The sequence below is a fragment of the Ascaphus truei genome, chromosome 4 (genome assembly GCF_040206685.1).
Source record: "Ascaphus truei isolate aAscTru1 chromosome 4, aAscTru1.hap1, whole genome shotgun sequence".
NCBI classification, from domain to species: Eukaryota; Metazoa; Chordata; class Amphibia; order Anura; family Ascaphidae; genus Ascaphus; species Ascaphus truei.
In genome coordinates this window covers 358,081,427-358,153,515 of record NC_134486.1, presented here as the reverse complement: position 1 = coordinate 358,153,515, position 72,089 = coordinate 358,081,427, and positions in this window count along the sequence as shown.

Here is a 72,089-nt window from a genome sequence, read left to right as displayed (position 1 = left end):
AGGAGATGCCAACAAATCAAATGTATGTATGCTAAGTACGGCCATTTTAAAAATGTACCAAAAATACAGAAACAAGTTTGATTCCTGGTCAAGTGTGCATTATAAATATGTAAAAACATTTACAAATATAAATGTATTTTATTTGTCGGGATCCATGAACCATATAATTTACAATTACCACTGGATGTAACAGGAGAGGAACAAGACTAAGTTGCTGAAGGGATTTTTGCATACTTGTATACTCTACTAAAAGATACAGTATACAAAGTGTAAGAGCTACAGGTAACAGTCTTCAGTATGTGGGAGAACTGACAGATTGTCCCTCTATTTTTTTGTTTAATCTGCAGTATGAGATAGACATCTGAGGATATAATTTGAGTGGATTATTGAGTATTTCCGAACACAAAAGAAGCAACTGGACATTAAGACCAAGGATAACATCATTAAATCTTTACTACAAAAATGTACGCGGAGGAGAGTTACGTTTCCGCTAAGTATATTTCTGATTAGGTTTTTAAGAAGAACCTTTAAGCTTTCCAGGCTGTCATCCCATTATAAGAGATACTTAACATTAAACTCTATCCTAGAGGAGTTTACTGAAAATGATGGTCAGGAGATTTTGGCAATCAATCTTGTCATTCATTTTATGTAGGTGTAGTGCTTAGTGTACGTTGTGTCTTATTTTCTTTGTTTTTCAACTTCATCAGTGGTTTTGTCATCAGCAGTGTGTGAACTCCATCAGCTTTTCTGTAACTATTAATAGCCATCATTTTCTAATTGAATCAATTACACCCTAGTTTCTGATGCTGCTTGCAACAGAAGTATTACATTCACAGAGGAGGAACTGGAGATGTTGATCAATGGAGTGGTGCACAACCACTCCAAATAATTAGGGGCTTTGTGCTCACGCACCAGCTCTGCCTAGAAGCAGAGGATTTTGTCAGGATCCTTACCCGCATAAATGGCCTGGAGAACACTGTACACAGCATGGCTATGCTGAAGAAGTGCTGGACAGATAGTAAGCTCTTGCTTAAATGCAAGCTGTCTGACCATGTGGCCCACGCAAAGAAGACATGATGGGGATCAGCTGCTCCCTGCTTGTGGACACTGATGATCTGGAGAGACCTGGTTAGTGAAAGTACAGTGCATATATTAATCTTATGTACACATGTCACTTTATATACAACCTTGAAGATCAGAACAAAGATTGGTCTCTTATTTGTAGTGCAGTCACACATATAGATGTTAAGTAGTTCGCTAAATAACATATGTAACATCAAAAAAAGAGAATTAAATCTCCATATGGGTGCTTCTAAAGCCCAAAACGATGGCAGCAATATAGCTGATAATCAGGATATATAAATGACCAAAACCCCCAAATATTGTGTGTATGAGGAAAATATTGCTCTCGAATAAGCCTAATAAAATAGACCTAATATTATAAATGGGGAACTGCTTGAACCCAGGAATACGGAAATGAGCCCACATATAAGTAAACCAACCCCATAAACCAGGTCAGAAGCCCCTAGGTCTATAGGCTGGGGCACTACAAAATCATCACAAACACAATAAAAAGAATAAAGGGGCAAGGAAAATGAGTAAACTCACATATAAACTCCTTGAGGATCTCCAACAATCCCAAAGATGGCGTGCGTCGATCCAAATAGTAACAACAGGAAAAAAAAGAAAAAATGATAGCGCACTGCAAAATGAAGGGCTAGAGGCCAAAAGTTGAAAAAGTAAAAATGCTTTAATTAAGATGCATAATAGCCTAAGCTAAAGGGGAACAAAAAAAAAAAAGGATACGCGTGAAACGCGTTAGGGATATCCTTTTTCTTTTTTGTTGTCCTTTAGCTTAGGCTATTATGCATCTTAATTAAAGCATTTTTACTTTTTCAACTTTTGGCCTCCAGCTCTTCATTTTGCAGTGCGCTATCATTTTTTCTTTTGTTTTCCTGTTGTAACGTATGTAACATGATAAGGTGTCTCGCCACAAAAGATTAGAAAACACTATAGGCCATTTCTTGCACATTGTAGTAAGGTACCAATCAGTAAAAAAATAGCTTTAGACTATGTGAGGACCATATACAGTAACTGATCACTAATCACAATAACACAAGTTCTAAAGAGTCTCAGTATCACAAAGAGTTAATGTAAAACCTGATTAACAATCTTATTGAAGGTATTTAAATACCCAATGTACCCAGCACATCTCCTAAGATTTACCATCAGCAACCTGCTTATAGTCTTATGGTTCACTGATGAATCTTGTTTCTCTTCCTTCTGCTAATAATCACCCTACTGCTTTAGCTATTTACCAGTGTCCTTCACATCATATTCCTGTCAAAATGCATTCCAGACTTCTGATGTTTGTCATTGCAAACATGTTAGAAAAAGGTAATTTTTAAAGTACTTAACATACTTCAAAATGAGAGGTAACTAAATGTAAAAGGGGGACATGCCTCAGCTCTCATTCATGCTCTTGGGATAAAGGGCCTTTTAAAGTTAAGCAACAGTTTGAGGATCAAGGCCTCTGTTTTTTATCCTGCTAAAATGTTCTCTAAATAAAGAAGCATGTTAAAAAATGGCTGCTTATGCAAACCAAATCTAGCCAAATGTGATTATATGTGCCCGGATTCTTCTTGACTCTACTTGATTATAATATGGCATTTTTTTTGAACCATCCAGCAGACGGCCCTTGCCCGAGGCTGCTGTGCCACAAGAGGAAGATGAGGATGAGAAAATTATGCTAATCCTTACAGAGGCTCCTTAAGCCGAATGTGCGGTTGCTCCTCCAGCTGCCCCATCTCCAGCTCCTGTTGCCGGTGCTGCACAGCCTGCTGCCTGTGCTTCTCCTGCTGCTGCTGCTGTGGTTGCTGCTCCAGCTACTGTGTTTTCTGCTCCTGCTGCTTTGGCTGCTGCTGCACCCAAGCGGCCTACTGCCGCTCACACACTGATTCCCCTGGCTGAAGGCGCTAACTAGTCACATCAGCAGGATCTACTGGGAAGACTTCAGCAGCATCACAACCCAGCTAATACGGATAGAGTACACAGCACAGTAACAACAACACATCAGCAACAACTGCAGAACAGCAGTACAGGCATACCCCGGTTTAAGGACACTCACTTTAAGTACACTCACGAGTAAGTACATATCGCCCAATAGGCAAACGCCAGCTCACCCATGCGCCAGTCAGCACGTCCTGAACAGCAATACCAGCTCCCTACCTGTACCGAAGTATTGTGCAAGCGGGGAGACTATAGAGCCTGTTACAAATGCGTTATTTACATCAGTTATGCACGTATATGACGATTGCAGTACAGTACATGCATCGATAAGTGGGAAAAAGGTAGTGCTTCACTTTAAGTACATTTTTGCTTTACATACATGCTCCTATCCCATTGCGTACGTTAATGCGGGGTATGCCTGTATGAAGTTCAACATCATGGCGCATATACACTCATCCATGAATAGCCTGACATGGCTATCCAGCAGGACCTGGAAAGCCTGCAAGCACCCTCAATGCTCACAATACCTGCTGCATCCAGTGAGTCCCTGCCCACATCAGAGGTCTCAATTGTGCTGGCACACTGGATTAACTGTTTGTGAATAAAAGTGTTGTTCCCAAATGGTCTCTATAATCCTTGCTATAATATGTAGACCTATTATTGTCCACCCATACGTAATGCACTCAGTATTCTATACCAGTGGTTCCCAACTCCAGTCCTCAAGGACAACTAACAGTGCAGGTTTTAAGGATACCCATGATTGAGCACAGATGGTTCAGTCAAAATGATTGGGTCACCTGTGCTCAAGCAGGGGTATCCTTTAAACCTGTACTGTTAGTGGTCCTTGAGGACTGGAGTTGGGAACCACTGTTCAATAACATAATAGGCCAGACAAACATATTGTACATTCCCTTTAATCAGTAAAAAAAACATATTATGGTTATTTACATTAACCATTGATGTAGCTATTGATTGTATTGATTGGATTAGCTGGCTACTGTTTGTATTTAGTGACGTGTGATTTTTTTGGAGTTTAGTTACATTTTATTATTGTGTGTCTTGTGTATTAATTTATTGTCATTAGGGTGCCCATTGAGTGCTATAGAGGCTTATCATGCCCATATTATTATTATATGGGTATGATGTACCACTTTTCTACTCAATGGGTATAGGGTGGGTATAGTCAGTCAGGGTGGGTGCTTAGGCCTCTCGGGTTGGTATCGGGTCAGGGTGGGTTAACCCCTTAATGACTATAGCGGTTAGTAACTGCTAAGGTGATTAAGGGGTTAGGGGCCATTAGAATGTATTTATTTTGTATATATGCTTTCTGGCAACGGAGGACAGAGGGACCTGCTGTTGTGGTAAGTATAACTTTATTTATTTACTTTATTTATGTATGCTAATGCAGTGTCTAATAATGGGCAAATAATCTATTATCCATATCTGGATAATAGTTATTTTGCCCATTACTGTACTGTATGGGTTTGGGCGGAGGGGGGGCGTGTATTGATGTTTTTTTAAATATTTATTAATATACATTTCTTTAATAGTGTAGATGTTCAGGGGGTCTCCGGAACTGAACCACGATGGTTTTATGTCCGGGGACCCCCTGCTTCCCGAGATACAGGCCCCTTTACGGTCACATGACCGGGACATTTCCTTGCATTGGAGATACCGGCACCCCATAAAGGTGCCTGTATCTTGGGAAGCAGGGGGTCCCCGGACATAAAACCAACGTGGTTCAGCTCCGGAGACCCCCTGCACCTCTACACTATTAAATAAATGTATATTTAAATAAATAATTTTCGGGCGACATTTCAGCTGGGAGAGGCGGCTCTCTCAGAGCAGCTCTCTCTGCAGCAGAAATGAATCGCTGGTTTAGGCCTTTCAGAGGCTCGATGCTCTCGCTGGCATCAACTCGCCCATTTTGGGCATTTTGCTATCACTGGTAATCGAGCCTTTCTGAATACCGTGATAGCAAAGCCCAAAAAACAGTCATTTTAAATTCCCTGGCGATTTTTTTTATCAACCCTCTCTGAATAAGGCCCATAGTGATGCCGGAAGGTCATTTACTGCTGCGACACACTTTATTCGAGCAAATACCCAGTATGTACCTGGCAGATACCTGGAATGCGCCGCTCCTCACCTCTGACAAGCCCCGTTGCATTTGCTTTCCCAGCCTGGGTTCATGCCTGGCTGACGGGCGGCTGATCTGTTAAATGATAATGATTAGGATTTAATAGGCTGCAATGCTTCGCGTGTCTACCAGATGGCATAAATTCATGAATTGTAATGCAGTATATATATATATACTGTGCAGTATTGCAGCCAGCGGGAATAAAATGCTTCAAGTATTGGAAAATAACTCAATGCACTTGGGCAGAAAACAGTCACAAACCTCAATACACCCGGGTATACCCGAATTCGTGGGACTAGCCGAGCTCGAATAAAGTGTGTCGCCAGTGTATTTAAATATATTCATAAAGAGAACTATACAAAAGGATAGATATACAGTATACAATGGAGTGCAGTAGAGATTTAGTTGACATTTGACAGAAAAAAATAGCATACAGCAGCTCCTGTCAAAGCTTCAAAAAGGACATTTGCAAGAGTTAGTGATTATATAAATGTGAGAAGAGAAGGTGAGAAGTGGAAAATCTTAGGCAATCTTGTTCAACCTTAGGCAATGTGTTTGAACATGGCTGAATACCATGAAACTGAAGAATGTGAAAGAGAAGAGGCTGGTCAAAGGGCATTAAGTGATTGAGAAGGAGGAGGAAGAGTATAGTATTGGGGTCATTAGCAATTTTACAGTACAGTAGTATTTGTGCCATTAGCAATTTTTGGTAAAAGCTGTTTAAATACAGACAGTCCTCGATTATCCACCAGAATCCGTCCCGCAAACCGCCATCGGATTGTGGATCGTCAGATTGCCGATCCAATGTTAATCCGCAGCAGTGAGTGTCTGATATTCCGTTCCGATGTTGGATAATACGTTCAGGGGAATGCATTATCTGGCATCGGATAATCGATTTGACGGATAACGGACCAATGGATAGCGAGGAACACCTGTACTGTAGAATGCGAAGTCTGGATGCAATTTTTGGCTTAAGCATTCCCGCCAGACGTAAGGTGACACAGCATTGCTTTAAAATGTTAGCTCTCATTGGCCAATTCAATAAGCTATGAAGCAGCATACCAGTTCAGCTCCATTCAAATGCATGGGACTAACATTCTGCAGCGCTAGGAAGTGGCTTAAAAAAATCACAGCATATTAAATAAGGTCTCCAGTCTCTGGTCCAACCTTCACTTTGCCAAAATGTTGAAAGTAATTCAATGTTATTCTTAATGGGTAAGCAATGGAGGCTTCCATTCACAAATAAGTTTTTTTTTAAATTACAAAACTAAATCTAGCCTCAGAACTTGCAAGAATTTGGTTATTTTTATTTTTTATTAAAACTTTATTTTTAATTCATCTACAGTAATTGGCATCTCAACACAATTTTTTTCTTCTACTTGTAACCTGCTACTTTTAAATATTGAACATTTTGGCAGAGGATTCTGCGACCCTGCTGGTATAAATCTGCTGCATCAACATCAGAAATATATCTCCGAGCTTCATAAAACATGTTTGAGGTAAAGGGGATGTGCATCTTGCTGTCATCTTTTTAACCTCCTGTACTAAGGCAGATGCTTTTTTTTTTTATAATGAAATTTTAAAGGTGTACATATACACTTGGGTGCACATGTTCTCTATATTTATGATGCTCGGCAAAACACAGACATAGTAAACATGCCATGACTTAGTAGTGTATATACCATACTGCATCCATAATGTTGTGTGCAGAGTAAGTGCTGTATGCAGCTGCAAGTAGAATAATGTGTGACAGTTTTTTTCTAAGATAACCTTATTATTATTTTTTTTCATCTCGTACATAGGAGTCTGAAATACGTTTACAGTCAACAGCAGCTCTGAATGGGTTATTTAAAATTAAGTTAAAGCTTTTTTTCTTAAAAAAAAATGTTTACGTTACTCTCAGTTAATGACACAGTGGGTTAGTGATACCTCAGATATTAAGGAATGTATGTTCCAGGTGTAGCCCTTTTTCTGAACCCCTGAACAAGGGAACTACTAATGCTGTGTTTTACCTGTGGCTCCAGGAGCTCTAAGCCTCTGCGGTTGGGGAGCCTGGGGTCTTACCCACTCTTAACATGGTGCAGCGCCTCCACTTACCCAGGATCCCCATTTTAGAAGATCTACCCTGAGTAAGAAAACATAACAAACTGCATTTGTGCAACAAGCAACCTTTTACTATTTTCCTAACTAATAAGATAACGCAGAATACACATCACATGCATAAAACTCTTACACTCTATAATCATAACATAACACACTGTGGCTCGGCCACACCTTAAAAGGGCTAATGTCCTGTACACAGGTGGCTCTGCCACTCTCCAAAGGAGTATGTCCTGGCAACTAGTATTTATATTGAATAGTCTTCTAGCACACTAGTGCCCCCAATTAGTTAGTGGGAGGCGGGATCAGCGCCTGGTGACCGGTGTAGGTGCACTTGATGATTAACAATACCTCCCGGTCACTGCAGTGACCACACCTCTTCAAAAAGGGTCCGTCGTGTCGTTCCAGACCTTTCGCTGACACTCTGCTCTGCTTTGCGGTCTGTCTCCAGACCAAGATGGCGTCCGCAACTCCTGCAGCTGAACCAGCACTAACGGGATGCTTCCCTAAGTGCTACGGCCGTCCCTACAAAAGCAGCACCCTACGATGACAGGGGTATTACTCCTTGGGGGCTGGGGGAATGTATCTGTCCAAAGCGGAAGGGTCACTGACCCTCAGCTCGCACACACGAGGTTCCGCCACCTTCCTCCTTCCTCTCTCTCCCTCGTGTGTCCTCCCACACGCTTCCTGTCTCTCTCCTCTCCAAAATCCGATCACCCTATTGGTCCCCAGCCTCAGCTGACCTCACCACAGTTCACAGTTCAAAGTTCAACCCCAAGGTCCCGCCGGATTGGTTGCCGTTCGCGCGCTTTCCTCGCGCATGTGCACCCTTGCTATTCACACAGTAATCTTACTTGCCAAAGAACAGTATGGCGCTTCCTGCATTAGTAACAGCGCGGAACCCACATATATATGTACACATTCCTAACACATCCTTACATTCTCCCCTCTCCAGAATCCAACGTCCCCGCTGGACTACCTACAGAACATATATATGAACTTATTTACACAGCCCTTCTCTCCTAAATTAGGTTACACATTTCATTGAACAGTACCACCATAGATTGCATTCTATGCCGAGCCCACTGCTGAGCCTCATAATGGGGTGCCCCAAATTGATCGTACGCCATTCTCATGGGAGGCTGACTGGTTCTTTGACTTCGCCGAGGCTGGTCCTCCTCGGCTTCCTCCGCAGAGTATCCAGTCTCAACTGGTGTTTCCATCTCTACCCTTGAGGGGTTTCCAGCATTTGCAAAGTCTCTCTGGGGTGTGAAACATGGGCTTTGTGGATCTAATGACCGACTCGTTGGAGTCAGATTGTCAGTTTTCGGGACAAGGGGCTCTTTACCCGTAGCTCCTTCGGGAGATGCCCCCGCGGCCGGAAGGCCCCTTTGAGAGGTTCCTTCCATCAGATCCTCAGAGGTGGCAAGTGTTACAGTCTCTAGGCCAGCCTCTGGGTTCTCAACTTCTCCATCTAGTGAGGTAGAGGGTGCTTCCAACTCGTCGTTCCCTACTTGAGGTATGGGAAGCAGGTGATTCCTATGCCACACTTTTACGCGGCCGTCGGAGTCCTTGATCCGATACACTGGAAGGCCAGGCATCTGTGACTCCACCTCGTACACACCTTCTCGCCAACGGTCAGCCAATTTATGTTTCCCGGGGACACCTAAGTTGCGTAGGAGAACCGCATCCCCGGGGTGAATTTCCTTGTGACGCACTTTGTGATCGTAGCGTCTTTTGTTTCCCGCATTCAATTGCGCTGTCGTTCTTTCAGCCAATTTATAGGCCTGCTGCAGACTATCCCGTAGCCGCTGTACGTACCGGAAGTGCGTTCTGTTGGATACCCCATCGGTAGATATCCGCAGCCGCACATCCACCGGTAATCGGGCTTCTCTTCCGAACATCAGAAAGTACGGTGTGTACCCTGTGGACTCATGCCGTGTACAATTATAAGCATGTACCAATGTCTCCACATGCTTACTCCATTCTGTTTTCTGTGAGCCTGTCAGGGTCCCTAACATATCCAGCAAAGTGCGGTTGAACCGTTCGGGCAGAGCATCCCCTTCGGGGTGGTACGGGGTGGTACGTGACTTAGCAATGTTCAGTAGTGTTAGCAATTCCTTTATTAGCGTACTCTCAAAGTCCCTGCCCTGATCAGAGTGGAGGCGATTTGGTAATCCATAATGAATGAAATACTTTTCCCACAGGACTCGGGCCACCGTTATGGCCTTCTGATCTTTCGTAGGGAACGCTTGGGCGTACCTGGTGTAATGGTCAGTAATCACTAGTACATTGCTAATGCCCCGACTGTCGGGCTCAATACAGAGAAAATCCATACACACCAGATCCATGGGGCCCGAACTTTTCAAGTGCGCCATGGGAGCCGCCCTGGTGGGCAGTGTTTTCCTTTGTAAGCAGCGGTTACACCTTCGACAATGCTGTTCCATGGACTCTCTCATCCTAGGCCAGTAGAACCTATCCTGTAGTAGCCCAAATGTCTTATCAATGCCCAGATGGCCATGGTCATCGTGAAGGGCCCGAAGGACCATATTCCTCAAGCGCTCCGGCAGGAATAGCTGACGCCGATCGGGATGGTTGTGATATGGGATCACCCGATATAATAAACAATTGTCCATTTCGACCTTTCCAAACTCATTCAACAGGAGTTTCACCAAGTTTTTGGGGGCTTGCTTCAGTATAGAGGAATTTTCTTGTTGTACCGCTTGACGGGCCAGCTCCACTACGGGGTCTTGAGTTTGGTAATGCACTAAATCCCTCCACGAGATGATGTTATCTTCCGTAATATTCATCCCTTCTCGACCCTGATAAGCCCGGGGAATGGCTCGCGAGTGGCATCCCAGAGAATCAGCAACCCGTAGTTCCGAGAATGCCACCTGATTATTGACTACTGCAGCTACAGAATAGAGGGCACGGATTCCTGGACCCGGGATTTCTTCCCATACTTCTTCATCAGGGGTGGATTGAAGGCCCGGTCGACGAGACAGGGCGTCGGCCCCTATGTTTGTGGGTCCTGGTTTGTACTTAAGATTGAAACTGTAGTTGGCCAGGGCAGCTAACCAATGGTGTCCCGTGGCGTCCAATTTGTCGGACGTATTTATATAGGTCATGGGGTTATTGTCCGTGCGTACTTCGAACTGTACCCCATACAGGTAGTCGTGCAGCTTGTCCACCACTGCCCATTTTAGGGCCAAGAATTCCAGTTTATGGACCGGATAGTTCTGCTCACTAGGTGTCAAGCTTCGGCTCGCGTACGCCACTGGGCGGAGCCCCGTCTCATACTTCTGATGCAGGACAGCTCCCAGCCCACTAAGGCTGGCGTCTACATGTAGGACGTATTCACGTTCCGGATCTGCATAGGCCAAGACCGGGGCTTGGGTGAGGCTGGTCTTTAAGTTCAGGAATGCCTGTTCACATTCCGGGGTCCATTTTTCCCCAAAGGGTGTTTGCGCCGTGACCCCTTTTTGTTCTGTCTCTCCCGGATAGACTTTTAGAAGATTGTTCAACAGCTTGGCTTTGCTGGAATAGCCCTCCACGAACCGCCGGTAATAGCCACAAAATCCCAAGAATGACCGCAACTCTTGGACATTATGGGGCCTAGGCCAATTCACCACAGCCTCTATCTTCCCTGGATCGGTGGACACCCCTTCAGCCGACACGATGTGGCCCACATACATCACGGAAGACCGACAGAACTTGCATTTGTCCAGAGACAGTGTTAGGCCCTCCTCCTGAAGTCTATCCAGCACCTTCATCAGCCTCTCGGAGTGTTCCTCTAGAGTTCGCCCGAACACTATAATGTCATCCAGGTACACTAAGCATTCTTGCGGGTTCAGGTCTCCGAGAGTCTTTTCCATCAATCTCTGGAATGTGGCCGGGGCCCCGCAGATCCCTTGCGGCATGCGGGTAAATTGATAAAATTCTAATGGGCAGATGAAGGCCGTCTTTCTTGGTCTTCCTGGCCCATGGGTACTTGGTTGTACCCTGACCTGAGATCGAGCACACTGAACCATTTACTTCCCGTCAGAGCGTTCAAGAGATCCTCGATTCGGGGCAGCGTGTACTGATCGGGGATGGTGCGGGTATTCAGGGTTCTGTAGTCCACACAGAGACGGACCGTCCCGTTCTTTTTGCGGACTACCACGATGGGTGATGCGTAAGGGCTTCGGGATCCCTGCACGATCCCAGCCTTCTCCATTTCAGCGAGTAATCTCCTCACCTCGTCTACGTCCCGCGGGGCGAGCCGCCGGGAACGTTCCCGGAAGGGGGTAGCGTCGTTCATTCGGATGGTGTGACGGGCACTGCGGCTGCACCCCACATCCATATCACTGGTGGAGAATACACATCGTCGTTTCTGTAGCTCGACCCGCAGTCTCTCCCTCCATTCTTCCGGGAGTGGAGAATCTCCAAAGTCGAATTCTAGCAGGGGTTCGAGGGTAGGACCATGGTTACTGGGACGCCCCGTCAAGCCCTTTTCTTCGGGGGTCACGGGGTATATCCTGCCCAGCAGCTGGCGCCGATCAATACTCATGGGATATGGAGAGATATTCCGCACGTATACCCAGGTGCGATCCGGAATCTTCCCGGGCCATTTTTTGACGGAGGCCAACACCTCGTAGCCCAGCCGTTGTTCGTCTTGGGCCACACTCTCTAAGGAAAAGAGCTGATCCTCCGGGCGTCGGTCCGGGTAGTGACAGGCGGCGACCATCATTCTTCCTTCCCCCGGGGGAATTTGAGTCAGCCCCCACTCTTGACTATAGAGCACCCCATGCTCTTCTTCAGTTGCGATTTTACAACAGAGCTCTTGGAGGACGGGGCAGGCCGCCAGGGCTAGCAGCGGAGCCTCGCCCGCTTCTTGCAAATACATGCGGAACACCGCGCGCACAATGTCAGTGTTAGTCCCTAAAGAGGATTGGGGCGCTGGGGTGATCCTGAGGTTCGGGGCACACTAAGGCCTCCACTTCCATGGGGTGATGTTTACCAGTGTTCAGTTGGGGAATATCTAACTGCACCTTTACTATTCCCTCGATGGGGTAATCCTCATGACTCAATCCCCTGAGTCGCAAGGTATCCGCAGGGAGCAACGGTAGTCGATGTAGGTGTTGGTCGTAGAAGTGCCTATACACGATGGTCACCTGGGACCCCGTGTTCAACAAGGCGGCGGCGTAGATGCCCTCAATAACTACCCGAATAATGGCGGCGGGGCCGATTCGGTTGCTTGGGGGGGGCGGCGACGCCTCTCCATCTTCCAGGGTCTTGCACGACATCGACTGCGCCGGCCGGGACGCCGTTTTCCGCAGGGTGGGGCAACGGGCACGCAGATGTCCCATCTTTCCACACGCGTAGCACTGAGTTTGGCTGAGGTAATTCTCGCTTCTCCCGGTTGGGGAACTTCGCCCGGTCGGGGGACGAGATCTGGGCGTCACTGGTGCACCGGCGTCCTCGGGATCGGGGTCCCCAGGTTCGGGCACGTCGGTCTTTGGTTCCCCCTTCTTGACCTCCTTACTCCCGGGCTGGGGCTTTTTCCCAAGGGCTAGGTCACGTCCTAGCAACACCGTCTCGTGCGCTTGGACCCGGTCCATTAGGTCGTGAAATGATAAGGCTTGCCCGGGCGTTAGGCAGCTACTGACCCGCACCGACATGGGGTGCAGGGGTAGGAGCCCCCTCAACAGCTGAGTGGTGCGCAGTCCATTGGCTTCCATCCTTGGCAACACGCCCTTCCTCACCAGGTTCCATAAGTCCAGGTGCAGTCGCCTGAGAAAGTCGGATACCATCTCCCCTTCCTTCTGGGCTAACGCATGGAATTTGGCCATCAACGCATTAGTATCCACAGGAGCCCCATAAGCCTTCGTCAGGCAGTAGATGAGATCCGCTGCATCAGCCTCCGGGTTGTCATCCCGGTAGTAGTGCACCATGTGGGACGCAGGGGGTCGTAAGCACTCAACGATGCGCTGTCTCCGGACCGCGTCCGTGCAGGTCCATTCAGGTAGCACCTGTTCTGTATGGTCTAACCAGTCCTCTATCCCTACTTCCCCTTGGGGCGTGGGTTTCTCACCGGAGAAGGCCTTTAACTTCCTATATTGAAGCGACTGTGTGGTGTGGTGGAGAGCGGCTGCTATCGTGGGAATAGAGGTATCTCCAGGTAAGCTATCCCCAACTGAGGGGTAGGTGTCCAGTCTTGATAGGCTAAGTCGGTTGAGGCCAGACCGCAGGCCGGACGGGGTGGACGAGGAGCCTAGGCTCAGGGCTGCCGGCCAGCGAAGTTGCAGGCCACGGTCAGGGGATTGGTCTGGGCCCCCAGCCGCGGCACCTGCTGTTGGTGTATACTCTCTCTGTGGGGTGGAAGTGGCTAACGGTGCTGTGGTGTCCACTTGGACTATGGGGCAGCGTACCCCCGGGGCCTCTGGTAGCAGTAGTATACGGGGCAAGGCCTCGGGGCATATTTCTTGTTCAGTGGCATACAAGACGCGGAGCCAGGCCTGGTCGCGGTCGTAGAAATGGTCTTGCACCTGGGCATTGTCCAGGAGGGGAAGCTTCCGGACCTGTTCGGTCACAGTACCTAACGAGATCGTGGCGGGAATATGGCCCAGCGTGAAAACATGATTTAGGGGAATCCCGCGCCGCTGGGCCCACTTGCGCACCTCGAGCGCCGAGGGCACCGACATGATGTGGGTTGGTTGCACAAATGGAGAAAAAAATGTGGGGGCACCCCAGGTCTAAGCTCTCAGCAGCGCCTCCAAATGTAGCCCTTTTTCTGAACCCCTGAACAAAGGAACTACTAATGCTGTGTTTTACCTGTGGCTCCAGGAGCTCTAAGCCTCCGCGGTTGGGGAGCCTGGGGTCTTACCCACTCTTAACATGGTTCAGCGCCTCCACTTACCCAGGATCCCCATTTTAGAAGATCTACCCTGAGTAAGAAAACATAACAAACTGCATTTGTGCAACAAGCAACCTTTTACTATTTTCCTAACTAATAAGATAACGCAGAATACACATCACATGCATAAAACTCTTACACTCTATAATCATAACATAACACACTGTGGCTCGGCCACACCTTAAAAGGGCTAATGTCCTGTACACAGGTGGCTCTGCCACTCTCCAAAGGAGTATGTCCTGGCAACTAGTATTTATATTGAATAGTCTGCTAGCACACTAGTGCCCCCAATTAGTTAGTGGGAGGCGGGATCAGCGCCTGGTGACCGGTGTAGGTGCACTTCATGATTAACAATACCTCCCGGTCACTGCGGTGACCACACCTCTTCAAAAAGGGTCCGTCGTGTCGTTCCAGACCTTTCGGTGACACTCTGCTCTGCTTTGCGGTCTGTCTCCAGACCAAGATGGCGTCCGCAACTCCTGCAGCTGAACCAGCACTAACGGGATGCTTCCCTAAGTGCTACGGCCGTCCCTACAAAAGCAGCACCCTACGATGACAGGGGTATTACTCCTGGGGGCTGGGGGAATGTATCTGTCCTAAGCGGAAGGGTCACTGACCCTCCGCTCGCACACACGAGGTTCCGCCACCTTCATCCTTCCACTCTCTCCCTCGTGTGTCCTCCCACACGCTTTCTGTCTCTCTCCTCTCCAAAATCCGATCACCCTATTGGTCCCCAGCCTCAGCTGACCTCACCACAGTTCACAGTTCAAAGTTCAACCCCAAGGTCCCGCCGGATTGGTTGCCGTTCGCGCGCTTTCCTCGCGCATGCGCAACCTTGCTATTCACACAGTAATCTTACTTGCCAAAGAACAGTATGGCGCTTCCTGCATTAGTAACAGCGCGGAACCCACATATACATGTACACATTCCTAACACATCCTTACACAGGCTACAAAGCTTTTGCTATAAAAGTGATAGTAAGAAAGGCATTTTGAGCATTACTTAGTCATGTGTGTCATCTTGCTATTTGGGGAGCATGAATAGGAGATGTATTTGGATGTGTTACTTTACATTCTGCATCCATGTCCACTGTTTGTTTTTTGCATACTGTATATGATAACTAAACTCTCATAAACGTATTTACAGTAGCTAATTATCTGGGACCCACGTAAGAAATTAATTTTAACAATATTTAATGCAGCCACAAACATTAAAAATGATGTGTCAACCCTTTCCCATGTCATATAGACCGGAAAGTGGTATCCCTTGTATATGACTGTATCAAAGTCTCCCAGATGCATAAGTGTAAAAAAATGGTGAAAAAACATTATCAGTTTTATTACAGAAATAATGCCAATTTTTCAAATTAAACTTTTATTTGTTAAATCAGGTGATGTGTTTTGCAATAATCTATGGCCCAGATACATAGACCTCTGTTAAATCAGGCTAAATACGCTATGTTACTTAAATAGGTAACAGACCTTATTTTCCCCGAATTTAACAGGTATCCATAAAGCTAACGATTTGCAAAAAAATAGCGTCCATCAATAAAAGCAGTACCGTAGCGATAACTGCAGTTGAGGTATGTTAATAGCAGAGAAACAAGAGAACCATGTCAGGATGTGCTCACCACAAACGAGACGGGACCGCGGTGCTGAGGTGGGAAAGGTAATTACGCCACCCACAGCCACGAGGGCACGTCTTGATTGAAGAATGTTCTGGAATTCCGGGATCGGGGTAGGAGAGGTACGGATGGTAGAGGGTGCGGTAGCCAAGTCCAGGGTTAGAGAGAGAGACGTTGTCGTTTACCGTAAGCCAGAATCCGAATGCCAGAGATGAGGAGAGTCGTGATGCCGTATGCCGAGTTCGGGATGCCAGAGGTGCAGGAAGACGTAGCAGAAGCCGGTCCGGTACACGAGGAAATCTGTGGAACAGAACTAGGGAGGCAGAGAGTGATGAGAACAACTGGTTCTATGCTCAGCCGACGAGTTAATGAATCTGGAGGGTATATGTAGGTATGAGGAACCAATAGCCGAGTAGCAAGGTGGGGGTGTGTGAATGGGCCAGGCTGAGACAGGGATAGGTCTAGATGAGTTCCTGGAGGAGGAGCTATAAATCCTAGAAGTATTGGTGAATTGTATTGTGGCATTGCAAAAGGGTAATGTCTCTTTAAAGGGTTGGTGCGCCCCTGTGTGGCCGCGCCTCCCTGTGGCAGCGTCTGTAGCTGCGTGCACGGACCCACGCCCTGAACCGAGGGCAGAAGAAGAGACTGGACGTGCGCGCGCGCATAGGAGGACCGGAGCTCGGCGCCATGGGGAAGGAGTCCCTGCGAGCCGCGGGAGACCCAGACAGAGCCGCGGGTGAGTAAGGAGCACGTCGTGCACGGCGTGACTCCTGCTTCCTTACAAACCAATACAATGCACATGCGCATTGGGAAAAATCTTACATATGCTCCAATTAATGCACATGCATTCCAAACTGGTAACTACTTACTGTACTTAAACGCTCACGTTCAAATTTAAATAAACACACAATACATAAGGAACGTATTCAGTCATATTCGCCAAAGCCTGTTGCTGCTGATTTTGCTGCTAGAAGAATCAGAAGCATTAAATTTACAGAGGAGGAATTGTAGATCCTTATTAAAGCTGCAGTTCAGTCAATATCCTGCATGTGTGTTTTTTTTTAATAAATCAGTTCTGTAGTAAGAAAAAATACTTTTAGCATTTTCTGTTTTAAAAAAAACAACTTTGAAAGACCAATTTTCTTGTATTCTATTTTAACAGCCATTTGCTAAGGCACTGCCCCTTCATGTCCTGTCACAAGCTCTGGCACACCCCTTTGTCAGCACTGCCCTCCCTCTAGCACTTGTCAGTGCAGGAATGCTCATGAATATTCATGAGCTTCCACTGCCAGTCAAGCAGATTATAAACAAATCTCAGCTTTTAATATGTCACCAAATTTCGACCTATCAATACATGGAAAACGAATTGAGCTACAGCTATACAGTTCTTTAGCTAATTAGAGATTGCACACATAAAACTATTGAAGTAAAAAAAAAAAAAAAAAAAAAGACTGAACTGCAGCTTTAATGGGATGGTGGATCACAACATCAAATTATATGGGGCACTGTATTTTCCGGTTTTCATTTCCATGTCGCGGCCACATAACCGCGGCCTACCCACAGCTGCCAAATTTGGGTTTTCAGCTGCCATACACTGGCGACACAGTTTATTGCACTGCGGCCAGATCCGCAAGCCGGGAGATTTCCCGGCTTGCTAGTGGCCGCCCCTCGGCGTGCCGCACGTCACAGACGCGCGGTCACGCGTCATCGGGAGCGTGCGCCCCCTGCACGCGCGTCCAGGGCTCCCCGAGGGAGCCCTGGTGTCCCGCGATGTGGGGGACGGCGGCAGGGGGTTCCGGGGGACCCGGCGGACCCGGCAGCGGGAGGGAGAGCGCCCCGATCGGAGGGCGCTCTTCCGCTGCTTCGGCGCGCGCCCGTCACCCTCCGGCGCGCGCCAGGCTACTGCTGCGGCCGAGAACGGGCAAATGCTCGAATAAACTCGGCCGCAGCAGTAGGTTTTGCAGTAATGGTAGGCAGTGCTACAGTAGTGTGTCTTTAACCTTAACTTAATGCACAGTATTCCAAGGCTATTGCTACATTAATCAATGATTTGTTCTGTTCTGTGCAATGTAACCCACCCTTTATTCCCATACACACTTTTAATGCTAGGAATCTTCAGATAACGGATAAATTCAGTCTTTATAAATGATGTAATATTTATTAAAGTAACGTAGAGAAATATCATATCATTTTCTTGGGAAAATAATAACATTTTCTTCCACCAACATCTTTACCTGTTTCTTATACAGTTTAATCTGTAAGGTATTCGAGAAGAAATAAATGCATTAATTAAACTGTGCTGCTGTTTCAGTACATTACAGCACATGCACGCTCCATGTAAACTATATGAAACACATATGCATTCCATTGTATTTGTGCGCATGTGCAGTACAGGTATATGTCAATAGAATGGAATGCATACATTACCTTAATTATCCAATAGTGATATTCTTTCCCACTGGATGTGGTTTCTACCACAACAAGGTGCTGATGTTGATCAACCTTCAGAATCTGCAAAACAAGGATATAAAGAAGGTTTAAAACAATGACAAAACAATTACACAGCACAGACTAAATTAAACTGTTCATGTTTTCATCAGCAAGTTTCAGGCACATATTACTGCAGCCCACAGACATCAGATGCTGTAAAAGTCAATAAATTATGTGACGATCTTGACTTCTGCTGTAGTGTATTTATACTGCTTCCAAGTTTATGTTTGTAACAGGAAAATACCTAAATAACTGCACGTGAGCCAAAAAGGATCAATCAGTTCCCTGATGAAGCTCCTGTTGACTTGTTTTGGACCCGTTCCAGCTATCATAGCATCAGAGTGATTCCCTTTGTGAATTTTCCTTACATACGGTGGTGGTAGTATGTCCGAGAGATTCTGCGTCAGGGATCCAATCCCTGAAATTATGGGCGTCCCTGGTTGATGATACAAGTCTTTTTGGATTTTGGGGAGGCAATAAAATACCAGGATGACTGTGTGGCTATTCTTGATGTACTCATATTCTTTCTTATTCAATATATTCTTAGCCAAACGATCATCCAGTAATCTTACCATCTCCTTTAAAAAGTCCATTATGGGGTTCAGTTTGAGTTGTTTGTATGTCATGTTGTCACTTAACAATCTTAGTAACTCCAGGACATAACCTATTTTGTCCAGGACCACGACACCTCCCCATTTGTCAGCGAGTTTGATTACAATTTTAGAATTGCTTTTAAGTTCTTTAAGGGCCTCAACTTCTGATTTTGTGATATTAACTCTTAGAATCCTGGTCTTTAAATCTAATCTCTCTATATCATCTTCCACCAACCTCGGAAATGTTGGCAAATATGGACCTGAAGCAGGGATATCCTGACCTGTTGATGGCTCTTAAGGACTGCATTGGCCACCCCTGTAATAGTCTATTTGGGTGTGTTCCACATTACCAAGGCAGCATTATTCAGTGAAAGCGGTCGCAGTCGCAATCGCAGTTAAGCAGAGGTTACCATCTTCCTGCACTTCCTGCACTCCGGACACGGAGACAAGGCTACCTGCGACGAGACGCACCACTTTACTAAGGTTAAATATACCTGAAGGTTGTTGTATCATTTGGTCATCCTTTTTTACTTCTCTGATGTCCTCCTCTGCATCCTCTCTGCTTTGTTTCTTTTCTCTTTTTTGTTTGTGTTGGTGTTGTTGTTATGTTTTCACCTTTTGGAATGGGATTCTGTGTTTTTCCTTTTTTCCAGAACGTACCCCTTCCTTAAAAAGGGGATTCTTTTTTACTTTCAGTACATTTGGTTCTGTAGCTTGTTCTTGTTTAGTACTCTCTATTATCGGTCTTCCTCGGATAATGGGATCAATTCTCTGGTCTTTTATGGTCTCCAAATGTTCTACCATCATCCTATATGGGTTTATAGTGGTGTCCTCTCCCTTGGTCATCATCATTCCTTTCTCTAGACATATAATGATAATCCCTTCTATAATGGTCATATCTGTCTATAGAAGGGATTATCGTTATATGTCTAGAAACAGATATGATGACTACAAAGGGAGAGGACACCACTTGTGTATTTCTTGTATTATTGTGTATTTTTGGCCTTAATGATTTATATTAGGTTGACCATTGACAGCTATAGTGGCTTATCATGCCCATATTATATGGTATGATATACCACTGTGCCAATCAATGGGTAGAGGGTGGCTATAGTGGCCCTTGGGTGGGTGGTTAGGCCTCTCGGGTGGGTAACAGCAGAAGGTGGGTTAACCCCATAATTAATATAGTGTTATTAATCGCTAAGTTGATTAAGGAGTTAGGGGCTATTAGATTGTAGTTGTTCATGTACTCTTGCTGCCCTCGGAGGACATGGACTTGCAGTATGCTGATGAGGCTGCCCTTCATGATGGCAGGGGTAAGTAGAAAGTTTTATTTACTTAATTTTTGCTGGCTGGCTATTTTGAATGGGCAAATTAGCTATTATCCATATCTGGATAATAGTTATTTTGCCCATTACTGTACTGTATGTGTTGGGGGTGGGGGTTGTTGGGGGTAGAGGAGGTGATGTTTAGGCCTACCGGGTGGTAGCGGGAAGGGTTAATCCCTTCATTAACTTAGTGGTTAATTTACTGTATGCATAGAACAGTCATAAACAATAACCCAACAACAGCAACTCTAGACCTCACAGGGCCGAAATCCCTCACCGTGCCTTCCCAACACGTGTCCACACCCCTGTGGGGTTTACCCCAATGTACTGAGGTGCTCCGGGCACCGTACCATCCCAATGTCTACAGAACCAACCACCCACCCAAGTGTGTGAGACAACGCTGCACCACTAGCCCGGGTATAGTTGGGGCACTTGGTGACACACCCGGGCGCACAGATGATGCAGATGGATTTACGGATTCGATTATGAACCGTGACGCCTCCGCCTCTGTGGAGGAAAGGTCCCTCATGGATGGTACCACCTTGATAGTCTCTGGTCCCAGATCACCCTGACTCAGGATGCCACCGCGTCCTGGCTTTATCCCTATGCTTTGGTTCTAGAGGGGCAGTGTCCCTCTCTATGGTCCTGTCCCTGTGGCAACCATTCGGGGCCTAGCTGGGGCCTAGGGGGGTCTCTAGCCTAGTGCAGGTGCCACAGACACCTGCACATACACAACCTACCCTATCTGCATCCCAGCTCCGACTGACGTGGCTACAGCGTGCGAAATGTATCTATAGTCCCCTTGCCGGGGAAGCTGCAGCCCTATTGGCTGTTCTGGTGCACCTGACTACCTGCCCATATGCATGTGGGGGCTGCAGTCCCCGCAGAACCTTCTCTATCTAATGGCCTCCCTGCAGCTCCTTCTGCGCATGTGTGACTGTGTGCAAGATGGCGACACCCTGCTACGGGAGACGCCGGTGACTAGGTCACCCTGCCTAAACCCCCGACAGCCTACCTCAGCTCCTGCATGCACTGGATGCACCCGCACACCTCCAGCAACACTCCTGGCACCTGCCAGACACTTCAGGGTACCTCCGCTGCACACCGGGAGGTAACGGGACCCAGGGGAGGGGGGGGGGACGGACCATGCTATAAAAGTTTTAAAGCTTGGGAAAAGAAAAGGGTTTTTCTTCTGAATTTAAAAAAAAATCTGAAAAATTCCCAATACCTTTCCATAATACCTACAAGAATGCAATCTTCACTGTTGCATTGGTATGATTAAAAAACCTGTCTGTAATACACTTTTACCAAAATAACTTCTACTTTGGTATGAGAAAACATATCCAAGGTCTTGTGTGATATAATTCCACAAACTTCACTTAGTACATAAATAATGTATATTCTGTACCCATGTGAACAATATCAGATTCTAAAAATGTTCTATTTTGTAAACTTGTAAGGAAATTGCCAAATAAACGTGCTGCCACTTTATGTTGATGTTATGCTATAATCATCCCATAATTCTAAAGCAGGTCACCCTTAGATAACCCCACTGTAAAACAAACACAGAAAACCAGGCCGAAGTCCCAACCCCGATATAAAAAATAAATGTATTTTTAAACGATAACTTTTAACGCAAGTTAACGTTGATTTACAGATGATTAAAAGTCTGAATATTTTGATAGCCTTACATGACTTCAGATGGGCGAACCAGCCCAAATCTGTTCCATGGAAAGTCCCGGACATTACCTTCAAAATAAATTCCATGTTGGTAAGATTCAGGCGGATTTTGTCAACTTTAATTCAGGCGGATTAGTTAAAATACACTGATGTGGCTCAGTTATGCGGCTGTAAAATAACTCCCTGGCTGTTTTAACTTAAATCCATTTAGCCAAATTTGTTTATTTCTTATCCGTCGTTGTATTGTAACAAACAATTACGACGGATGAATCAAGAGTAAGACATTTTCAAAACCCGTATGCTGATTAATCTGTTGTTAAAAAGCATAAATAGAGCAAGAGGAAAAGGTAAGACAGGCGTCTTTCCTGGAGGCCCTTTCTGCCACCTGTGCATTACTGAGAGATGTTACAGTAATTGTGGTGTAAATTAGGACTTACAAAAACAACACAACAAGCCAAGTTGTGCCATTGCAAATCTAGATGCTCAGGCAACTCAGCCAGTCTACTGTCACCTTTGCAAGAGCAGTCCATGTTTTTTATTTTAGAAGTCCTGTATTCAAGAGGATCAGATTCAGGAGGCATGAATGAACTATCACCTATATACGCCTCCACCATGTCCATAGAACTAGCACTATTAGAGATGTCTGCTGCTTCTGTTAGTGAGAACCATGCCATAGTGAGCTTTTGCCATAGGGACGGGATATGACTTTGGCTGCTGTTTTTACTGCCACCACCACTCCTACCACTCCAACCCCTACCAAAGCCACTTGACTTGAAGCCTGAGAGGAAGAAAGCAGTGATAATGACCTCCATGTTGTTGTTGGTTTCAGTGCAAAATGTTTGCCCACTGAGGCTGCCCTTTGAGAACCTCATCTGTCTTCTCTCTCTGTCTTTCCTCCTTTTCTAACGGTGCCTGGACACAATCAATTCGATTTCCTTGCAATCAGCCAAAGTAACTTCCCCATGGGGTAAACAGTATTTCATGCTGTCTTTGAATCTAGGGGTTACAAGTGAAGACTGAAGGTATTCCTCTCCCCAATTCAAACTGACAACATGGGGTAATTCACCAGACATTCAAGTAATTTGTCAATCATTGCCAACATATCATTATTACCATCATTTTCGTCATCATTGTCACCATTATTATGCTTCATATTGATTAAGTTTTTTTCAAGGAGGAATATTAGAGGGATGGTCTGACCTATGCCAGATTCATCACTGCTCAGCAAAATGGTAGTTTACTCAAAGGGCCTCAGCAGCCTGCAAAGCTCCCATCATATACCACTGTCTAGGCTGCTGAAAAAGCCCATCCAGCTGCCGGCTGGCATTCACCATAACAAAATCATTGACCACCTTCTGCTGCTCATGTAGGCGCTAAAGCATATAGAAGGTGGAATGCCAGCTTGTAGGCACCTCTATTTTTAGCTTGTGATGAGGCAGATTGTTTTGCTCCTGCTGCTTAGACAGGACATAGCAGGCTGTGTGTGATCAGCTAAAGTTATCACATATTTTTTATAGCTACAACAAAAATGCTCCACATATTCTGACACTGAGCTAGGAAATGAGTGACTATTAAATTGAGTATGTGGGCAAAACAAGAAATGTGTGTCATGTTGCCTTGTTTCAGTGCTGCAACAAAGTTGAAACAGTTATCCCCACCACAAACCCAACCTCAAGTTCCCTGGCAGTTAGCCACCACTTTATGACATTCTGTATTTTTGCTAACATCGGAAGCTGTCTGTGCCTTTACTTCAAATCTCTGCATACATAAAGGAGCATTTCTACGGCATGTTTTAATGCTGCTGCAGACATTGACTGTTTTTTATTTTCAACACCTTCTGTGGTATGACAATCATAAAACACACCCAATGGGCAGTAACACTTAGGTCGTCACCACCTCCATGACTAGTACTCCACATGTCAGTAGTGAGGTGTACCTTACTTCCCTCCAACTGTGGTAGGGCATCAACCACTGATGTACAGTTTGGTAAGCTCCTTGTTAAAGAAATAGGATCTGATTGGGATGGTCAAATGTGGCTCGCAACTTTCAATAAGGTCACTGAAGTCCTCAGATTCAACAAATTTGAATAGCAACAAGTCTATAGTAAGCATTTAGCTAAATTACCATTCAGCACCAGACCTCTTTCATGGATGCAATGGAATTTTTTCCATTATCAAATGCTTCCCGAATGGTGGTCTGCTGCTGTAGCATATCAGGCTGCTTCTACGAGTTCTATGGGCATTAGAGCTCACATAAACATGTCTGCTTTGAAAACTGATGCAGTGCATGATAGTACATCTAGCACCCATGCACCGCCATCATTATCATCGTCATCATCACTGCTATTGATTATCATCCTGTTACGCCGAAATTCTCAAAATGTACATGATCAAATGCATTGCCACCATGAGACAATCTTGATTGTGTTGGTGTGAAGGGTCAGTCCTGGAGTTTGGAATATGCACTTCATAATAGCTGGGATAGATCTTAGCAGCCTCTTGGTACATTTATTATAGGAAGGACAAAAACAAAAAAAAATTAAATAAACTAAAATAAATAAAAAATTCTGATGAAGTAAAGGCATTACACAGGAGCTATGCTACACAGAGAACATTACCACAACACAAATCAATGTCCAGAGTGTTTTCTGCAGCTCCCACCTCAGTCTGACTGCTCATCCCTTTTCCCAGCTCCACACTGATATTTTAGACCCGCAAGCTCTACCCACAAGGTACTTGGATTCATCCAAGTATCCAAATTTCCAAGAGAAAGTCTAACTTTCCAGATTCATGATCAATAACTCCCCAAAACATTACCATGTACAAAACACATCCATACAGTACATACATAAACATTAATAGGTAGAAACAAATAAATCATAAAACATTCGGGAATATATGTTATATTTCAATAATCCCTTTCTAACAACCACCAGTATCAATTACTGCGGATTCCAAGGAATAGACTATTCCAGGACCAAAATTATATGATAAGAACAGCTGCAGTTCCTTAATGATAATTACTGCCCAAATCCTCACAAAATCCTGCAAGAATTAAACTAAAAACTTCCTTCAGGTAAGTCATTCCTTAACAGGATTCTATGGTTCATTTGAATTTAAATGTATTTTTTAATAGTTTTGGATCACAGGATTGAAGAAATAATCAAATCATAAATGACAGGTTGCTAGCTTCCCAGATGTTGCACAACTTGCTTTAACCATACACTTGCCCTTTAGGAAACTCCCTCAGATTTTAACACATGCATGATTGGTAGCCAGCCTATAATGTGTAACACAACTAAACCTTTTGAGAATCCACCTCCTTACCTACCATACCTCAACACCTCCAAATAATTGGCACACTTGGGCCAGTCACAAATCCTTCTCCTTAAAAGAAAAACTTCCAGCTTTTCATATAACTATATCCTTACAGCAACAGCCACTAAAACCTAGTGAAATGAGAGACTGTGAACCACTGCACACCCACTCTAGAGGTTCCCTGTCCAGGCCCTATACATAAATAATAAATGCTGACCGACTTCAGCCCAAGCAAAAATTACATAACATATCATATATTATAACTATCTCTCTCTCATTCCTTATTCTCAATTCCTACTTCATATCTAGATAAGTGATCAGCATTTTGCTGCAGCTTTTCAGGTCGGTAGGTCGGTAGGCCACTGTAAATTTAAATGGATGTAGTGTCAGATATCACCTCGTTTCCCAGATATTATTGAATTGCATATTATTAAGCCACGTAAGTGCCTGGCGATCTGTACCTAGAGTAAATTGTTGCCCTAGCAAATAACATCTGAGCACTTCTAAGGCCCATTTAATAGCCAGACACTCCTTTTCCAAAGTCGCATATCTGGTTTCATGGGGATACAACTTACGACATATACAATATGGGGTACTCCACCCCCTCTAATTCCTGACTTAGGATAGCCCCCTACATTGGATCCCTACACAAGATATTCTTTAACTCAGTAAAGGTAACGTCACATTCCGAGACAGGTTACCTAATTTTTCTCCTTATTGTTAATTTAGTCAGTGGTACTGCAATGGAGGAAACGTTTGGGTTAAACTTACGGTAATACCCCACCAGCCCGAACAAACATCAAACATCCTTTTTAGTCTTGCATATGGCCATCCCCTGTAAGTGTAACATTGCTGTCTTCTGGTCTCACTTTCCAATTTCCTAATACTGTACATATTCCAAAAATGTAGGGCACATTTTTGTTTGTCTATTGTTGAGCCTGCTTTGATGATTAAATCAATAACCTCCCCTAGATGTTATATGGTCTAGGACATTTGGCCATGGCCATTTTGCCATGAATAAATGACTGCCGGTGCTTGGCAGCAACTCACCTAACCTCTGTCAGAAAGCCACTTCACCGCTAAAGTCAGTCCCTAACCTTAACTTTTACCTTAAAAAAACCACTGTTAACACCTAATACTAACGCTACCCCTAAAAACCTTAACCCCTTACCTTAAAACCCCTAAAGTTAACCCCTACCCACTAAAACCCCAAAAGTTACCATAACCACTAATGTCCTAAAGTTAACCCCATACCCTATACATTAAAACCCCTAAAGCTAACCCCCTACCCTAACCACTACACCCCTAAAACTTACCTTATGTTTGGTGGGCAGTGGCGCAGTGTCCAGCAGTGAATTGGCTATGGCGGAGGGGCCATCTGCAGGCGAAACAACTGAAACCAAATGTCCCATTACGAAACTTGTATGTGGATTTCCTAGATTGGACTGTAAATCACCACATCGCCAAATATACTATGGCAAATTGCTCCATCCCAACCAAAAACCTATTCATCATCCTCCTAAAGGTGACAAATTGGAACAATCCTTTATTAGTAGCAAAAGTAGTTTTAGGTCTGACGGATTTCTCGACATGAATTTGCCAGTACCCCCTAACATACTGATGTCCCAGGCTCCACCCTCCAAATCCCAAAACTTATGTATCCGGGGCATAGAATAAGTGTCATTTAGCCACTTTGTTCACCTTGTAAAAATCTTTGCCAAATGTTATTGTTTCATCTTTTTTGGAACTAGCACCACAGCGGAACACCATTCTAAATTACTCTTACGTCTAGCATTTGACACACCTCTCTTTCAACAACTTTCTTCTGTCTCTCAGCGATACGATATGGCCATACATCAATGGATATACCATCTCCAGTCTCTATTCTGTGTACTGTTTGGGTAGTGCATCCTGGTCTTTGGTTGAACACTTTGGCATACCTGCATAATTTGGCTGTAATAGCATCTAGTGAATGAAACTTTATCAGAGCATATAATACTATAATAAATAAGTGCAAAAATAAAAATATACAAAATAGAATTCTTACGCGTTTCACCAATAGCATTGGCTTTTTCAGGAATCCTTGAGCGACGCCAATGCTATTGGTGAAACGAAGAGGAGGGCGGTACCAACAGGGGGAGCAGGAGAACATGCTGAGGAGGTCAGTGATGTGGCACACCAAGTTAGAGCAACTATAAATCCCACTGTAATCCGAAACTCGTAAGGGACTGCTGAGCTGACACACAGTATGGATCCATGCTGCAGGATGAACACGGATCTACAATCTGAGAGAGAAATACAAAGATCAACTGATGTAGAGTCCCTGCACCTCCACGAGCAAATTGTTGAAGCTGATGTTTGTTAGTGTATTACCAACTTGCTGCTAAATATACTGATCTATTTTAGACATATTACACAATTGTCGTTTTTGTCTTATTTTCTCCCCTTCCCCCTCCTGTTTATGTGTTTTGTGTTTGTGTGTCTGTTTGTTGGTAAATCCACAAGTTTGACCACATCTTTATTTTGTATCACATGGTATACAAAATGAACCCGTCTACCTGTTTATGCTTACTGCACCTCATTGTCTACCTTTCCTTTTAATAACTGAATACAGTCCTTAACATTTGGCGACCAGTTTGTTCTTATAATCTGGCAACAACAAGAGTACTTTATCCCCAGGCAGGAAACTTGTAGCCCTAGCCCCATTATTAGACCAGGTCTTCTGGTTGCATTGGGCCTCCTTCAAATCTTCCATGGCAATTCAAGCCCCCATCTGGTGATTTTCCACCTCCACATTATTTTTCAAAGTTCCTGCTCCACTCAGGAATCTTTAATGAGAGCCTACATACACCAGTGCTGCAGTTCATAAAGAAGCTGAAAGGGAGAGATAATCCAGTTAAAGCTTGTGGCACCTCCTTGTAAGCATGCAATAAATAGGGCAGCCACTTGTCCCATTTATTATTATGCTGTTTCTCCACTACCTTTCTTATCATTCTCTTTAGGATCACAATTAAATGCATCCTCCATAACGGGGATGGGGACCAACCTCCCACAATCCATGACACTATCAGGGACTACTTGGAACATGAAGCACAATATTCCCCAGTCTCTTTATGAATCTTGGGCAAAAAGAAAGGCATTAATATTTGGCTCAAGGTCTTATCTCTCCCTATATGCCCCCACATAGGAACATTGTGTGTCACCCTGAAGATCTGCTTTCTGAATACTTTCAGCATCATAACTTGCTCCACCTAAAAAGAAGACTAGTGGTATTTTTGGACCTGATTTAGTACACCCTGCCTTAACACATCATAGGTATGGGCCAAAATGCCTTTATTCCCCAATTCTTGGACTCTACCTGCTAAAAAAAAAGGGTACAGTGTTATCCTAATGTTCTTTGACAATGTCTGTAGCCCATATATTGACTTGGTCCAACTTCTGAAACTCCAGATCTCTTTGACCTTGTATTTACCTCGTTCTTTATGGGATTGAAAAGTTTTCCAGCCTCGCCAAAGATTTCCACTTGAAAAGGAAAAAAAACCCCAATGGAGGTTTCCCAGTCCCTGCCCCAATGATAATAGGCAGGGAAATCACAGGACATCTCTCAAAATGTCAATGGACACATTGAAAGTCCATAGAGTCTACTGTCTCACCTTTCAAATAAGGACCCTTCTTGACTAAAGTGTTCTCACTCCTGGTGTCAATGAGTGTGTCCACCTTTTGACCACAGATGGTCGCTTCCTTGACGTATCTCTATGAGCTGGCCATCAGAGTACTAGGCCCACGCTTTCCTTGTCGACAGTACTTGGCTATATGCCCTGGATTTTCGCATATATGGAAGATACAAGTGTCCCGGCTAGGATCTCCAGGAACTGTTCCAAAGTAAACAACAACTCCATCACTTCCTCCTTTCTTTTCTCCTCTGGTTTATCACATTTTCTCAGGAAGTCTGTTAGCCATGTGTCAGCTCTCCCTGGGGCCCTAAACATGATAATGTTGCAGATGTCTGAATCTCTGCCTAGAGGTCTCGGGACTAATATTGTAGCTTCGGTAAATGGCCTCCTTAACAAACTCATAATCACCCAGTCTTCCAAGCTCAAGGTACTACAGGCAGTCTTTGCCTTTCCGGTTAGTGTGGTTACAAACTCCATGACCCACTGGGTCCTGGGCCACTGGCCGGCCCAGGCTACCCTCGCAAACATGACCAGGAATGCCTCCATGTCATCTTCTGAGCAAATCAAAGAACAGGCGTAATAACAACTAAGAATGTGTGAATCTGTCCTGCGCTTCAGTGTGCAGTGTGGCAGTCTGAAATCGTGTCAGACACTGAGACAGCGCATGAGGGAGCTCCGCTTGGCCACAGAATTGACCGGTGCAGGGGGCTGTTGTTAACTTACCTCACCTGCATCTCCGGTCTGGGGCCTGCTCACCTCGGCTGCTTCTGCGTGCCACCGTCTGGAAAGGTACTGGAAACAATGGAGGATTCGGGCGCAACTGCGCATGTCTGACTCAGAGAGGCTGCTGGGATCTTCAAAAAACTTTATTCGTGGAACACACAAGGGCTAGCACCGCATTCTCCCCCTCAACGCGTTTCACCCTTAGGAATAGGGCTTCGTCTTGGAGTGGGGAGAAGCGGAAGCTGCCTGTTTAAATACAGAAAAGCCCGCGAAAACGGGAACATTTAAATTACAAATTAAAAACATTAACCCCTCCAGCGCTTGTACCTGTTTATATAGATAGTCAATACAGTAATCAATGCTAAACATTTAATTCTTAGTTATGACAATGTAATTGCAGTATTAGTTAAGAATATACTGCTTGTATTCAGGTCAATCATTGGGGATATATAAATGAATAATTTAAAAGGTTGCTGCAAACACTGCTAGTGCATAGTTGAGTCCCATAGATCAGCGGTGCGCAATCTGTGGGGCGCGACCCCCAGGGGGGGCGCGAGACTGCCGACGGGGGGCGCGGGGTTTACAGAGGCCCCGCGCGCTTCCCGAAGGCACTTAAATTAAGTGCCGGGGGAGCTGCAGGGCCTCTGTAAACCATACTTACCCGTGGCTCCGGCGGCTTCCTCCCGGCGTCGCCATGGCAACGCGGCGTCAAAATGACGCTGCGAGGTCATGTGACGTCACGTTGCTATGTCAACGTGACGTCATTACGCCGGAGCGCGGGTAAGTTGGGGTTGGGGGGGGCGCGGGAGCGAGGGGACAGCCGTCAGGGGGGCGCAGGGAAAAAAGTTTGCGCCCCCCTGCCATAGATAACAAGAACAGCTTATATCTTATCATTCTGTTTGTGTATTGGATTATACTCAAACAAATCTAATACATTATTGGTACTAGATTAAACTGTAAACTGTATTTAAGCTGATTAAACATCATTTACTGGGCTCTCAACCAATGCATGAATACAACAAGAGGAGATGTGGTGAAAGGGGGGGGGGAGGGGGGAGGGGGAGGGGAGGGAAAGGGGGAGAGGGGGGGGGGGGGAAATGGGAGAGGGAAAGGGGGGAGGGAAAGGGGGGGGGGGTCATAGAGGGGGGGAAATGATCATAGAGAGCAGCATATTAAACTGTATGACTTCACCCTAAGGGCATTATATCTTGACAGTTTATTTAGAAAGTTAAAAAAACTTAAAGAAAGAAAACTTAAAGAAAACAGCGTAAATCCCAATCAATGTTGAGTCCGTTGGGCTGTAGAGAATTAAGTGTATGTATCCAGTGTGCCTCTCTCTGATGTAAAATCCTTAATCTATCCCCTCCTCGGGGTGGTAACACAATGTGTTCGATGGCACAACATCTGAAATTCTCCACAGTACCCAACGGACACACATTGAAATGCAATGGTACCGGGTGTGTAGTATCATGTTTTTTGATTAGTCTAAGGTGTTCCATTATGCGGATTTTTAGGACTCTACTAGTTAGTCCTACATATTGTTTATTGCACCCGCATTTTAACAAATAAATCACAAAACTGGTCTGGCATGTTATAAAAGTTTTGATGGGAAATCTATCTATGCACTAGCAGTGTTTGCAGCAACCTTTTAAATTATTCATTTATATATCCCCAATGATTGACCTGAATACAAGCAGTATATTCTTAACTAATACTGCAATTACATTGTCATAACTAAGAATTAAATGTTTAGCATTGATTACTGTATTGACTATCTATATAAACAGGTACAAGCGCTGGAGGGGTTAATGTTTTTAATTTGTAATTTAAATGTTCCCGTTTTCGCGGGCTTTTCTGTATTTAAACAGGCAGCTTCCGCTTCTCCCCACTCCAAGACGAAGCCCTATTCCTAAGGGTGAAACGCGTTGAGGGGGAGAATGCGGTGCTAGCCCTTGTGTGTTCCACGAATAAAGTTTTTTGAAGATCCCAGCAGCCTCTCTGAGTCAGACATGCGCAGTTGCGGCCGAATCCTCCATTGTTTCCAGTAATAACAACTAAATCTACAAATATATACAGGCATACCCCGCATTAACGTACGCAATGGGACCGGAGCATGTATGTAAAGCGAAAATGTACTTAAAGTGAAGCACTACCTTTTCCCACTTATCGATGCATGTCTTGTACTGCAATCGTTATATACGTGCATAACTGATGTAAATAACGCATTTGTAACAGGCTCTATAGTCTCCCCGCTTGCGCACAGCTTCGGTACAGGTAGGGAGCCGGTATTGCTGTTCAGGACGTGCTGACTGGCGCATGCGTGAGCTGCCGTTTACCTATTGGGCGATATGTACTTACTCGCGAGTGTACTTAAAGTGAGTGTACTTAAAGCGGGGTATGCCTGTAGTGTATAAATCAACTATACTGTAGGTCCATACACAAATAATTCCATTGATGGTAGCACATATAAACAACAACCAGCATGAGACAGACATGAGAACGGAAATAACAAGAGGAAAAAAGGGAAAGGAAAAAAGGGAAAGGAGGGGGAATAAGAGGGAGGAAAGAATACAAACAAGGTAATAAGAAAAAAGATATCAGGTATCATGTCTTTGACATCAAAGGATCATCCCTGGATTAGGATATCTGAAAAACTTCAAAATTTCCTCCTATAAATATAAAAAAAATTCTATATATATAAAAATCAATTAATTAGTAGCTCGCTTCTTATATGGATACCAAAACAATACATACTTCAAATAGTGCTCAAAACAGAGGGAGGGTCACAGGATCACAAAAAGTTACCCAGGTCCCAGTCAGTATTCAAACAAAATGGGACCAAACTTTTAAATTCCGGTTTTAAACATTATAATTACACCGTGATAAAGGGCAACCTGCCCGAAACGCACTGGTGAATATTTTAGTGTGCTGCGGTCCATTATGATCCAATAAAGTTTACAATTTTTTATATGTGAGCCTCCTCCTGATCCTTTATTTCATATTTTGGTAGTACTCTGCTCTATTTCTACTTTTTTATGTTACTCTATCTGGCAGATTCTGCACGCTGTGTGACTTCAACAATGGAACCAATGGATGGACTGGACATCTGGATACCCACAAAGTGAGTTTTCATTCTTGTCAATACATCTGTGGACTTATTTATACTCTGGACTGTAATTTTGGGGGATATATTTTGTACCTCTCAGGTTGTGTATACAGTATGCCATAGACAACACTAGGTACTAGTTCCCTCTAGTCTATATATGGGGCATTGATATTATCCATACTTAAGGAGTTCATATTGTGGATTTTTCATGCTATATATGGATACAATTACTTTTGAAGCATTGGATCCTTTTTGCTTTTATTTGTGCAATAAAGTCAATATATCATCAGGGATAAGACATAGGAATGTAAACCATTTGCTCAGCTAGCCGGATATTGTGATGGGCTGCAGCTCACCTTATCCACAGTGAGAACCAGGATTGTGGGTTGCTTGGAATGTCGTAGTCCCTCCACTTGTGTGAATCGCCATCACAGGTGTACTGTGATCTCCTGGCACTATAATATCAGCACAGCGGTAATGCAACTGGTGAATCCCTTGTTTCCCCAAACTTGCATAGATACAGGTGAATGATCCAAAGTCATCCCTAGCAACAAATCTTATGGGAATTCAATCATTATAAAAAATACAATGTGTTGATGTGTACAAACACAGGAAAAAAGGTCCTACGCGTTTCACACCAAGTGGTGCATTCTCAAGGAATCTGAGAAAACGCTGCTCGGTGTGAAACGCGTGGAAAGTTTATTTTTCCTGTGCTTGTAGACCTTACAATATCCCCAGCTCAGTATTGCTGCTACTCCCTTTTCCCTGCTCCACACTGACTCTTATACCCACGAACACTGGATATATAATCCCTTATTCTCCTTGTGGAAAATTGTCAGTTACAATTAACCTGTTAAAGATTCATAAATATTATTGGGATTGTTTTTCCCAATAGAATTGGTGGATGTATCATATGACTGTCTTAAATAAGGAACCAAAAGAGAAAGAACTCTGCTAAAATAGCACTCGGTAACCTAGGTGGTTCTCCTCCTTCCCTTCCCCGTCCCCCCCCTTTCCCACCAGGTGTATCTGTCTTAAATAAGGCCTGTTAAATTAACAAAAGCAAAGCTCTCCTAATAGAATACAAAATAAGATACAACATTCTGTTTTTTTATTAGAATTGATTAAAAAATCCCAAACTTTTCTAAGAAGAAAATTATAAAAAAAATTGTACCAATAAAATTAGCATTATTCTACTTAATTGAATATCATTTCTGTAATCTCATTTTAGAATCTGCGATCCCATATTCGTCTCCTATTTTTTTAAAACTGTGTAATCTACATTTTAAGCAATGTTTTGAACATTTATTTTGAAACATTATTTTATGTGTACATTAGGAGACATCCAAAGTGTATTAACTGCCTTCCTGCCAGAAAAAGCATTTGACTCATTGCCTAAATGTATGCTTTGCAGTGGGGCACTGGTAATGAAGAGGTTAAATTATGTATCTAAATCCCATTCATGAAGGCCTCCAAAGTTGTTGGTGTCTACTAAACCTATTAATCACTTCATGAACACTGCTCTTGAGAGCAGGTCTAAGTGATCAAGTGAAGGTAATAAATCTTCATTTTGATCAGTTCCTGCCTCATTACTTATTCTGGTGAAAAATGTAGACATTTTAAACATTCTTCTCGGTGTCTCATATCTGCTTGGGTAGTGACCTCCTGCCTTGTGAACCTCCAACCAAGCTAATTACATGTATATATAGGTTTATTTATTCTATCTTGTATCTGTCTATTGCATTTACTAATGATCCCTAATCATGAACATGATATTATTTTGTGATTTGTCATGTATCACAAGTCATGTAAAAAGTTACTTAGATTAAACAACATGATTTAAATTGGATTTACGGATGAGTCTGAGGAGAGTGGCACCAGATCAAGAAAATCACATTTAAATGTAACTTTTGGGGATCTTTTTTTTTTTCACCTTTTATTCTAAATTATAACATATACTATTTATTTGCATAAGCACAAGATTGTAGCATTTTCTTTATAGGCTTGTGATAGTACTGTAAGAACAGATAGTACCCTTTATTTTTGTTTACATCCTAGTGTATTAAATGTAACCCTTGTTCCCCCCCCCCCCCCAGGCTCATCTGTGGTGTCTAGGGTACGTGAGGACAGATTACATGCGTATTGGTGGTGCATACCTGCGTGGAACAGGAGGGCCTGAGCTTCCCGCGTTGTTATTGGGGAGACAGGACCAGGCTTCTGGGGTGGTAGCCTCCATGCTTTCTTAGTGGTGCAGCGCATCCATCTTCTATACTCCCAGGAATATGGGATAGGACCTGTATAGAAGAACCCCCTTGGTCCAAGGGTGAATGCTCCAGACTCACACAACAGTCTTTGTATAAAAGGATTGTCTCTTTATTTGTCAGATCAGCGACTCCAAATGTAGTGGCGGCCAGCAGCCACAACAACAACAGCAAAGCCCCGTTATTCACTCTCCTCCTCTCCTTCCCTCCAAGTCTCTCCTCCGACAGGATGGTCTGGGCTGGGGTGTCAATACCCCGCAGCCCACCTCCGAGGTTATCCTCGGGGTGGGGAATAGATTCTCCCCATCACCCCAGCAGCAGGGTGAGGGGCATTGGATCACCGGGTCTATGATACTATCAGCTCTACTCAAAGTAGCTGAGTCTCTCCACTCCTCTCTTTGCTCCTGCACGACGGCACAGGTGAGACCGCACTGTCTCCTCCAACTCCTCAGACAGAACCGGACTAACAGCCCAGGACTAACAGACACGTCACTTATAGGAGCGGCTGCTAAATATAGAGTCAGCCCCACCCCTAATGATGTCAGCAGAGCCTCCCCTCTGTCTCGTGCCTGCAGCTGAGTCAGGGGCCTGCATCTACCACTCAGGGCAGGGCTAGGAAGGGGGAAAACCCATGATAACTACTGGTACCTGCCCTTAACAGGACTTACCACAGTAGGAGGAAGATAGGTATAGCCTGTGCTGTTTACAGGGGACTACACTCTCCCTATGGTGGAATCCAATGGTCCCCACTTGGACCTAGTTTTAGCAGACCCATCCTGCGGCGAACAACCTGGGAAACAGCACACACATGAGACATTGTCATCATAAATTGCATAATGAGGTAGTTACATTGGTAATACAACCGGGTACTCCCAACATGGAGACCCCTACAGATAATGCTTTGGATCGGGCTTTCTTACCCGCCGCCCATTATGATCCGTGACGGTCACAGCAACCTATTGGACCGGCCCATGATCAGGCCGATAGGTTACACCATGCATGTAGATACATCTACCTATGCTCCATATGCAGACCAATTTGCTTATCTTATCCTCATTATGATATCCTCCCTGACCGAACTTGGTCCGAAGATAATCCTGCACAGCCTCCCTGAGCCAGCTATCCTATTCTCTTCTATTTCTCTCATGATGGGCTCAGGCACATAAGGATACTCATATCCGTGGGACTGCCGGTATCTAGCAACTATGGCCCGGTCAGCTCGACTTAGTTTGGTGAGCTTGCGGTGCCCCGCCCTGCTCGGCAATACCCAAAACACATGCTTTTCCAGAGCTACTTCATCGTATAAGATACTGGGGCCTGTGATCCAACTCATCCTCCACCTCCTGCGGAGTGAAAGAACCAGCCGCCCACCAATGGTCTACTACATTATTCTTAATTAATAAGAACCGTGTACGGTCCATCCCCTCGTGGTATCCGGTGAACAAAGGCGCCCACCATTTGTCACGGTGCTAGTACTCAGTGGAATGGCTAGTGCGTTCTACCTCGGACTCTACCTGAGATGATACACTGGACGTACCGGCATCAGTAGATCACGAGCAATCTCTCCTCCCTTTGGCGTTGATATATACCATAGGATTCATTTTGTGAACCACTTTGCTGGTAGGCCCAGCCTCTACTGGAGTGTGGGACCCACGGGCCCTCCCTCTAGCTGCAGGAGAAAACGGCACAGGGTTAGGCACAGGTATAACACTTGAATACGGTATCTCCCCATCAGACCCCTCATCGCTCATTTCCCAATCCCACAAGTCCTTGCAGTATTTGGGGTATTTACATAGCTTATCCCTGGTAGGTCCCGGTGGCACTACTTGTGATGGGGCAGGGGCAGTGGCCGGGCCGATGGAGCTATGGGCTGGGGCAGGGGCAACGTTCATGTCATTTTCCAGCAAGCAGGTGATACCGCAACCAGTGGACGCTTTCTTAGACGCGCTCTCCACCATGCGTCTGGCTTCCCTGGAACTGCCTCGACTCTGTTGGGTAGCCAGGGCAATGGCTGAATCTATGCTTCGAGAGGAGAACACCCCTCCCGGCCTTCTCTTTCCGGTGGAACCGGAAACGACGTCATCAGGGGTGCCCGCAGAATCTCCATCCGCTCCGTGGTCACGCACCGGAAGTGCGTCGAGGACCGGCATGGGCGGCGGCGGAGCATCCGGTGCACGGGCGGACGAGTAGGCCTCAAGCCTCTCCTTCTCGTCCTCCGTGGTCGCTGCTGTCGCCTGGCGAGAGTAAGGGGGTGGTGGAGTATCCTTACCGCTCCGCTGCTGTTTGATGATATCGGGCCGTCTCGGCTAGGGTCGTCTCGGTCTCCGTCTCCACCGCGCTGGGAGTCACCACGGCCATGGGACTCTTATGGGCCTCCGGCCGCACCAGCGCTCGCCATCGGAAGGTTTCCGGACTCGTCTGCTCCCTCTTGAGGCCTCTGGGGTGGTTCACCGGTAGGCGCATCGCCACCGATGTCACGCCAACATCTTCCTCCGAGGATATCAAGATGGGTTCCTCCGCTAGGGAGTCACCGGTTCTTCGGCGATACAACCAGTGGGTATAGGTACAAAGTAGTCTCGCCCTGGTACCTCCACTGCGGTCGCGCTCATCTCCGCCGACAGCTCGCTCAGTTCAATAGCGGCCTGGGCCTTGGTTCCTCCCGCTTGGGTATGACGGGGAACCAGGGCAGTCTTGTCTTTGCCTTCCACCACCTCCGTTAATGTTCCCAGAGAGGCAACCCGCGGGGTCTCGATCAAAGGCCATGGCTCGTTCGGCCAAAGGTAAAACGTGCCACATTGAAGGCATTGGGCCTTGGTGCTTGGTACCGCGCCCGGTATCCCTCAGTGGACGCACAAACCCCGGAGGTATTCGTGCTCAGCTACCTCCACTACCAGTAAGTCTCCTGGTAGTTGGTAAATTGAAGTGTTCATCTCGGACATGGTTCGCTCACGATTGGAACAGCTCAGTGTTTCAGCTCCTTGCTCCTCGAATGCCAAACAAAAGTGAAGCTCTTCGCTATGGCTTCCGGTCCATCCCTTCGCTGGGGAGGACTCTCCTGATTGGCCCTCTTTGTGCCGCCTCCCTCTGGTGGAATCCAGAGGCGGGGCCTTTTCTCTTTCAGTGTGACATGGCCTGACTTTCTGACCAGTCACGGCACAAGTGGGTGGGCTTTCGGCTTTTGCGCCGCTCCGCTCCTCCTGCAAGGAATCTGGGTTTGGCGCCAGATTCTTGCACATTTCCAGCCACATTGATCTCACTGTCTCTTTGAACAATTCACGTGCTTGCTCCAGGATTGGCGGGAACCGCCATTTTAGATCGTCTCTTTTGCTCCGTGGAGCACATGTAGGGACGGGCGCCATCTTGGATGAGTCCTCCAAATGTCCACGTGCCCTATTCTCAATGTCTACTGGGTATCTCGTACCTAGACACTGACTAGTCTCCAAGTGTGTGCTCTGCATTCTGTTTCTGTATCCCACTAATATGAGGTGGCTTTACCCCAGGCTCAGCGGAACTCCTCTCCTCCATGCACTGTACTCAGTGTCTACAATGGAAGTGCTCTGTGGTGCGTTTGTGTGGGTGATTGCAAGTGTACCTCTCTTTCCTAGGTATGGGCGTCTCCTACTTTTGGCCACTCATAGCGCGGGCCCTGGGCCATGGTCCCTGGACTAGTTAACAGGTTGACCCCCCCCAGTTGCCTCACGCTATCTGCCTCAAGGGACTCGGACAGCTATAGCTAATCACCCTCCTTCGCCACCTCCTAAGGGCGCCCAAGGCATACTGTGCGAGAGTCTATGCTCCCCTGACTACCCTCGGTATGTGCAATTGCGCCCTTCCTTCTCCAGCACTTGCATGGAGAGTGCATCTCACTCTTCCTGTTCCACCTCGCTGTAAGCCTGACCTGTTCTGGCATCTCAGCAGCGCCTCCAAATGTAACCCAGGTTCCCCCTCCCCCCCAGACTCATCTGTGGTGTCTAGGGTGCGTGAGGGCAGATTACATGCGTATTGGTGGTGCATACCTGCGTGGAACAGGAGGGCCTGAGCTTCCTGCGTTGTTATTGGGGAGACAGGACCAGGCTTCTGGGGTGGTAGCCTCCATGCTTTCTTAGTGGTGCAGCGCCTCCATCTTCTATACTCCCAGGAATATGGGATAGGACCTGTATAGAAGAACCCCCTTGGTCCCAGGGTGAATGCTCCAGACTCACACAACAGTCTTTGTATTAAAGGATTTGTCAGATCAGCGACTCCAAATGTAGTGGCGGCCAGCAACCACAACAACAACAGCAAAGCCCCGTTATTCACTCTCCTCCTCTTCTTCCCTCCAAGTCTCTCCCCCGACAGGATGGTCTGGGCTGGGGCATCAATACCCCGCAGCCCACCTCCGAGGTTATCCTCGGGGTGGGGAATAGATTCTCCCCATCACCCCAGCAGCAGGGTGAGGGGCATTGGATCACCGGGTCTATGATACTATCAGCTCTACTCAAAGTGGCTGAGTCTCTCCACTCCTCTCTTTGCTCCTGCACGACGGCACAGGTGAGACCGCACTGTCTCCTCCAACTCCTCGGACAGAACAGGACTAACAGCCCAGGACTAACAGACACGTCACTTACAGGAGCGGCTGCTAAATATAGAGTCAGCCCCACCCCTAATGATGTCAGCAGAGCCTCCCCTCTGTCTCATGCCTGCAGCAGAGTCAGGGGCCTGCATCTACCACTCAGAGCAGGGCTAGGAAGGGGGAAACCCATGATAACTACTGGTGCCTGCCCTTAACAGGACTTACAACAGTAGGAGAAAGATAGGTATAGCCTGTGCTGTTTACAGGGGGCTACATAAACAACATACGGTATGTCTTATTTAGGTGTAGCCAGGGTCCCTCCGGACCCCCTGAACCCTGGTTCCTTTCCCCCTTTCGTGTGTGTAGCTGCGGGGTGAGCGCTTCGCCGGGTGTTCCCAGCGACATCAGCAAAAGGGCGCAGGCACGGAGGCTCACAGATGCGCAGAACGTTAGCGGCTGCCATTTTAGGAGCACAGGGTCTGCCCACAGTTGCGCAGGCTCAGTGGAGAGTAGCGGCGGCCATTACAGGGAGTGATAATAGGCGCTCCATAGTCAGGGACATCCCCCAGTTCGCACATGCGCAGTTAGCAGCGGCGGCCATTACACAGCGCGCACGCAGCCCCAATGTTAAAGAGGCCATAAAGGACTACAACCCCCAGCAGCCTTTAGGGACTGCCCTATGATCCCTGTCACATGCAGCCAGACAGCCAGTAGAGTTTGCATCTTCTCCTGCTGGAGAAAGATACATTGTTGTACACAGACCATGCGAGTCAGTAGGAGCTGGGATACAGAGAGGGATGGGAGACAGACAGGGGAGGAGGTAGGTGTGCAGGGGTCAGTGACCAATGCACTAGGCCAGAGTACCCTCCCCAGGCCCCAGATAGCCCTGAGTCACCAGTGAGTTGCTGTAGCTAGACACAGACCCAAGAGAGGGATGCTGCCACCTTAGCTGAGCAGGATAGCTAGCTGAGACAGTGTTGCTTTGCACAGCAGCCACAGCAGTTAGCTTTCGCAGTTTCAGGAAAGGCCCCTTCAGTGCAATTGGGGGGGGGGGGGGTTGCTTTCTATAGTACACAGTTCTATGTGATATCACCAGTGCCAGTTGCACGCAGTGATCGTGGCCTGCGTCTGGGCTCAGATAGGCTCTACAGCATTAGACTTTCCAAAGGTGGATCACTCCATGCGGGAGCCACCAACCGCCAGGTAGAGTTTCAGGACGTCGCAGAGGATATCGCAAAGCGGCGGATCCTTTGTGAAGAATCTGCAGCCCCAGGTGCTGGAGCACTGGGGCAGGTATCATATTATACGTGCACCAACAAAACCGGTACATCAGGTGCTGATCCTGCCTATAGGTTCTGTGTCTCTTTGTGGACTCGTGGGACTCTGGGTACACGGTGTTGCGGGAGGAATAAGGTGTGGGGGTTAAGGCACTGTGAGAAGATGGATAGTAGTGCTTAGTAGTGTTACAGGGTGACACTGTTATTATTGCTGATGTATGTGTTATGTTTGATTCAGCATATAGTAAACTGTTATACTTATACTACTGTGTATGTGGTTTCTATATGTGGGTCCTGTGTGGGGTACATTCTACACTCCTAGAATCCTACACAGTTGGAGGCGCTGTAAGTAAGATCGTTCCAGAGGATTCACCCCAGGCTCTCACTAGCGGAGGCTCAGGCCTCCTGTGAGCCTAACAGGTACTGCACCACACCTGGTAACATACTGTATAGGTTCCCCCTCACATGCACTCTATCTGCGATGGGGTAGGGGGAATACCCGTTACATAGGCAAAACAGATTGATCTGTACTAGGCAATGGATATATCCAGTTTTATATTTGTTTTAGTATAATTATTTATGACATATCATGAAGCAAATATGGGAATATTTTTACTCATTTATATTTATACCACATTTTTATTTTAAAAAAAATGTAAGGAAATAATTGAGAAGGTTTTATTGCAAATAAACAGAATTAAGAACAAGTCATTTGCTATTTTGTTTTCCTAATAAGAGTGGTGACCTTAGTAGAGATGTTTGCCAGGGTTTTTGTCATGAAATCACAATATCGGAAAGCATTGACAGTCAATGTGCAATGTCACATATCCCTTTATATACTGCCATTTTTGCTAATATTTGGTGAAAAGTGTTGACGTTCTGTGGAAAGATACAAAACTCTGACAACATATTAGTGAAAATGACAATATTTGAGACATTTTAAACAATGTGAACTTTTGCAATAATTTTTTGAAAACGCCAAAAAAATCAGAAAACGAAACAAAAAATTGATGCAAAGCAATATTCACACATCTCTAATTATCAATTTAAAATAGATTTTTGGAAAAGATATTTTGTTGTGCTCTCAACTTTATGGGAGAAGTTACAATATTAGTACATATACTTGTTTTTTGATTGGAGTAAAATATATGTATACAGTATATGTAATGATTCTTTCACTGCACACACTCATTTATGTACATTACAAATAAGGGGCCATTCTACTCGATCCCATGCCTCTCTGCAGGATAAAATCAACATGGCAATATATAAAGAGTCGTGTGAGTCATGCTGCCACTTGCTTCATGCGTTAACCACGGCTCACTTTCTCATTCACTCTCTCCTTACCCCCCACCCCCTTTATTTTTTAATTGCAACTCCATTACTTTTTGTGTTAGCTGGTGAGAATCTATGTTCTGCACCCATCTCTTCTAAGTTTAATATTTTCCTGTGGCTCTTGATGGGTGTCCTCGAGTAGTGAAATGTCACACTTCAGCTTTTTGAGGTGGGGTAGTATTTTCCTATGTTTTATTGGAGAATTCATTTACCCCATTCACATTCCAGGTTAGTATTTTTACATCATGATAGTTTTTGAGGATTATAATCTTTCAGGGTTTTATACTGTTCCCATATTTTTAGCGCCAAACACTATATCAACCTGTCAAGTTCAACAGAGTTCCCTGCAATTCTTAATTATAACAGTGCTAAGCGAAAAATAACAATAAGACACATTGACATTTTGTTAGACTCTTTTTTCCAGAGGTTTACTTGTCAAGTGGCTATTTCACCCTTTAATAACTCTGCCAGCTCTTTGAACCTCTCCCAATATCTATATTTAGTTTGTACTATTAATATTTCTAAGTAATGTAGAGAGCATATGAAAACTGGAGGAAGGGGTTTACATCCTTTGATTTAAATCATTCAGGGTGTCAATGTAAAGTCTGTATATGAAATGAGGACTTGAGTTGCATATCTCGTTATTGTAGTACCTTCTAGAACTCATTTCATTAAATGGATATGTAGCCAGGTGTCCCTCTTACCACTGGGCTGCGTGAGGGGGATGCTGTGTTGTTGCTGCAGGGAGATTGTGAGCTGGCGAGCAGGTCACCGGTGCTCCACCGAGGGCGCCGCAAATTTGTTTGTGCGTACATGCGCAGGGAAGGATCGTGCATACGCAGATAGTATCTAGAGTTGCGGCAGCCATCTTTGTACACCTGGCGCATGCGCAGTATAATACCAGCGACGGCCATTACACCAAAAGATCCGCTAGGAACTACAAGTCCCAAGGGGCTGCCGACCACATGTTGTGAGGCAGCCAGTAGGGCTGCTGCATTTATAACAGAACAGTGATTTCAGTTAGGGCAGTTGGTCAGTTGGGAGCAGGGTACAGAGGAGGGAAGTAGGGTCCCAGGTGCCAGTTGCCCTGGGATTAGGCCAGCTTTCCCCTGCAGGCCCCAGTTAGTCCCCGACTCACAGTAGGAACCTGCAGCTGTATAGGGAAGCCCATAGTTAGGGACCCTTTTCCCTGTGTTGTGCAGTATCAGGGACACAGTGTCTACGCCACGCGGTGACGCGTAACTTGTGGTCTGGGATCAGACCACCTACATTCACAGACTATCTATGGTGGGACACTCCTGCTGGAGACCACCCCACGTGGAGGCGGAAGGCGTCATTTCAGCAGACTGCCAGTTGAACAGCTACACCCGAGGCTGGTGCGCCCGGGAAGTTGTCCGCATAAGTGCACCAACATTAACGTAGGCAGCACTGTCTCACACTTGGGGGTGGGAAAGGCCAATAGGGTCTGGACACTGGGACACTGGTGCCCCTGCATCCAAGTACTGTGGGGATATTCAGTGGGTTGGTATATATGTATGTCTATTGCTGTTCCTATTGTTGTCATTGTTTATTACCTCCCAGTAAATACTGTTCCCCATACTCTGTGTGTTTTACTGGGCATATTGTCTTGGGAGGGGTTATCCTACTATGTAAGGATCCTTCTCAGGTGGAGTGCTGTTTAGTAGATATACTGTACATACACCCCAGGCTCCTCAGTGTCAGAGGTATAGCAGCACACATAGTCAAATTTGCGAAACTGCCAATCCTTAGTTAATACTGTATGTCCAGGTATGTGTTTTTTTCATTATCATTCAGAAGAAATACAAGTGTACAATTAGGTGATTTTTTTTGTTATCATTATTTTGTTCTATTAATATAAATGTATTTGATCAATAAAACTTAGACGGATATCAAATGGGTGATACACCCATTCGTGAAACGCGTGGGGGAAATTGATTAATAGCACGAAAGTGTCAGAAGGTTATTGTGTTGCAGTCCAGGAGATTGTGGAGGAAATCGGAGCGATCAGCTGAGAGGCAGCGGATGACTTCAGCACATCAGCACGCAGAGTGGATCCAAGACGCTAACCAGGAAGTGCCTGAGATACCAGCATTCTCTGCACTGCTCTGCTAAATACGCAGACAGCAAATACTCCTGAGGATAATGCTGTATAATGCCAACAAATATTCACATATGATTATGCAAAACTAATGGGTACTTAACTCCATTGGGCTGGGTGTCATTCTCAATTCACAAGGACAATTGCCCATATAGGAGAAAGAAAAAAGAAAATAACATGGTACAATAGCGTATAACATTTTTAACATAAAACAGAGACTCTGAATCTCACTCGCAGATTATCCATTTTTTATGCACTCAGAATATCAGTTGTGGTTTGCAGTCCCTCCGTTGTCTGACTGTTGAGTTCCTAATAGCAATAAAATATTAAAAGGTGATAACATTTATTGGTTAAAATCTTTTTTACAACCTAGCAATGATTTTACATAAAGTGTAATATGCTATTAGGGACCGTATCTATTAGAAATATGTTGTATTTTGTCAAGAGGGCACGATTACACAGAATTATAACAAAGACATCTCTGTAGCTTAAACACATTTACATTTTTCTACAAAGACATCTTTAACCTGGTGAGAAGAAATCAGGGTTCTTTGATTTAATAATTACTGTAGGATTGGTTCAGTAAAAAGGAGGAATCTAAGGTCTTCTAAAACATTTGGCAGACCAAGAATATTTGCAGAATAATACAATTATACATGTTACCCTCTAAGGGGCCTATTCAGGTAGCTTTGATAAGATCACTGCCACATACATCGATCAGTTTAACATGTTGTTACTGTACCTCATGGTATGAAATTTGTCTAAAAACGGTATTCAGTAAGATTTATCACTTGGTACATACTGTATCATTTGGTACAAAAATGCCATACCGATCAACGTACACTAGCAGTTTATTTTTCAAAGACCTTACCGTGCGATCTGCCTGCAGTCTGTGAGAGCTGTACGGAGAGAACAGCATCTCCCTGCACAGCTCTTAAAGACAATCACACTGCTTTATTTTAATTTTAATACACCGTATTAAAGCAGCGGGTCTCCAGAGCTAAACCGCTTGCATTTCAGAATTGGGGACACCCTGCTTCTAGAGTTACAAGCCTCTGTATGGGGTGGCAGTATCACCTACTGCACCAACACACTTTATTCGAGCAAATACCCAGTATGTACCTGGCAGATACCTGGAATGCGCCGCTCCTCACCTCTGACAAGCCCCGTTGTGTTTGCCTTCCCAGCCTGGGTTCATGCCTGGCTGACGGGCGGCTGATCTGTTAAATGATAATGATTAGGATTTAATAGGCTGCAATGCTTCGCGTGTCTACCAGATGGCATAAATTCATGAATTGTAATGCAGTATATATATATATACTGTGCAGTATTGCAGCCAGCGGGAATAAAATGCTTCAATCCCTGCCTGGAAAATAACCCAATGCACTCGGGCAGAAAACAGTCACAAACCTCAATACACCCGGGTATACCCGAATTCGTGGGACTAGCCGAGCTCGAATAAAGTGTGTCGCCAGTGTACAAGTTTAAATGTCCCACATGAATTAAATATGCAAAGATACGGGCACCCCTTCCTGGGGGACTGTACCTCGGCAAGCAGGGGGTCCCTAGAGCTGAAATTAACGGGGTTAAGGTCCAGAGATGCCATGCTTCAATAATGTTTTAATAAATGTAAAATAAAAATAGAGCTTCATTACCAGCGGCTAACTGCTAAATTAATGAAGGGGTTATCTGCTACTACCCAGTTTGTTGGTGGTTGAGGGGGTGGGTGAAGGCTATAGTTGCACCAGGGTGGGTGATGAGGCCTCCTAGGAGAGATTATCTCCTCCATTACCTTAGCGGTTGTAACCATTAAGGTAATGAAAGGGTTAACCCCCACTACAAGGCCGATCCACCCTCCCAGGGCAACTACCCCCACCACCCACCACCTCAATCACTAACAACACACAAGAATGGCAAAAAGTGCTATTAGCCAACGATGGCTAAAAGCACTTTTGCCCATTCAAATAATCATTACAGTGCAATACAATAAAATTCAATAATTGATTTATTGAATGTCGCTGTGGTAATCTATGCCCTTGACAATCAGATAGGCACATTGGCAAGCATTGGCCACCCAACAACCCCCCTCTCCTCAACCCCCAACCCCAATACACACTGTAATGGGCAAAAGGCCTGTTATCCAGATACATTTGGCCATTAATAAAAAAAACATTAAAAAATAAAAGTTGTACTTACCCCTGCCAGGTTGAAGGCCATCCTCATATTTGGCCTTAGTGTAATCCGCGTCCTCCGTGGGCAGCAGCATTCATATAAAATAACGAATTATTTTATGAACTGTCTTAACAGTGATGTCATTAATGTCTACCCCGTTAAATGTGTTACATATGTATGTATACAAATATATGTAAACTAAAAGTAACACAATACCCTGTTTTTGTTCTGTATCCCAACCATCACCTTTTTCACAGAAAATTCAAATGAAGAACAGGTTTATAAAAAATAAAAAAACTAACTAATGGCCAGTAACCCCATAATTACGGGGTTAACCCCCCACTATCCACCCGGGAGGCCAAACCACCCTCCTCTGGGCAACCACCCCCACCCCCTCTACCCCCATCACCGCACATACAAATTAGCAAAACCACTAGTAGCCAAATATGTCTAATAATGCTGTTGATTATGTCTTGTTTAGGGAGCGCAGATTCATAGAAATATAAAGAAAAAAAGCATATAGTGCAAGACTGCAATTATACCAAAATATTTCGTATATTGGTATTTTTATAAGTGGGCAATGCCACAACTCATATGGCCCATTGAGGGCAGCAGGCACTGAAAGTTATACTTAGATGGATGGAACTCAGTCAGCCTGCCTCATTCCTCTCTGGTTACACTGGAGATGATCAATAGAGGAATGCCATATTATGCTGTGGTGGAGGGACACTGTTCCCTTTTCAGGGCTCGGGCGTGGTCAGCGCTTATGCGCTGACCCGTGCTGAGGCATGCTGCTGCTCGGCACTGAGCCCCTGCAGCCTCAATGAGAGCGGCTTTAGCAGGGGCTCGCGCACGCGTCCGCACGCTTGGGGAAGCGTGTGTCTGATGGAGATTTGAAATTTGGCAATCGCTGGAGCGCAGGGCCGGTCACGGGGGCGGTTCGCCCAATGAGGGCGAACCAGCTCCGTGACATCATTAGCCCGCCCCCAGACCCGCCCCCGACACGCCCACAGACGGCGCGCTGTGTAAGGCATTACACCTCCTTTACACGCCTCCGCACTGTTTTGGGCACTATGTCCCAGGCCTCATGGTGTAGTGTGTGCCTCACACAGATGGGATGGTACACAGAGAATGTAGGTATAAAAATGTATTTATATTAAAGACAGTTTAAAATATATATCTGCACTTACATTTCAGTTCTTGAGCAGTGGCCCAAATGTGAGCAAGAAAAAGGAATGACAACGCAGATTGGTTCCCTCGGCGCCGTCTTTCCTACTGCTTACTCACATTTGTAAAATGTGACATATTTTGACAAGTTTGTTTTTATTTATTTGTAATGTTTTGTATTTTTTGTATGTTTTTTTTTTTTAGGTTGCCTATTCATTGCCATTGTTGCTAACTGTGCCCACATTGTGGACATAGCTTACCGCAGTGACAATCTATGGGTTTATTGCTTACTGTGTCATGTATATTAAGGTTATGTAAATTTGATTTTATTGCGTATTTATTGGGTTTTGAAAACAAATGGACAACAACGTCATTTGCCATATTTGGCTAATAGTGCTTTTGCTCACTGCATGTGGTGATGGGGGTAGAGGGGATGGAGTAGTTGCCCCGGGGAAGGTGGTAAGGCCTCCCAGTGGGTATCGGGGGGAGAGGAGGGAATTAACCCTTTCATTACTATCACGTTTAGTAGCCGCTAAGGTAATTATGGGGTTGCTGGCCAGTAGTTTTTATTTTTTTATTTTACTGTTGCTGCCCATGGAGGATGCAGAGGATGAATATGAGGACTTCATCCTGGCATAGGTAAGTACAACTTTTATTTATTATTTGTTGGCTGGCTAACATTTTAATAGCCAAATGTGCTATTATACAGATATGGATAATAGGCCTCTTGCCCATTACAGTGTGTGTTGTGAGGGTAGAGGAGAGGGGGGTTATTTGGTGGCCATTGCTTGTCAATGTTGCCACCTGTGACCCGTTCAGGGCATAATCACAGTGACAATCAATGGATTAAATGGTTAGAGTTTTGTTGTATAGTAATGTGATTTGTATAGTAATGTATTTTAATTTATTGCACTGTAATGATTATTGACAAAAGCGCTATTAGCCAATTGACAAAAGCGCTATTAGCCATCTTTGGATAATAGCACTTTTGCCTATTCCTGTGAGGTGTTGGAGGTACAGGGGATGAGTTAAAGTAGTAATTGCCCCAAGATGGGTGTTTAGGCCATGCAGGAGGGGTTAAACCATTCATTACCTTAGCGGTTGTAACCACCAAGGTAAGGGAGGTGTTAAACCCTCCTGGGAGTTCTAAACATCCACCCCTGGGTAACTATGAAGGGGATATTTGGCCCATGGAGGGTGGTTAGGCCTACCGGGTCAGTAGCGGAAGGTGTTAACCCCTTCATCCCTTCATTACCTTAGCAGTAGTAACTGCAAAGGTAAGGGAGGGGTTACCTGCTCTCGCAACCCTCCCGGTAGGCCTAACTACCCACCATGGGGAAACTACAAGTGACATTAATGTGGTTCAGCTCTGGAGACTCCCTGATTCAATCCTATGCAGTAACAATACATTTTTATCCTTGATATTCACATCGCAAACCCAATCTCACCACCATTCAGGTGGTGAAATCTGAATCTGCGAGTTTAAGCCATGATGTACATATCGAAGCTGCCGAGGCACTGAAGCAGATGACAGTCTTCCAGCAAGAGGTTCACACTCTTCGCATAGAGCTGAATGCCTCACAACAGGAGGTCAACAGTGTCCGGATAGAGGTGGACGTATCTCAGAAAGAGGTTCAGACACTCCGCAGAGCACTGGATGCCTCACATCATGAGACCAACAGCTGCCGCATAGACCTGGAAGTTTCCAGAAAGGAACTACACAGTCTCACTGAGGAGCTGGACATTTCTAAAGAAACGATTGCCAATCTTAATACAAATCTCCAAGTCTCCCAGAAGGAGCTTCAGACCCTCAACCTAGAGAAGGATGTCTCACGCCAGGAGACTGTCATTCTCAAAGCAGATGTGCATAAATGGAAGGAGGACTGCAAGAAGGCCCTGAATAGTACAGAGACTGAAAAAGGAGAAAATTTAAGATTACAAAGAAAAAACTTAAAACTCAAAGAAGAAAATTTTAATTTGACAAACGACGTCAAGGAAAAAAATGAAAAGCTGCACGAGCTTAGAGAAATAAATAGACTTTTGGAAGGTGAGAAGTTTGAAGCAGAGCACCGACTGCAGAACCAACTGCAAGGTCTGCGTACGCACCTCTAGAAGGCCGAGGAGAAGTAGCGAACTCTGCAGGAAGACAATCTGCAGGCTGTTAAAGAAATTCAAGTGCTGCAGGAACGTCTGATGACCCAGTATGTCCCCGCAAAGCAGCATGAGAAACTGAAGGCTACCCTGAGCATCACCAAAGCAACGCTAAAAGCCAAGCTTAGAACCCAGGTGACGCGGCACACATGGGAACACAAGAAGGTCCAGAAACTGAAACAAATAACTGTGGCCCAAGCAAAGAAGTTCATAGTGCTTCATTATGCAATAAAAATGTGGAAGCAAGCTCAGAGAAAGCAAAGCATGCAGATAAATTCCCTGAGAAGAGACTTGCAAGACGCACTCAAAAAACAGGGATCTCTCGCGGATGAGATTACAGTCCTACAAGGACAAGTATTGACCCTGACTAAGCACCAGTATCCCAAAGCCTCAAAAACCCATTAAGACAAGGGTACAGTGAGAGCTGGAAATACCGCTCATCTGAAAGACAACCCCATTGAGTGGGAAAAGGGCAGAGAGACGGCTTCAAGAGCGGAAAACTCAAAGGGCTGTTTTTAAATGCTCTGCAACTGCTGCTGTACAGTATGCCTACAATAAGACGAGCACCCGACGCGAGGGAAATCTCATGACCGCGCACGAAGAAAAAAAAGACTATACTTAGAAAACGTCCTCCTCGAGCGACTGAGGGGTGCTGATCTCAAGCACCTTCAGGAGGAGACATGAATAAACTGGAGAAAGGTCTCCAATCCCAGCAGGACTGACGGTTCTCTTCCTCCATCCACTCTCATTCAAGTCACAGAGATATCTAGAATGAGAGTGGAAGGATGGGCTTTGGCCGTGGCAAGCCCGAGCTTCCCACAAACAGGGGAGGTATGTAACAGGGGAGTAATCCCTGTTCAAGTAATGTGCCTTTAATCCAGCAGTGTGGTGGTTAACTGCTGGTAGTCAATTAATAAATACCACCTGCCTGATTGCTTACAAAAGCCTGTCTTTTGAGACAGGAAATGAGACTCCTTAGCTCACATGTGAGCTGAACTTTGGAGACAAAGCAGAGGTTCTTGAGTCTCCCAGGAGAGACTGACCAAGAGAACACAGATCTCTGGAGCAGACAAATAAGACTTCTAAACCTGGATGCTGACATTTTCTGTGCACACACGGGTGCGGTTCCAGGAGAGCAGAGAAGCTTCCCCTACAGCAGTCAGCTAACAGATAAGACTTTTATTAACAAGACTTTGTATATCTGTTCATTTCATGCTATGTGTTTGGGGCTGGGAGACATGCTTAACTAAGGGAGTTGTGAATTGCATAGGATTTCATTAGAACCACTCCCAAGTGAATAAAAGCTTTGTTTCCCCCTTGTTTGGATGGTTTCCTGATGTTAAGGAAAAGGCACAATAAAGCCTTGTTATAATTTCACCTTATAAAAGTCTCCATTGTGTACCTCTGTTAGCGTCCGCCTACAGATGTTATTATCTAAAGTGACTTCTATAGAAAATGTACACCATGGGGCTTATGCAGAGAGGTACGGTAAGGTGAAATTCGGCAGGTTTGCGGCAAAAATATCCGCATTCAAAGAGTTAGTGGCGAGAACTTGGAGGGACTAGTCAAATTCGCCAGACGGGTGGCGAGAAGCGTGAGTTCGCCACTGTTAAAAGACGCACGATTCCAGTAGCTCCGATGCGCATGAACGCGCCAATCGGAGCTACTAAATGGTGCGTTAAGGGGAAATTTTGCCCGCCAACAAAAGTTGGCTGTATTGTTGGCAAATACCGCGCGGGTCTGAATGGCGAGTTTCACGCCAAGTGAAACTCGCCTAATTAGCAATTTCAGGCACACCGCGCTACCGGAGTACCCTGCATAGCACAACAATAAATTCTAATCCTGCGGTGAATTTAAGCAGTACCTCTCTCCATAAGCCCCCATGTGTTTCTAGACAAATCCTTACCTTTGCCTCAAAAATATGTTACACACTTCTGTTGTCATTAAGCCACCATGTTAATTTGTATGGATATCCATATGTTTACAGACATAAATACATTTATTGGACAGCTGAGATTAAGAATTCAAATGAAAAAAATTCTGATACTTCCATTATATTTTACAGGTGCATCTCAAGATATAAGTAAATATATAAAAAAAAAATTCTAGCTTCCAATTACATATGCTGGCATTAATCTGCCTATATTTCAGTAATAGTATATAGTAATATATATTATACTTAGTTACTCCTCTTGAGAAGGGTCACAGCACGGACCAAACTGTTGGTGAAAATAAATTATTATTTTATGTTATTTTTTGAGTGTGCCAGTTCCTGTGTTCCAATTTATTCCCTCTATCCATATACCTCAATGTGTACCATATTAAAAGTGCAGGGATTCACTTTCTGTTTTTCACATTTGTATGGCCAATCCCTTCACCAGCTGCATGCTCCTTACATGTATAAGTGCGGTGATTTTTTATTTGTTTTACATTTTCTGTTGGGCCAAATTAAATCATTACCAGGACGCTCTTAGTGTGCACCACTATTAGGGTGTTATTAATGTATTTAGCCAAATCACCTGCAACTGCTTATTGAGCAGCTTGTGGGAAGCAAACCCCTCCCTTTTCAAGGTATGTAATCTTCCAGTATTGTCCCTGTATTTTCACTATTCACTTTACTTGCAGACATGTAAGTATCCTCACTGTATTTACCAGTTTTTAACTGCACTAGGTTATATAAGCATATGCTTGGATATATTAACCCCTTCTGTGTTTATTTCACATAACATTAGTATGCATTTAGCATAGGGACCTGCTATAGAGACTTACCTTGACGTGGTTAGCAGGCTTGGCATTATTTGATCAAAGGATGTAATCAAGTCTCCTTTATCTTATAGATTTTTACACCATATATATTTATTCCCCATATATATATATCATCAGCAGCTTTTGTTAATTCACTTTTGGAAGAAGGCATCCCCAATGATCTTTGAGGTACTATGTTTGCAAGCTTTTCTTCTCCACGTTGCTCCCATAACTTTTCTAAAGTCATCCTCCCATCTTACTTTTGATCATCATCTTGGTCTTTTGATATCTCTTATGATCCAGTACATTACTATATTTGTCCAATGATGGTCATTTTTCTTGCTTTATGTCCGGCCCACTGCCATTTTTTTTCACCCTTCTGAAGGGTACATTCAAACCCATTCCTTCAGTTTTCTGGCTCTTTGGTTAACATCCCATTTACATCTCCATACTCCTTTTGGTTGACTGAAGCTCCAGAAATGTATATGCATTTATGGTCGAAGTTGTACATCCATACATAAGCACAGACAGGATACACTTGGTCAAACACAATGGAAAATTCCCTTGCAAAATTGTACTTCCTCCAAGACAAAGAAGTTCTTGATTTCTTGTCTAGAGTTCTTGGTATAAAAAAACTTTTATTCCACAGAGATCGACGTTTTGGTAAACAACACTGATTTCTATCATCTTGACAAAGGTCAAAGTTTTTGACCAAAACGTCAACCTCAAATGGAATAAACTTGTTTTATACCAAGACCTCTGGAGTACCGGTTCCTTCTTTGTCTTGGAGGATGCACAAGCTTTACATATCACCCCACAGTGGGTTGATTTCTGTGCACCTGAGGCAGCTGGTCGTATTCAAGTGAGTGCATCTATACCTTTCTACTATCTTCCAATTACACTCCATCCTCTCTTCTTCACCAATTGAATGTGAAAGGTTCCAATCTATTAATTCTTCCTAGCCAAGGTAGATATAGTATTTGACTTCTTCCAGTTATAGTCTGGTTTTTTTATCTTTGTAGAATTGACACATTTGCTGAATTTCATTTTGGTCTTGCTGATTCATACAGAGGGCCACCTTGTAACTTGCTTTAGGGAGTTCTCTGATTTGTTGCTTGAGGTCTTCTGGACTTGTGTCAAACATAACAATGTAATCTGCAAACTGTAGCATACATAAGTATGCACCGTTGATTTTGATTCCTGTTTTCTTCTCTATTCAATGTCTTGCAGAATTCAAGTGTTGCTATGAAAAGCTTTTGGTGAAATGGTGTTTTTCAGTCGCACTCCCTTGCTGATCATTATCTTACTTGTATCTTCATATAATCTGATTGTTAATTTGGCATTTTCAAAAAGCTTTTTTATAATATCATTGTACGCTTTTTCTTAATGCAACTGAAGAATCAAATGGGTTTTTGTAATCTACGAATACTAAAATGAGTGGTGCTGTAGATTGTATTAATTGCTTTGGGAAATCCCTTCTTGGACAACTTGGAAGTGGTTGATTGTATTGTATCCACTGCAGAATCCCACTTGTTATCTAGACTGGCAACGTTACTGCTGCGACACACTTTATTCGAGCAAATACCCAGTATGTACCTGGCAGATACCTGGAATGCGCCGCTCCTCACCTCAGACAAGCCCCGTTGCGTTTGCCTTCCCAGCCATGGTTCATGCCTGGCTGACGGGCGGCTGATCTGTTAAATGATAATGATTAGGATTTAATAGGCTGCAATGCTTCGCGTGTCTACCAGATGGCATAAATTCATGAATTGTAATGCAGTATATATATATATACTGTGCAGTATTGCAGCCAGCGGGAATAAAATGCTTCAATCCCTGCCTGGAAAATAACGCAATGCACTCGGGCAGAAAACAGTCACAAACCTCAATACACCCGAGTATACCCGAATTCGTGGGACTAGTCGAGCTCGAATAAAGTGTGTTGCCAGTGTAAATGTCTGTTGCAGCAGGTTACTGAGTATCTTTGGAAAAATCTTGTAATGATTGTAAGTAGAAGGATTGGTTTGTAGTTCTTGATTTTTGTTTTGTTTTCTGTCTTGTGTATGAAGATAACTATTGCATTGCTCCACTGTTCTGTAATTCTACTGTGTTCTTCAAGCAGAATGCACATAGTTTTGAAAGAGTTTTATTTACTTCTCCAACAGCATCTTTCAATATCTAATATTTGATTTTATCTTCCTAATGGAACTTCCAATTCTTCATGGATTTTCTGGCCTCTGCTGCTTACTCTGGAAGAATGCATAGTACATAATAAATGTGTTGTTTTTGCTTTGCATGCTTGATTATGCCCTGTGTTACATGTGTTCTTGTACAATTTATTGTTTAAGTCCTCAACTCTCATTATGATGATCGTAAGGGCACAGACTTTTATTGTTGATCTATCTTCTTCGAGTGTGGTGATTTGCTTCCTGCCAATCATAAGATGCTACTTGTCTTTTTTTAAACTTGAATAACCTTCAATAGTCTTCTTCCCCATATCACAGTTACATTTTCTTACATCATCAGTTATACACTTGCGGATCATCTTGCACTGCTCTGTATTTTCTGTTTTTGTTCTTCCATCTTGCGATTGCTTCTTTTCTTGTAGTTTCCTTAGTAATTGCGTTGTCATCTGGTATTTTATTATCTTTTTTTGTTAATGATTCCTCCAGTTTTTTCTGTGCTGTCAACTACTGTATAATCTGCATACATTTCCATAATTGTTTGTTAAAGTGACCCCATGCATCTCGAGTAAACGAAAGCGATTTTTCAGTTCTAGTTGAAATTCTCTGCTGTTATTTTTATGGCTGTTTATGTTGATCGTTTTTATCTTCTTTTTAATCGGTTTTCTTCTTTCCATTTTCACATTCTTCAATCATGTGTTTACTGTTACCTTCCCTCGTATCCTTCTCTGCCTCCCTCAAAGTGGCAGAAAGGTGGCAACGGATGTTCAAGAAGTTATATAGTGCCACTTGTGCTAGTAAACTACTGTACTACAAATAAAAGTTTGAAGAGTATACCCGCTAGGGTGGGAAAGGTACTTGTCAACATGCAAATGAGACTGGCATGCCAAGTAAGGCCTCAACCATCAAGAATAAAAATATATATTCTTTAACTGGTTTTTTTTTTTTTTTAATTTAAGGTTTTAAGTAATTAAATAGGTTACATAAACTTAAAATGGAGTTTGGGAACATCAAAAATATACAGAATCTAAAAAGAGAGAACAGGTTAAACATTATACACATGGCATATCTGTAACACACTTCTCTGCACTGCTCCCTCTCACTTTATTGGAAGCATTTGATTTGCTGATCTACATATTGGAGGTTGAAAACAGGTGATCAGGATCCTTTACACAAATAAGGACTGTGTGGGAGGGAATTCTTATTAAAATACTTTTTTAGCAAGAAAACACAGGAGGAAAGATGGAAGGACTTAGAGAAAGTTGCAATAAAATTATTGGTATTATTAAGTAGGTGAGAGAAATAAGGTTTGAGATTCAGTGTACAGTATACAGAACTCATATGAATTATAAAGATAAAAATGCAAAGTATCTCATGTAAGATAACTTACATGAATAAGCAAAGGCATGCTCCAGAAGTTAGCTTAAACATAAGTATCTCAAAATAAAAGGGAAGGGCAAAAACCAAACCAAGTATTTACATTTAGATATATTTTGGTTCTAACGTAGTTTAAAATGATATGAAACAAACCAAATTCTCATATTCAGTAAGAGTATATATATATTTTTCTCCCAAAGAATGGAGGTTTTGGAGATGAGTAAAGGGGTTACAGAAAAGGGTCAACAATTGAAATCAATGAGTTTCAGCAAACCTTCAATGCAATTATTAAGATAACAAAAGATCAGCTGCAGGCTTTAATACAGATCTTCATTTTATTAACAACTGTGCAATAATATGAAAGATGTGAAGACACACTAGCAGTTAATACATTGGAGTATGCCTTTGGGCTTGGATACTGGGAGTTCATATGTATTTTGGAATTAGCCAGCAGTGTCACATCTTTATGATTTGCCCACAGTGAATGGAAAAAGATCAAGAGATCTTATTATTTCAGGTGCAACTCATTTCCTCAGTAATTAAATGCAGACATAAATTGACATTCCTATATTGATGTTATAAAAAAAATATGACCTTACCACAGAGAAGTTGAACTAACACTTGCCGATATGTTTCAGAGAATTTTCATATTTGTGCTGTGAAAGTCCTTACAACAGACGATTGCTGGCTTACATTTTAACTCAATTTAATAATATGTTTATTTTGCATTAACATTAACTCTATAAATTGTACATCTGTCCATTATTTTATACAAAATAAGGTTATCAAATGAAATATATTCAAATTAGGAAAGACCGATTTGCCTATCAATTGAACAAATCACAGGTTACTCTACCATTCTCAGCTAAAGGGCTGTTTCAGAGTATCATACGGTATGTTAAATTAGGACAGTAAACGCTTAGGGGTCGACATCACATATGCCTTCCTTGTTCATCAATATATTATTCATTGAACCAGCGTTCATCTTATGCTCTAGAAACATTTCCCGTTGACCCATGTGCCCATATTTGCTAATGATATTTGTTAATAATAAAGAAGTGGAAATAAGGTGCTTTCTGTACTTTAGTATGTACATGGATAATGCAATACACTACACATCTGTTACATAAAGTGTAATTTCACAGATTATAGAACAATCTAACATAATGCTTTAGTCAAAGGGGTAGATTAATCAAGCTGTGATGCAATGTTACGCACCCTGAACCAGCGTTATCTGGCATTGACTTGAATGGCAGTTAACACCAGATCAGTGTGCAATACCCGGAATTGCGACTTCATGAATCCCTGCCATACGGAGTTAAAAGAATGTGACCAAAGACACAAAGAGCTGACACTAAATCCAAGTACATGTTGCACCAATATGCCATTGAAACGCTCTGTTTGTTTTCTTGTTCATTGCAGATAAGGAATTAATTTGAATGTTTTTCAGAAATACTTAGGTTCCATATTTACTTACTATAGCTTGCTGAACTTTAAGGCACCTTGTAGCCCATTCATTTGAATTCATATAAATGTGTTTTTATGGCTTTCCACGGCTTAGTAAATACTGTTCCTAATCTTTGTGTCCTTTTTTTGCGCAATAATGTTTTTTGGGGGGTAGACACAAACTGACCTGAGTAATATAACTTGAGAAAGTCCTATAATAAATTAATTAAATTAATTATTATTATTATTGTATGTATATTTCATATAGTTTATAAACAAAACTAGACAGCCCTTGAAAGCTTGACGTTTAACTGTAAAGCGGCCGCAGGAGTTATTTGCAAGAAGACCACCACTCTTTGTGATGCTCAATTGAGCTTTTTCATATACATTTAGTGGATTCTATCAAATGTTGTACAATAATGTGCCATTAATACTGTGATGTCTCCCTCACAGCGTAGGTTCTTATGTCCCAGATCAAAGGCAGGAAACATAGATTTTGTGCACAGGGGTTTATTTACAGGGAACAAATCACGAACAAAACATAAACAAAGAACCTAACTCCACTCTGGGAGTGCGGACTATTACATCTTAGTCGCTTACTAACCATTGGAGGGCTAAGCTCTATCCCCACCTTGCACTCTGTACCTGTGGACATGCAGTAGCTCCCCTTGCAGTCTCTCACAGGGCTGGCGGTGTATGTTCATTCAGATCAACACAGCAGCAGCTCAAGAAACTGTCTGTGCTGCCTTTTTTCATTGCAGCTCATTAATTAGGGCTCATGTGAGAGGGAATAAAACACCCCCTCCCCCAAACACCTTCTGCTTGAGCACATCACAATACATACAGTATAGCCATGCTATATTTCATGTAGATGCTCCAAAGCATTATACACATAGCAATTACTGTACCTATTGTGCAGCCTCGGTATAAAGAATGCTACTGTATCTTTATTGTTCCTTCGCAGTGCGCAAGATGAACGTTATTAGTACTGTGCACTGCTGTATTTTGCTTCTCTAGATTGGATCCTAGATTACCTCCATTGTCCAAACATATACAAGGACACAGTTGCTGTTGACATATCCTACTCAGTGTTAATACACATTGCCACTGAGGCTCCAGACTTTGAGGGTTGCATCAGCCATGTCCCACTTACATCCCATTGGGATATGCCACATTCACTACCCAGATTTAATTGCCATGGTGGTGGTGCACACAGATCTCCACAAGTGACACCTTGATTAAGTCTTTTTTTTTATGTGGGTTACCCAGGTGGACCCAAAATCTTTAATTTTATTCAGCCATTTGAACAACGTCCCACCTGTAGTAAACTTTGCAAGGAATGCTCCCCAATCCAAATATCTCTTCTTCCACTGAGACATGTTCCAACAACCACATTTGTTTGGTACAAATTTGGTACTCAGCTGGTGACCAAGCATATTTCTTCATGAGAGTTTATAAGAGGCTCCTCCATCCATGTTATTACCTCCCCAAATTCCCATCAGTCTGCTGCTCCAAAGTGTGTCCTCCACTTCCTCCATACCCTCAAGCACTTCCTCCCCTCTTACATAATGAAGCTAAGCTCCTCCCTGTTCATGCTTTCAGGATATGGAGATTTCTACAATAAAGGCTGAAGGTTGCTTTGCCATGAGTCTACGAGGCTCAGTATGTCCTCCCCACTGGATCCAGGTGTGCAATTTCCTCCCACCAATGGCTTAGCTGGCCCCCAAGTGAGAATATGTTTCCATCTTGTCCAATGAGTCAACACATTATAATAAGAAGAACGGGTTTCTACAAGGTACAGGTGATGGAACACCTCAAACTAGGTGTCCCTGTGTAGAGCAACACTAAAATAAGCTGCTTTAAAAAAAGAAAAGGTCTTAAATGAATGGATAAAATATCCCAGAAAATAGAAAAATCCCTTATTTCTTCCATGCTCTGCTGCAAGTTGCACACAACATTTAACCTATGATGGGTAGCAGGCAGGGAAGAAATGGGACGGTTTTCCCACAAACAATATGTCGTTACACATAGTCCTTTCTTTAGAGAGCAAGAAGTATCCACACGGGAAAACGGAGCACAGCAACTGCAAAAATGAGGGGGCTAGATACCGGTAGTTAAAAGTCCTTTATTCCATGGTAGACATCATGGCATGGGATAAGATAAAATCTTGAACGCGTTTCGGGCCGTCGCCCATTAAGTAAAACAGCTTTAATTCAGGAAATACAAATAACAAAGAATTACAGCAGTATCACAAGAGTGTTGCATCACAACCCTACAGCCTAGCTAGACACTATCTGAGTCATGGTACATGTAGGACTACAGCCCCTGTCCTTAATGAAGGAAATCAGTACTTGACAAAGCTGCTTACTTAACCTCTCTGCCACATACTCCACATACATTTTCAACATTATAGTATTGCCTTCAATAAAACTTATCACTGGTAATCATGCAAACTAAAATGTAAATATTGTGCTTGATTCAATAATAATGTGATATATGTTTTTGAGCAACTACACTATGGGCCTCATGCTATAAACAGCGATAAGCCACTTATCTCCAGATTATCGCCAAAAAAAGGCCTACAGCGATTCAGTAAATCCTTATAACCGACAATAAGAGCAAAAATCGCTCTTTGCAGAAAAAAAAATGCCAAAACGTGTGGCAATAAGCCATGTATCGCAACTTATCGCCAGTTTCTCAAGCTCACTCAATTCTAGTAGCCCCGATCAGCTTATCGAGGCTGATCGCCGCTCTAGAATTGAGATTTCCTATCCAAATTGCCTCGCCAGGAAAAGTTGGCAAGAAGGTGGTGAGAAGCTATGTTAAAATGTCGAGTTTCATTCCAGCGGAGTTGTGGGATAGTCCTATCGTAGCCTCTTAAAGGTACAGTTCAGACAATATCAAACATGTTTGTAAAGAAAAATACATAATTTTTGTACTCTGACAAGAGTGTTTGTAAATACAAAAATAAGCATGCCAGACATTTTTAATCTAATTTGACATTGTAAGCAGAGATACATCGTTTAAAGAGTGCAAAGTGGCTTTTAAGGCCAATACAGCCTGCTGTGCGATTCACCAAGCAGTGATAATAGCGTGTTTTCGGCCTTAAAAGGCATTTTTTCTGGCCTGCAAGCAAAACGTGTCCGATCAGGCAAAAAAAAGGCAAACGCGCCGATTTTTGCCAGTCCTTGGGATTCTCTAAACAGCGCTAAGTCAATTGTGCTTTAAAAGCACGCCGGAAAGACGTGCCAGCTAAAGGCAGGTGCAAAAGGAGCTGGACTTAGAAAAAAAATTCTTTGTTTACCTTTTTTCAGGCACACCTTCCATACAACAAGCCGGCGGTTGTCCCCGGGTGATCCCCGCAGGGGTCCCCGGGTGATCCCCGCAGGGGTCCCCGGGTAATCCCCGTGGGACTCTGAGGGTCCCCGTGGGCCTGTGGTATCAATGGTGTGCCCCCCAAAAATAAACAATATTTTTAAACAAATACACCCCCACCGCCCCGCACCTTAACACACACAGTACAATAATGGTCAAAATTACTATTATCCACATATGTTTAATAGTACAATTGTCCATTTAAAATACATTAATCAGCATAAATAAAGTAAATACATCTTACACTCAACCCTGCCAGGCTGCCATGGTGAAGGCTGTCCTCATCCTCAACACCGTCCATGCCCTCCGGTGCTGCAAACAATACAAAAGAATAAAAAGGGACAATTTAATGTCCCCTAACACCTTAATCAACTTAGTGGTTAGTAACCACTATAGTATTTAGGGGGTTAACTCCCCCTCCCCCACTACCCCTCCCCCACTACCAACACAGGAGGCCTAACCACCAACCCTTGGGGACAATACCCCTTCACCCACCCCCGCTACCCACAATAAAAAGAATACACATAACAGCCCCAGTACCCACATCTTAGGCCCCACAATAAACATTACAAAACTTAATAAACAACACATAACCACACCCTGTGCCCCATATAAAAACATGATTTATTATTTTACATTCAGGTTTAATACTCCAGGCCAATGGGGGTCCCTGGTGGTCCCGATGGGTGTCTGCTGGCCCCACAGTACATCCCAGGGGGTACCCACAGGTGTTTGGGGGCCTTTGTGTGGTCCCCGCTTGGTGCTGGGGCATCCAGGTTTTCCCTGCGGGTCAACGTGGGCCCCAATGGGGTCCAAGGGTGGTCCCTCGGGTTTCTGGGGGCTTCCGGGTCATCCCCACAGGAGTCTGGAGCCATCGGGGGTGTGGGGGCCCTCGAAAGGTTCCCATGGGGGTCTGGGGCCCTCAGATTGACCCTGCAGGTCCACAGGGCCCCTAAGCTGTGGGGTCCCCAGTTCTTCCACGCAGGGGACCCCAGTGGGTCCGCAGGGTCAACCTGTGGGCATCCAGGGGCCCTTGGGTGGTATCCATGGGAGTCCAGGGGTCCTCGGGTGGTTTCCATGGGCCCCCGCAGCCCTGCGGTATCAAACCTGTATGCAAAAAAATAAACATATCATACATTTCAATACATATACCCTACCCCCCACCAAACACATGCAGTACAATAATGGGCAAAAAAACTATTATCCAGATATGATAATATATTATTTTCCCATTATTAAACACATTAACCAGCAGAAATAAAGTAAATAAAACCGTTCTACTTACCCGTGCAATATGATGGGCGTCCTCGTCAGGATACTTCAGGTCCCTGTCCTCCGTTGCCAGAAAAATACATAGCAAATACAATCTAATGCCCCCAAGCCCATTAATCACCTTAGCGGTTAATAATCATGAAAGTAATTAAGGGGTTAACCCACTCTGTCCGATACCCACCCAGGAGGCCTAACCACCCTCCCCAGGCAAATACCCCACCCTTCACTCATTCATTTGTACAGTGGGTACATCATGCCCATATATAATATATATAATATGGGCATGATTAACCAATATACAAAGAAAGTACTTCTTGATAAAGGACATCTGTCTGAAACGCATAGGAGTGGTGTACCCTCCGTTTTTATGCTTTTTCCAAAGAATAAATAATTATTTAGCTAAGAACTGCTCTTCTGTTTGCTGTGAGCTGCACACAAAACTCTTTTGTATATCCTTTCTTTTGACATGCTGGAACCTAGCTCCCAAAACACAGTGCTTTCTCTTTAATACATCCTATGGCACACTACCTCTGTGTCACCAGAGGGTGAAGCTTAGCATCCCCTACATTACCATTAACTCCTTATAGCAAAATAGTACACCTACAAGGACAGGTTCACACACACATTTACATGATGTTTATAGTATATGTAAAGCAAAGCTTTTTTTCCCCATAGATTTCACACATTCCACTTTTTAGAGAATAGGCTTAAGTAATTTTCATACCATATTGAACATGTACTTACAGTACTTTTCGGATTTGCACTGGAGAACTGGGAGTAGAGATGGGAGAATTTCTTTTGCAGATTTGTATCCACCTCGGATCGTCCAGTTCCTTTGGGTCTGCGGATCAGTCTTAAAAATGGCGATTTCGCGTTTTGCAGAATTTTTTTTTTACATCGACAATCCATCTGTGAATTGCACAATCCGCTGATAGATTTTAAGAATACAATCCTTGAATTGAATTCTTAAATTCCATAAGCAGATTGCAGAATCCGCAGATGGATTGTTAAAATCCACCAGCCGATTGTATCCAATGGCGGTTTTAGATTAATCCACGTGAATTGAAACTGTAACAATCCATCGGCAGATTTCACACCGTGGAATGCATTTTTTAATGGAAAACGAATGTGGACTGGTTTGCCCATCTCTAACTGGGAAGCTTTTGGATTGTTTCTGCTGTTTAAAGAGCAGACGTGTCGACCCGGAGTCACAGCACAGTTGAACAGCTCAGCATTAGTGTCTGGAGCCAGAGAAGGTTATTTTTTTTTTAAAACACTATAAGTTTCGCCTATATACCCGGTTATGATCCAGGCATAGCCGCAGTAATCAATTATCCAGACACTTGCACTGAACAGCTAATGTGATGGGAATGCATTCAACCGGCATAGTGAGTATAAAAGTGGTAAAAACGCTTGCAATCCGGCATACACTGAACTGAGATATGGTTCATTATAACCAGCACATGAGATGATGCACTTGCTGCACCTAATATAGTATAAGGAGACTCTGGTAAAACACTTTGTCAACCAGCATATAAAGTGGGCACTTACTGTATAAACTATATTACTTCTATATCTAGAGGACTACTCTGCTGTTTTACTATCTCTCTACAATTAAGTCACTAAATAAGGAAATGCCTACACTGTTGCCATTTCAACCACAGATACACAGTATCAAGAACTAGATAGAAATTCAGTGGAAAAAATATTGATTTGTATCAAAGAGACCTACAGTATAGCCAACTCACTGTCTATAAATCAGCTTCTGAAACTGGCTGAGCATTTGGGCCCTTATTCAAGTAAATCCAACTTCTAGTGTACACCTAATACCTAGCTACCATTACCAACACAGCCGTGAGTCTGATATCATTCTCTGGAGATGAACACCCTTTTAATTTAATTCACTACAGTTTTAGGAGCACCATTATATGACTATCATGTATTTCTTAGATGTATTTATTTTAATATGCCTTAAAGTTTATGTTTTATTATATACCAATATCTCATTAAATTGCATTGGTGGAGTGCACCCCGAAAGGATCTTTATGAATGCCCTAGTACATTTTTTATATTCTCTGAATATATCCCAGGTAGCACACACCACTGAATATAAACATAATGAAAGTTGGAGCAAGGTCTTCTCTTTTTTTTTTTTTAAACAGAACTTGAAAATGTGTTATGACAATCTGAGAATTTACAATCTAAAGGGAATGTGCAATGTTGAAACAAAAGGTAAAGTGGATGTTCATTGTAGGATGAAGTATATGGATGGCATATGGTTGGACTCCAACTTAACATTCGGAATGCGCATTAATACCCTAACATCCAAAACCTATGCCAAACTAGGTGTACTTTACAGGAACAAATCCTCCCTAAGCCTGCTGGTCTGAAAGCGTATCGCACAGCAGATGCTAATGCCAATTATAGACTATGGAGACATAGTATATGGCTCGGCGCCCCAAACCCACCTTAGCAAACTTGACACCCTCTACAATTCAATTTGTCGTTTCATTCTCCAATGCAGCTACAACACACACCACTGCAAAATGCTCGAAGAACTAGATTGGTTGTCACTCGTGTCTAGGTGCAAAGTTCACCTTTCCTGTCTTGCCTTCAAGTACTTTCTGGGCAAGCTACCCATCTATCTGAACAAGCTCCTCACCCCTACCACATGCAGCACCTATCATCTGAGATCAGACTCCAAAAGACTGTTCCTGGTCCCAAGGATCAACAAAGTATCCGGCCGCTCCTCCTTCTCTTACCGTGCACCCCAAAACTAGAACAGCCTACCGGAGACTTTCACATCCACCACCAGTTTAAGTTCTTTCAAAACTAAGGCTGTCTCACATTTTAATCTGGTCTGTAACTGTTACATAAGCCTATAATATACATCTTCTCTAACTGTGCATGCAATGTATTTATATAATGTATACCCTGTTCATTTATGTAACTGTATTTGTAACCATGTATTATTTGTCATCATAACTCTATGTCCAGGACATACTTGAAAACGAGAGGTAACTCTCAATGTATTACTTCCTGGTAAAACATTTTATAAATAAATAAATACCTCAGGGTGAAATATGGTCCAGCCACATAGTTGATTTCTATATGGTTTGGGAGTGAGAATGTTAGGGGGTGTAAGCGTGGAGTTTGGTGTAGCCACACAGCTGGTACCAACAGGGTTGGAGGGAGGTGGTGGATGCTATGTAGAGATGGGCGAATCTGCCCAAATCTGTTTCCCAGGTTTGTAGAATCCACGGATTCAGCAATCCATTAGCGGATTCTTGAGAATCCGCCAACGGATTGCGGAATCCGGGGATTGGAATCTACAAATCCATCCACTGATTGCGGAATCAGCATAGTGTATTGGTAATAATAATAATAAAATCTTCAAAATGCGAATCGCCCTTTTTGAGATTGATCCACTGAAATCCTCTGAACAAAGAAACTGTCTGATCCACTCCGGATCTAAATTTGCAAAACAAATTCGCTCATCTCTAATGTTAGGGTTATGCCAGATAGGCTTCCCCAAAAAGGTGAGTTTTCATGAGTTTTTAAATGCCTGAATGCTGGGACAGGGTGAAGCATGGAATGTGTCTTATAGGTGTGAGTGAGAAGAAGTAATACCACAGGAAAGATGGATATCATGGGCAGAACATAGGAGGCATTTAGGGATATATATGGTTATGAAAGCTCAGATGTAAGGGAGAGCTTTGTAAGTCAGAACTAATGTTTTAAATTTGATTCTAGAAGATTTGGGAAGCCAGTGTAGGAATTTGCATAGTGGTGCAGCAGAAGTGGACTGGTGATTGTGGTACTGTAGATGGATTGGAAATGGGACGAGTGGATAAGGGGAATTCCATCTAGAAGAAGGTTACAGTGCTTAAGGTGGCACAAGTTGAATGAGTGAATTAGGATTTTAGTTGCATCGTGAGTGAGAAAAGGGCATATCCTTGCGATATTTCAGAGATGGAGATGGCAGGACTTAGTGAGGAGAAAGCATAGCCAAAGTTGACATCTAGGCTTGGGGTGTTGATGAGATTGTGGTATTAATGACAGTGAGGGAGAGTTTTTGGTGTAGGGGTGGCAGTGTAAAGGAGGAAGAGTATTATTTCTGTTTCAGACACGTTAAACTTCAGGTAACAGGGGGAGAAGACAAGGGAGGTGAGGCAAATTAGAGTATCATTGGCATAGATGATGCTGGGAAGCAAAGAATATATTTGTTTATCAAGAGAAGGAGGTGTAGAGTGAGAATAGCAAAGGTCCAAGGACATTTCATTGTGATTGTCTTCTTGTTGCCAAACCTAAGACTTGTCTATTGGTTATATAAAATATCTCAACCATCTAATTATATATTCAAAGCATTTTGGACCCAGCAAAAAGTAACCATGTGTAACGCTTGCACTGCCCACGAGCAAGACAGGACCCCAGTACAGAGGTGGGGAAGTAGAGAACCATGCACCAAAAGCAGCGGAAGCGTGCCTGGCAGGCGGATTGTCAAACGTAGCCGGGTCTCGGTTGGAGAAAGTGGGTTAGTCGATACTTGCCGAGTTCTTGGAGTATAGAGTTCAGAATAGTCAAAGTCCGTTAGTCATTGAGTCTGGGGTTGGAAAGATCAGAATCGTTGAAGTCCGTATAGCCGTGGTCTGGGGTTGGAGAGTTCAGAATAGTAGATGTCCGTATTGCTGTGGTCTGGGTTGGAGAGATCAGCAGAGTCAAGGGTAAACCGTGGTCAGAAGCCAGAGAGATTCCAAAGACAACCCGGATCGGTACATGAAGAGTTAACTGCAAGAAAACACAGGACAAGGAGCAAGGCACAAAGGACTTTAGGAGCTCAAAGCTAAAAGGTGTTATGCTCAGCAAGGTATGAGAAGAACTGCAAGGTTTAAGTAGCACACAGGAACCAGGAGCAAAGGAGGTGGAGTGGAGGCGCGGCCACTGTGGAGGCAAGGATTGGCTGCAGGAGACAAGTGGGCTAACCAAGTAGTTGTCAGGCAGCTGGGGAATGGTGCACGTCATCACGTGTGCGCACCGCACGAGAGAGAAGTGCAACGCATCCGAGGGGGCAGAACTAAGCTCTGTGGCACTCTAGAAGAGCTGCGTGCACTCTGTAAGCAGAGCGGGGGTGCGCACACACGCTAGTGCCAGAGAGGAGGTCTGAGGTAAGACAGGTAAGGAGGGAACATGTCACAAAGGAAGTGTTCTCTGATTCCTTACACCATGTTGTATTGAATGTAGTACCATTGTGTGTGTGTGTGTGTGTGTGTGTGTGTGTGTGTGTGCGTGCGTGCGTGCGTGCGTGCGTGCGTGTGTGTGTGTGTGTATACAGTATATACAAATAATAAAATAAACACATTCTCTTCTTAGGAGACTAACTATTCATGCAGCTTCAGTCCTTACTAACTGGATGGACAGCTAAGCTGGTTACCACCCCGAAACAGTTACTATTATAACTAAACATACACAGTCTCTGCACACAGAAATATATTGTTTCTCTCATATTTTTCTGTTGGGGCCCCAGGTAGTTCCCTCTGGACCCTGTGAGAGTTCAGAGAATCCCTCCTATGTAATTCCAAGATTATGAACCGGATGTCCCAATTTCAGCGTGTTCTCATGTCCTTCATTCTTAGGGGAGCTCAGCCCCACGAGAGCTCAGAGAATCTCTCCTCTGTAAGTCCAATGTTAAGGACAGGACATCCCTGCGTCAGCATGGTCTCACGTCTTCCTTCCTCTTCCTGGGATCCACAACCACCGTCCAGCAGGTCTAGGAGACTGTGCCAACTTCCACAGCTGGGAGAACCCTTCTCTGTCCCCCTTTTCTGGGAACAGCAGTCTCTCTCAGCATGGCAGCTCCCTGTGTCTGCCTTAAAACACTTCATTGTTCACTCAGCAGTTCATCCTGATTATCTGCAGCTGAACTAGGGAAAATTAACTCTCTGTATGCTGGAAATGCCCATAGCTGCCTGTTGACGGACGTTCACAGAGGTACACAATTAGGAGGCTTTATAATGTGAAATTATAATAGGCTTTATTGTGCCTGTTCCTTTTCATCAGGAAATTATCCAAACACAGGGGGGGGAACAAAGCTTCCATTCACTGGGAGTATTTCTAGTGAAATCCTATGCAATTAGTTCACATCTCCATTAGTTAAGCATGTCTCGCAGCCCCAAAACATATAGCATGAAAATAAGCAGATATAAGCAGTCTCTTAAGAATAAAAGTCTTATCTGTTTCTTGGAGGGAAAATCTTCTCACTTCCTGGTTCAGCTTCAGGTGTAGTAGTTTTCCCTGTGTCTTGAAATCAGCTCTGCTGTGCAGAGCTCAAGACCGGTCAGCTCCAAAGGTCAGCTCTCAGTCAGAGCTAAGGAGTCACTTCCTGTCTCAAAGGCAGGCTTTTTGTAAACAATCTAATCAGGCAGGTGGTGTTTAGTAATTAACTACCACAATGCTAGATTAAAGGCACATTGCTGAACAGGGATAAGTCCCCTGTTACATACCTCCCCTGTTTGTGGGAAGCTTGGGCTTACCACGGCCAAAGCCCATCCTTCCACTCTCATTCTAGATATTTCTGTGACTTGAATGAGAGTGGATGGAGGAAGAGAACCCTCTGTCCCGCTGGGATTGGAGCCCTACCTCCAGTTTATTTTTGTCTCCTCCCGAAGATGCTTGAGATCAGCACTCCTCAGTCGCTCGAGGAGGACTTTTTCCACGTAAAGTCTTTTTATCGCGTGCGCGGTCTTGAGATTTCTGTTGCGTCGGGCACTCCTCTTTTTGTAGACAAAGGGTATGGCAACAGTTGTAGAGCAGTTAGGACTAGCCGTTAGAGTTTTCTGCTCTTGAAGTGGTCTTTCTGCAGCTTTTCCACACCACGGAGTCGCCAGTTCAGCTTCTTCAGCTAAGGATTCTTCTGGCTTTGATTCTGCACTCCTACCTCTGTTTGTTGCCTGTTGGGCAGCTGTAGATTTGGCTAGTGCTTTCTTTGGTGGCTCAAACTTCGTAATTTTGTTTTGAAGTTGCGTGGAGTCCCCAACTCTCACTGTACCCTTGTCCTTACGGGCATTAGTTACTGTGAGATACTGGTGCTTGGGCAGAGCCAATACTTTTTTCCGTATTGGAGGAATCTGTATCAGAGTCTCCTTCATATTCTGGAGCTCTGTAATTTTTGTCGTCAAGGTTGCCGCTGCGTTTGTTTTCTCCTTGGTGTACTGACTCAAGGGAATGGAACAGTCTCTCTGTCTCTCCAGCTCTTGCTCCAGTTTCTGAGCCTTCTCACGCTCCCTCTCATACAGAGTCACCTGGTATCGAAGCTCCGCTTCAACGATACTCTGAAGACATGCAGCGTGGCCTTTAGCTCCTCATACTGCTCTGTGGGGACGTACTGGGTATTCAGACGTTCCTGCAGCGCTTGTACCTCTTTAGCAGCCTGCAGTTTTTCTTCCTGTAGCGTTTGCTGCTTCTCCTCAGCATACTGGAGGCAGACCTTGCAGTTGGTTCTGCAGTCGGTGCTCTGCGTCAAACTTTTTCTTGACTTCTTCTGTTAACTGAAAATTTTCTTCTTTCAGTTTTAAGTTCTCTCTTTTTAATCTTGAATTTTAACCTTTTTCAGTCTCTGTATTCTTCAGGGCCTCTTTGCAGTCCTCCTTCCATTTACGCACATCTGCTTTGAGAATGACTGTCTCCTGGCGTGAGACTTCCTTCTCTAGGTTGAGGGTCTGAAGCTCCTTCTGAGAGACTTTGAGATCTGTTTCAAGATTACCAATAGTTTCTTTAGCAATGTCCAGCTCCTCAGTGAGACTGTGTAGTTCCTTTCTGGAAACTTCCAGGTCTGTGCGGCAGCTGTTGGTCTCATGATGTGAGGCATCCAGTGCTCTGTGGAGTGTCTGAACCTCTTTCTGAGATACGTCCCCCTCTATCCAGACACTGTTGACCTCCTGTTGTGAGGCATTCAGCTCTATGTGAAGAGTGTGAACCTCTTGCTGGAAGACTGTCATCTGCTTCAGTGCCTCCTCATACTTCCGCTTTAGTGTAGCCACCATTTTATCAGATTGGCTCTGCTTTTCCTCCATGGCAGAAATAGTAGCCTTTGCAGTATCTAGCTCAGACTTGAGATCCTCCAATTCGGTCTTGGCCGCAGAGTAAATTGCGAGCACGGTCTTCTGTAGCTCAGCATTATTTTTTCTCTCGCTTTCCAATTCTTCACAGAGTAGATCACAGTCATGCCTGGCAGCTTGCAGTGCATCTTCAGGGCTGGTCAAGGGATCGTCACTCACTGGCTCCGACTCCACTTCCCTGGGATGGTTGGTTGAGGGTTCCTCACTGTTGGCACCGGACAGACACTTCTTTGGGGTACACAACTTCTGCCTTAGTCCCTCTGGATATTCGGTTACCCGCGGGACGAATTCTCCATTTTCTCTAGGCTGCAGGGCAACTCGGTCCCCCTTTTCCTCCACAGGATCTGCGGACGTGTCTGTTCCTTCCACGGTAAGTGAAGAACTGCTTTTCTTTTTCCGCCTTTTTGATTTGGATGACACCGTCCCTTCAGGGATATTGGGGTCTCCATCTTCATTTGAAATTTTAGCAGCTTCATTATATACGCCAGGCTTTTCTTGCAGCTGATTTAGCTGACAGAAATATTCGGTGATCCACTGCTCCCGCTCTGTCTCCTGCTGATCATATTCGTCATCAAAGGGAGCGGTCTTTTCTGTTCGTGCCGAGTTCAGGCACCCCCACCATTCCTGGGGTGTTTTGTGGGTGTGACTCGGTTTGGGTTCCCCGTAAGAGATGTCTTCCTCTTTATTGGACTGGAAGGGCAACTCTTCCGTGGGGTAGGGTTCATTACAGGAACGCTGCATCTTGTCCTCCATTTTTAGGCTATCAGGTGTAATTTTCTTCCTGACCTCAGGAGGCGCTATTGCAGCTGTTGTCACTATATTTGCTAGAACCCCCAATTGTGGTAGTCCTACAGATGGGCATATTTTGCTTGTAGAGGTCGTAGCTCTCACAGGCATCTCTGTAGACTTTTCTTTCTTGGGTAATTTTTTTTTTTTCAATATCAGCAGTACTGTGCATGCATTTTCTTTTATCAGGTATACAAGATGTGCAGTTGCTAGGTAAAAAAAAGTATATTTGCTATACACCATTTACTTGCTAGGTGAATCCCTCCGCTTCAGCAACAGAATTTGGTTTTCTGCCTGAGTTCAGTAAATTTCAGTCTCATCTTTGGGTATTATGGCATTCACACTTCACACTTTGGGTGTCTGTTTTGCTCCCAAGATAATAGGCATACTTTTTTACTTGCAGAAAAAAAAACATTCTTTGCAGTGGACTCAACACTCAGCAATTGGCTTTGAAAAACCTTTTCCTTTATAGGGCAATTTTACACTCAGCATTTGTTTGCTAAAAATTCCCCTGCTTCAGCACAGTCTTGTATCAATTTTCACACTTTTCTGCATATACTCCATTCACAGCTGGTAGCCCTATGCGGTGTGGCAACCTTTATTTGCAAAATCAGTACCACTCGTGGGTCACCATCTGTATTCACGGCTTAAGTGAAACTTTTGAAAACAACAAACACCTATCCCTTTTAAGGGCTGACTCACTTCTTGAACCCTGACTATGGCTTGAAGGCAAAACCCCTATTTCAATGACCATATTACGCTTTGTGATAGGCAAATAAAGTTTTAGCTGCTGCAGCAGTCTCTCACCTCTTGGGATTGGGGCAAAGAGTCCATCTGTGGTTTTGTAAGTTTCAATGCAGTGTAAGTTTCAGTGGTGTGTCCCTTTAACTCTGATCTCTGCTGCATGAGGTTTTTTTTTTTTTTTTTTTTCTCAGACTGTTTGTAGGCAAAAAGCATAAAAAAAATTCACATAAAACTCTCCGGTCCTTTTTAACTACAAGGACACCTCTTGTCCCACCTCGGACATCATATGTTGACGGACGTTCACAGAGGTACACAATTAGGAGGCTTTATAATGTGA